This window comes from Artemia franciscana, chromosome 7 (genome assembly GCF_032884065.1).
Source record: "Artemia franciscana chromosome 7, ASM3288406v1, whole genome shotgun sequence".
Lineage (NCBI taxonomy): Eukaryota > Metazoa > Arthropoda > Branchiopoda > Anostraca > Artemiidae > Artemia > Artemia franciscana.
The window spans coordinates 33,964,017-34,036,105 of record NC_088869.1 but is presented as its reverse complement, the minus strand read 5'-3'; the positions used below and the strand labels follow the sequence as shown (position 1 = coordinate 34,036,105).

The 72,089-nt window shown below is 35.2% G+C and overlaps 4 protein-coding genes across 4 annotated transcripts in view; 3 read left to right on the top strand and 1 right to left on the bottom strand.

The window, feature by feature from the left end:
* Window positions 1-15,276, top strand: part of LOC136029672 (uncharacterized) — a 21,386-nt gene extending 6,110 nt beyond the window's left edge. The window contains exons 2-7 of the mRNA XM_065708176.1: window positions 268-332; window positions 1,435-1,576; window positions 3,583-3,704; window positions 5,612-5,710; window positions 11,666-11,872; window positions 15,120-15,276. Coding sequence (XP_065564248.1) covers window positions 268-332; window positions 1,435-1,576; window positions 3,583-3,704; window positions 5,612-5,710; window positions 11,666-11,872; window positions 15,120-15,233 — 749 coding nt within the window. The 3' untranslated portion in view covers window positions 15,234-15,276. The remainder of the gene's footprint in view (window positions 1-267; window positions 333-1,434; window positions 1,577-3,582; window positions 3,705-5,611; window positions 5,711-11,665; window positions 11,873-15,119) is intronic.
* Window positions 15,277-21,008: 5,732 nt separating this feature from the next.
* LOC136029193 (thiol S-methyltransferase TMT1A-like) lies at window positions 21,009-38,591 on the top strand. The gene is made up of 4 exons (XM_065707331.1): window positions 21,009-21,181; window positions 26,048-26,302; window positions 30,366-30,525; window positions 35,383-38,591. The coding sequence occupies exons 1-4, from the start codon at window positions 21,066-21,068 to the stop codon at window positions 35,629-35,631; spliced, it is 780 nt and encodes a 259-aa protein (XP_065563403.1). The 5' UTR covers window positions 21,009-21,065; the 3' UTR covers window positions 35,632-38,591.
* Window positions 38,592-41,454: 2,863 nt separating this feature from the next.
* LOC136029671 (uncharacterized) lies at window positions 41,455-41,883 on the top strand. The gene has a single exon (XM_065708175.1). The coding sequence runs from the start codon at window positions 41,455-41,457 to the stop codon at window positions 41,881-41,883; it is 429 nt and encodes a 142-aa protein (XP_065564247.1).
* Window positions 41,884-42,374: 491 nt separating this feature from the next.
* On the bottom strand, window positions 42,375-71,736 carry LOC136029192 (leucine-rich repeat-containing protein 58-like). Its single transcript, XM_065707330.1, has 6 exons — window positions 71,607-71,736; window positions 57,829-58,393; window positions 54,877-55,093; window positions 50,934-51,123; window positions 45,457-45,657; window positions 42,375-42,498 (listed from the first exon to the last, which is right to left on the bottom strand). Exons 2-5 carry the CDS (start codon window positions 58,368-58,370, stop codon window positions 45,476-45,478), a joined length of 1,131 nt encoding a protein of 376 aa, XP_065563402.1. The 5' UTR covers window positions 58,371-58,393; window positions 71,607-71,736; the 3' UTR covers window positions 42,375-42,498; window positions 45,457-45,475.
* Between the last annotated feature and the right edge of the window lie 353 nt (window positions 71,737-72,089).

Below are 72,089 nucleotides of genomic sequence, written 5' to 3'. Positions count from 1 at the left end.
CTCTCTCTCTCTCTCTCTCTCTCTCTCTCTCTCTCTCTCTCTCTCTCTCTCTCTCTCTCTCTCTTCTCTCCTCTCTCTCTCTCTCTCTCTCTCTCTCTCTCTCTCTCTCTCTCTCTCTCTCCCTCTCTCTCTTTCCCTTTTCTCTCAAGAAAATTTATTTGTACCTTTGCATTATTTGTTGGTTTATTTCTTTTGCAGACGAAAGTGAGGCTTTTAGTGGAACTATTAATGTTGAAGTGGAGCTCAAAGCATTGCCGCAGAACTAAGAAAAACGTCTACCATTGGATGCCACACTTTCCTCCGAAACCATTATATGTCCCTTGGTTGGTCCAGTAAGTTTTGTCATTAATTAATATAAAAGAAATACTACAGTTCACTGAAATTTCCTAGTACTTTTGACAATGTAATTCATTCAAATGCTTTGTTATCTCTAACAGCGTCAGGTGTTAACCTTCCTATTGTTTCCGTGCTTAAGTAATGGTACACTAATTCTTCAGTTAGGGTGAAGTGGGATGGTACTGTAGGGGAGTATATTCCTGTTAAAAAAGGCGTTAGGCAAGGTGCCGTGTTATCCCCGAGAATATTTAAGTGTGTTTTAGCTTCGTGTCTCCGACGTCTTCAACGTCATTTTTTTACAATGATAATTTAGGTATTAGTCACGTTGCTTATGCTAATGATGTTCTGCTTCTTAGCTGGATAAAACATAGTCTAATTACCAACTTTGACCGGCTTTCAGCCGCACTATCCACAGTAGGCCTTTCAGTCAATGCCTCCAAATGTGATTTTTTTTGTTTTGGGAGTCCTCCACCAGCATCACCTCTTTGCTTGGGTTCTTCAACTATACCATGCTCAGCAAGTATTAAATGGTTGGGTCTTTCTTTTTCCATGTCATTTCCGTCTACTTGCTCCGCTATTACGTCCAGTGTGCTGAAAAGTATGCGGGTTGGTTACGGAAAAATTCACCAAATCGTGGTCGGTATAACCGAAAAGGACTCTGCCGTCTTTATTCTAGTTTTTGTACCCCTGCTGTTTTTTATCTTTCTGGTTTTGCTTTCCTCCTTCGCAAGAAGGATACAAAGAAAATACGTTCAGGATATTTTAAGTATTGTAAGTATTTGCTGCGTCTGCCTCGGTGGTGTCAGAACCATACAGTCGTTTCTAAATTTGACATCATTGATGCGCCCTTGCGACTGAAACAATTATCTACAGATATATCTTTTAAAACTCAGCAAATGATTGGTGTTTTTGACCCTCTTTTGTCATTTTTTTGAATTGAGGTAATTTATTTTTGTTGTAGAATTGTATGTTTATGATTGTTTTTTCTTTTTCTTTTTTTTGTGTTTACTCCACAGTTTTATGTATTTTATGGGTTATAAATAAAATTAATTAATTTTTTTTCATTATTTACTTGTTGACTCACCATTCTAATTCTAGAATTCAGACTGCAATGCTACAAACACGATTCACGTTGATGCCTTCTTGTACGATGATGATTTACTTGATTCTTTAGTAGAAGACGGAAAACTCTCAAGGTCCTATTGTAAGGATTGTGGATCAAAGAACACATCACCCTTAAGTAAGGATTTTTAGTTGTAAATCATTGCCAAAGTTTTAATATTGCTGAAGATCTAAGAATACCCCAGACAGAGTATGATAGTAATTAGACTGGCTTTGTTATAAAAAAAAAGTATGGAGAGTGGCTCTGAATGGTGCTTATGTCTAGAACTTTTCTTGCTGTCTACCCTGTGTACGGAAACGTATGTTTCCTATGTACTTCTTTGCATGTCAGATAATTCAAACAGATGTGCTTTTTTTCCATATTACTCACTTTATTTAAGTATATTTCCTGTTAGGCACTTCTTGGCGTAGAGAGTGACATCTGGATCCTCTCTCTACTTTGATCCATGGCGGTCGGATGTCTTTTTCAAGTCTGATGTTTTCCATGGTGAGGAACTTAACCATCCTATCGGGCCATTTTTTGTCCGACTTCCGGGCGTTACCAGCTGGCTTTGATAAGTTGGAAGTTGTAGATGATCTCTGTGGGTTGGTGTGAATTATAAGCAGGTGCCCCAACTATAGAGCTCTTCTTGTTGTTGAAACGAAAACCGAGACTCCTTAGTGAGGTGGAGCAAGTTCTTGTTGTTGACGAAGTCAGGACTATCACCTACCCTCAACCCTCCTCGGGCTCTCTGATTTGAATACATCGGTGGTCTTGAGAGTCACGGCTGATGTTTGCCTTATCCCAGCTCCGTAAAGCATCAGAACCGTCATGGACATATTGATTCAGACCGTTAGACATAGGCTCATCTTTTTTCTCCAACCGGCTTGCAACTTACTTGGTATGAACACTGGGTAAAACAGACCTATAAGAATAAAGCTTTTTTGGAAAAAATTGGATTGTATTTATTCACGAGACCACATAATGGTGCAAAAATTGTTCTTCTTTGATCAAAGAATCTGGCTGTATTGATTCGTGTCGCCTGATTTTTTTTTTTTTTTTTTTTTATTATTTATTTATTTTTATATTCTCTTAAGATGGCGAGCATAACATTAAAATATTCAGAATATTCTTAAAAGAAAATGGATATTAAGATACGTGTATATTCCATGGCGTCCAGAGGATGGAGATTAGGATGGCTCTGGTCCCACTGAACACTATAATTTTTCAGTTTTTTCCTCCGTATGATTGCAAAACTCCACTATGATTTAATGCTGCATTTTCTTTCAAAATCCCTCTTCTTTTTGGGAGTTTTTTTCTCCTTTTTCGAAAGTTTGAGAAATTTTCTCAGGCGAATAACTTTCGATGGATACAATATTTTTTTTTCTGTTTTAGATTGTTGATAAGTATTAACACAATTCGTCATTTACTTAGAGCTTGTTTCCACGAACTCTTTCATAGGACAACAAATATGTACTTCAATGAATGTGTGCTTTACGTGATTTGCCATTACAAAAAAAGAACAAAATTTACTCAACATTTGTGGAATAAAAGAGGACATCCCAGTTCAAAGCAAATAAGTATAAATATGGAGCAAAACACCAATGAAGGCATATAATACAAATTAATGATACAATTAAATTTGCATTTGAGAAAATATTCCAAGTTGATATCATTTAAAATGCAGCCGTTACTCTTTACTATCTTCTGGAAAAATGCTGTTTCATTAGACGAGTTAATCCTCAATCATTAGTATGCCAATTCGGAGGTTATTTTGAAGTTTCATTGCTAAAATTGCAAGTAAATTTTTCTGTTCGTTTTCTATCGTAATTCAATTGTTCTGTTCGTTTTCTAAATTAATGCTTTCTGTATCGCTGCCTACATGGAAATTAATGTAGATAACTTGCTGATGATGAACACTGTATATGTGTTCGAAATATCCAGTTAAATAATTTTATATCTATTCACTGTCAATAAAAAGGTTTCATCCCTATTTTGAACTGTTTTACTTTGGAAATTATTGTACTAACAGAAACAAAATGGGAGAAAAATTTTTTAAAGTAAAGGTCACCGCCTACGAGTATTTCTTGAAGATAGCCTAGATGTAAGTATTTTGATTAATTATCAGCTGTAATCTTTTTCAGATTTTGTTTCACATTCCGCATCCATACCTCGCCTTAGAGTAATTTTCCAAGAGATTTTGCCAGACCTAACGGGAAAAGTAGTTTTGGATATTGGATCAAGACTCGGACCTGTTCTATACGGGGTATGTAAATAATTTCACTGTTCCCATGCGTTAGACGACAATGATATATCTGTCGATATTTAGTTGACTGACCTGGATCAAAGTCTATAATGTTACGAACAACAAAATATAAAACAATGAGAAATTATTCGAAGGCAGTGAAAAATTTCCTAAATTAATTGTTTTGGTTCTATATCTAAGAGCCCTCATTTATCGAATCACTGATAAATATTGAATAAATAGTTGTTGGTGTGGCGCGAAGCACCACACCAACAGCAGTTTAGATGACGCGTCATCTAACCTAACCTACCGTGTGAAGGTTAGGTTATACGTTTCCGAAACAAACTTCCAAAATACACTTGAAAACACCAACCACCAATCCAGCTAAACCACGAAAGAGCACAACTAAACATCATAAACCTTACGTTTCAAACGAAGAATTTCCAAAATACACTTGGAAGCACCAACAAAGTTAAAACTTCCAACAAAGCGAAGACCTCTAAAATACACTTGGAAACATCAGCAACGCTAACACAGAGATGATAAATCACAAAACAACATTACTAAACATTCACGTTCCAAACGAAAATCTCCCAAATACACTTTGAAACACAAAGAAGGCTAACAAAGATAAGCTAAACCACGAAACAACAGAACTAAACAACTTCTTTCAAAAATTCTTTAGAACACTAACAAAGCCAACAAAGACAAGCTTTACCTTGAAATAGCCAAACTAAACGTCCCAAATCATACGTTTCAGACGAACAACTTCTATAACTGATTTGCAACAAGCCAACGTAGACAAGAAAGATCAAAAACAGCCAAAGTGGATATCTAAGTCATATATTTCAAACAAAAATTTCCAAAATATACTTGGAAACATCGCCACAGCTGAAACAGACAAGCTAAGCCATGAAACAGAAGAACTAAACAATTTTCAAAATACTCTTTGAAACATCAACAGTGCTAACACTGACAAGCTAAACCACGAAAGAGCACAGCTAAGCAGCCTAAATTTTACATTTCAAACGAAAAACTTCCAAAATCCACTTTGATGCACCAACAAAGCTGACACAGACAAGCTAAACTTTGAAACAAGATAAGTAAACATCCTAAATAATATGTTTCAAGCGAAAACTTTCAAAATACACTTGGAAACGTCCACAACGCTAACATAGATAAACTAAACCACGAAACAACACAAAACAACCTAAATCTTACGTTTCAAACGAGAATTTTCAATTAAGGCTTGGAAACACTAGCAACGCTATCACAGACAAGCTAAACTACGAAATAGCAAAACAAAACAATCTCTTCCAAAATACTCTTGAAATACCAACAAGCTAACGCAGACAAGCTAAAGCTTTAAACAACACAACTAAACATCTTAAATCAACGTTTCAAGCGAAAACTTTCAAAATACACTTGGAAACATCAACAAAGCTAACACGAACAAGCTAAATCACGACACTGCACAACAAAACACCCTAATTCATTCATTACGAACGAAAAACATCCCCGATAAACTTGGAAACACCAACAAATCTAATAAAGACAAACTAAAGCACGAAAGAGGACGATTAACCATCTTAAATCATACTTTTCAGACGAACATTTTTCAAAATACCGCTTTACAAATAACGATTATTATCGATAGCTTTAATAGATACAACTTTAGTAGTACTCTTTCTTTTCACTTTCTCTTCTTTTGTTAAGATGCGATTAGAAGGCATTGTCGTTTACAGCATGAACCTTATTATTTAAGAAAAAACAAATTTAAAACCAAATTTGCGTGCAACATTCTTCTTTATGTTTGTACATGTGGATCAGGAGATTTAAATACAAGTTAAATGTCAGAAGACTATTTAATCCAAGAGTTCCTCTTTTTTCTTTCTTTTTTCTCATTTTAGCTAGATTATCTGTTCCAGGCTTACTATTACTCCAATGCAGCTAGGATTATCGGGATTGAGATCAATCAAGAATTTGTACAATTGCAAAGCCAAGTGGTGCAAGGCAAAGGGTTTACGGTAAGTTTCAATCGATTATGTAGTTAAGGAAAGAATTAACGTAGAATTTTAAGCTAAAAGTATTCATTCGTAAAAGTTTAAACTAATTATTATAATTCTATAAAAGAGGAGTTTATTTATTTTATTGACTCTCCCTTATTTTGTTGCGCATTAACTAACTAATAATTTTGCTAAGGCTTTCAAAACAGGGAACGTTCTTGTTAATGAATACTAAAACCAACATAGGAAATAGATGCAGCTTCAGACGAGAAATTGTTAATAGCTGCAATTTGGTGGTTAATAAGCTGCATGGTGCTGTACGGCTGAGCTTGAGTTGTTGTTTAAGCTTCCTATACACGAAGCTTTATTAAACGAGTTTTATTATGCTTATTCTAATGTAAATTTTTTTATCTCATCCTAGTCTAACCAGTGACCAAAAATATGTTAATTTTTTGCAATGTTTGCACAGCTCAACTAGTTGTTTTTTTGTTATTAAATAAAAAAACAAGTTGTTTTTAACTGAAAGTAAGGAGTGACATTAAAACTTAACGAACAGAAATTGCTCCGTCTATAAAAGGGGCTGTTCCCTCCTCAACCCCTCGCTCTTTACGCTAAAGTTTGACTCCTTCTCTCAAGTCTACTTTTTAAAACAGTAAAAAACTTTAGCGTAAAGAGTGGGGCGTTGAGGAGGGAACAGCCTCTTTCATATAGAGAGTAGTTTCTGTTCGTTTTAAGTTTTAATGTCGCTCCTTACTTTCAGTTAAAAAAACTTGTTTTTTTATTTAATTTCTGAACGTTTTTGAATGAATCTTTTTTTTTTATTTTGGCTCCCCGCACATGAATAATTAAAACGAGATTTGCATATTAATTTATTTTTTGGCTAAATGGCTTTCTCATAGTTTTGATCGGACGATTTTGAGAAAAAAAGGAGAAGGGGAGTAGGACTTCCACTTTTTTGTGTACTTAAAAAGGCAACTAGAACTTTTAATTTTTCTCGAACGTTTTAATTAGTAAAAATATACGTAACTTACGAATTAACTTACGTAACAAACTTCTATTTTCATATGTTTTTACTACGTATATAAGGGGGTTCTCCCCCTCATCAATACCTCGCTCTTTACACTAGAGCTGAAATTTTGTCCTAATTCCTTAGAAATAACCCCTGAATCACAAAGGCCGTAGAATAAATAGTTGAAATTAATAAAATTATTTTAGAGTAAAGAGGGAGGAATTAGGAGGAGTGAACCCCTCATATGTGCAATAATTTCTGTTCGTTTTAAGTTATATTGCTGCTCCCTACTTTCAGTTGAAAAAAACTTCTTCATATTTATTATTTCATTGTTTTTAAAAATTGCTAAAAAAAAAATCCTTCACCCCCTTCATGGAAGTTCTCTTCACCCATGACAATTCCTCCATGGAAAATTCCCCCCGAAGAACCACCTCCTCTCAACCCCCCCACCACCACCACCAAAAAATCCCTGAAAGCGTCTGCACACTTCCCAATATCCATTACTGTATGTAAATACTGGTCAAAGTTTGTAACTTGCAGCCCCTGAATGGCTATCTCAGAATTTTGATCCTGTGACTTTGGGAAAAAATTTAGCGTGGGAGGGGGCCTAGGTTCCCTCCAATTTTTTTGTCCCTTAAAAAGGGAACTAGAACTTTTCATTTTCATTAGAATGAGCCCTCTTGCGACATTCTAGGAAAAGTGGGTTGATACGATCACCCCAGGAAAAAAAACAAACATGCATCCGTGATCTGTCTTGTGGCAAAAAATACAAAAATTCCATATTTTTGTAGATACGAGCTTGAAACTTCTATAGTAGGGTTCTCTGATTCGCTGAATCTGATGGTGTTTCCGCTTATTTTCTAAAATAAGGCAAATTTTCTCAGACTCGCGAAATTCTAGGACCACTGGGTCGATACGATAACCCCTGGGGAAAAAACAACAAAAAAAATAAAACGCATCCATGATTTGTCTTCTGGCAAAAAAATGCGAAATTCCACATTTTTGTAGATAGGAGCTTGAAACTTCTACAGTCAGGTTCTCTGATACGCTGAATCTGATGGTGTGATTTTCATTAAGATTGTATGACTTTTAGGGGGTGTTGTCCCCTATTTTCTAAAATGAGGCAAATTTTCTCAGGCTCGTAACTTTTGATGGGTAAGACTAAACTTGATGAAATTTATATATTTAAAATCAGCGTTAAAATGCGATTCTTTTGATGTAACTATTGGTATCAAATCCTTTTTTTAGAGTTTCGTTTACTATTGAGCCGGATCCCTCCTTTCTACAGTTTGTTACCACGAACTGTTTAATACATTCTTATTTCGATCCGATTTCGCTTTAAAACAATAAATTTCGGGTTACTGTTGACCGAGATTCGTCCTTTACTAGATTGCAGTTTGTTGCAGTTTACAACGTCCTTTTTCTATCAATCAATCTCAAAAATTAACAAACTAAATTTATAATTTCAACCGATTGTTCTTCAGTTAATGCTCCTCCGAGTAATTCTTCACATAGTTTTATTCGATATTCTTTCATAAACCTTCTAATGTCTGTCCTGTAACATTCTGTGCGGACACAATGGATGATGAGGTGTGCTAAGGTCTCTATCTGACCACAATAGGTGCAATTCGGATCTTCTCCATAGAAACGAGAAAGATATGATCTTGTAGCTGCATGTTGTGACCTAAGTCGAAATGCAATTTTTCCTTCTTCTCTTGATAAACTTTCATATAACTTATTTTCAAATTTCCTTCTAGTCTTCTTTGTAATCAAAAGATTTCTAGAGAGATTTCTATTTTCTTCAAAGCTAAACTGTTTTATCTGCTGTATTATGTTTTCTATCTGGAATACTATTGTTGGTGTCGTTGTTTGCATTATTTGCATGTCTGCACTGGCGGCCATTTTAGCTGCTAAATCAGCTTGTTCATTACCCTCGATTTTCCTCTGACCACGTATCCAATGAAGCGATAGCTTTAATCCTTTAGAAAGCAGTTGTTGGATGGCTACAAAGCATGGAATCACTTCTCTTGATTGATTCGCTCCATCACTGAATTCTTTTAAACATGAAACAGCACTTTTAGAGTCTGTACGTATTCTAACTTGATCCCGCGTTGTAATTTTTTATATACTTATGATACTGCTTGTCGTATAGCAAACACTTCAGCGTCGAAAATTGACATTTTTACATGGAGACGGTAAAGTTCTTTGACATTCCACATTGGTATCCAAAACGTAGCTCCGACCTTGTCACTTTTTGAAGCATCAGTAAAGACGTCCATGGCTTCCGGGTAGGTCATTCTTTTCTCCATTGTGAATGATTGATTATAATCCAATCCATCCCAATTTTCAAAATCACAAAAGCATGAAACTTTTTGAATCGCCCATATTGGCGTGATATTTAGATTGGGTACTTCCAGTGCTAGGTTTAAATTTACCTGTAATCCTAAATTTTCTTCTAAATGCAAAGCTTTAATAATTCCATGCTGTTCCTTTGAGAAAATCCATAGTCTTTTTCTTTTAAGTATCGTAGATTTAAATGGGTGGTTGTGATCTGATGTCCAAAGCTTTTTCAAGTATTTCAATGAACGCACATTGCTTCTCACTTCCAAACTTTCCAATCATCTTTCTGATTCTAAGAATGGCATAGGTGTTATTTTACGTGCTCCAAATGAAACTCTTATGGCACTGTATTGTACTGTGTCCAATAGCCTCAATGCAGACGGGCTGGCAGCCTCATACACCAATGAAGCATACTCTAGTTTTGATCTTATGTATTTGATATAAAATTCCAAAAGAAAGTCTGGTTTGGGACCCCATCTTGTTGCTGATGTCATTCGCATAATATTGAGTCTCTTCAAGCATGAGATCTTGAGTTGCTGTATGTGTGGTCTGAATGATAGGTTCTTGTCGAATATGCAACCAAGCCATTTAAATTCACCCACAATTTTAAATAACTTATTATTAAGGTACAGTCTGGGCGATGTTGTATTTCTCTTCCTTGTAATCATTCATGATTTTAGATTTTTCAGGAGAAAATCGGACACAGTTTTCTTGGGACCACCTTTGGACTTGATCAAGGATTATTTGTAACTGTGTTGTTGCTTCATTCACATTATCTGCAATAACCCATATACCATTGTCATCTGCAAATATACCTGCTCCATTTTCTCCTTCATCTACAGGGAAATCATATTCACTTAGATTGTAGTAATCAGGTCCTAGCACTGAGCCTTGTGGCACTCCTCTTCTTCTTAATACTTTACTTTGGGAATAGCAACTTCCAACTTTGATTTTAACTTCTCTTCCTTCTAAAAAAGAGTCCGAAAATTCTAGGAGCTGACCTTTAACTTCAACAGCCATTATTGCTTCTAATATATGACGGTGGACCATACTTTCAAAAGCTGATACTACATCCAAAAATGCCATCAGTAAAACTTTTTTGTTTTCTAAAGCATAAATAAATAATGTTTTCTACAGCATCATTCATGAACATCAGCATCACATCCTCTGTATTTCTATTACGTCTAAATCCACACTGTATATTCTTGAGTCCTCTATTCAATTCAATCACTTGGTTCATTCTCTGTTTCACCAATCGTTCATAAAATTTTCCTAGCACAGGTAGTAAAGTTATTGTTCTATAATTCTCTAGTTTACTTTTATCTTTGCCCACTGTCGGTATCAAAACAACTACTCCATCCTTCCAGATTTTTGGAAACTGTCCTTCATTCCACAACTCATTTATGATATTTAATAAAGCAGCAACCCAGTTTTTTGGCAGGGCCTTCACAAATTGGGGGAAAATCATAAAATCATATCTTCTCCAGGAGCAGTGAGTGGTAGATGATTGATAACTTTCTCAATTTCTTGTGTAAGAAAAGGTTGATTATAAGCTATAGATCGATGACTTTTGGAAAATCTCTTAACTTTAGCTTTCACTTCTATTTCACAGTCACTTAATGGATCAGGTACTCCAATGATACTGTCAAGTAGGGATACAGCTGCTTCAGCTATTTCTTGATCGGTAACTAGGATGGAATTCTTGTATGTTATTGGAGGATTTGTTTGATCTTCACGACTTCCACTAATCAGACTCTTAACTGTTGAGTAGACTCTTGATTCAGGGACTCTAAAATCTAACTTATTGAGGAAATTAATCCAGCTTTCTCGTTTAGCAGCAATTACTGTTTTCTTAAATTCAGCAGCCTTCCGTTGGTACTCTACATATCCATGAAAGGCGTTCATAATTGGACTTCGCATCTTTGTGCGTATTAATTTTGGGAACAACTTTATCCACAACATCCATTTACACCGTTTGAAATATCTTAATCTTTTCTTCTGATGAAGACACCTCCTTTAACTGCTCCTCGATATGGACATTTTCTAATGCAGTTGAGAAAGTTTTCCAATCAGTCTTCTTCAATTTGAACTTGTGTGCTATGTTATTGGTGGCTTGTATATTATTACAACCATTTAACTCAATCATCACTGGAAGATGGTCACTATATAGTATTGTATTCTTTAAAGATGTCACCTTTGTAGTAGGAGCAATATGTGGGGATTATTTATTGGCAATAATGTCCATTCAGATAACTTTCAGAAGGTTGTAATTTGGTTCCTTATCTGGTTCAGAGACTAGTGAAAAATCATTCCTTAATATACTAATTCAAGGGAAAAGACAATTAAAAGGAAAATTCCAATTCTTCCAGTGGGAAGAATTGTAGCTCAGCCTTCTTTGAGATGATTCTAGCAGCTCTGTTAGGGGTAAGAGATAAAAAAACATATCTTTGTTTGAAATCTACAGAGCTTATTGAAATATTCCGCAATGAATTTTAGGCCGTATTTATTGCTATTAAGTTGGTTGATGTCATGGTCTACTAGTTTCATTTTAATATTAAAACTAAACAATCCGGTATGTGATTGTTAACGTTCTCTAGGCTATTTTTATATTAAATATGCTATTCTAGGATAGAATTGAAGTTATTCATGGAGATATATGCCAGCGAGCCGACATTTTAAAAGCAGCTAATGTGATTGTCCTCAATAACGTTTTTGAATTTTTTGTTTCGCCTGAGAACCATGTGAAAATATGGCAGTTCCTTAGGAGGGAGATAAATCCAGGGACCTTACTGGTTACTATACCGTCGCTTGAAGAGGAATTTGCTGCATTGAATGTAAGCTTTTTTTTCCTTTTCTACTAACTATGTAATTCTCTTGTGATTTTTCTTCCTTTTTTAATGTGTTCTTTTCAGCCGTAGGCTTCCATGGTCATATGCTTCCAAAAAAAGGTCAGTTAAACAAAATCCCTTCCTCTTAAAAATGTAATTATATAACACAGAAAGGCAACTGCAATTCTGAAGACGTCATTTTTTTATGTTAAAAACTTTACAAAAGTAAAAAAATAATTTTGAATGTTATTAATGACTAGTTGTTTACACTAGGAAGATTATTTGAGGATTCAAGATGAAGCGAAAAGATAGTTGATCCCAGAAGCTCAACAAAAAATACTTCTCATGTATTTTTTTTTTTTCAGAAAAGTTCTTAAAATAGGCGAACGAAACAAAATTCGGGAAAATAGATTATACTAGTGGATCGAAAGCGTTAAGTTTCAAGGTATGGACAATTAATGTCAGTTAGACGAAAATTGTCATACATCTTCTGTAATACCGCAGGCGAAACATGCAAGGGAAATTTTTTTATAGGATAGGCGCGTGTTGTACAGTTTAATTGGTTTCGCATTACCTTGAGCTCGTCGCTAACTGTCACCTGTTATTTTATTGTTAGCTTGGCACTAATTGAATTTTTTAACGGAAAATATACTTCATTTGTATTGAAGTAAAATGAGATATATCGTTATTCTAATTCTCATAGCTCATTTACCTAAACTAGTTATACTTTAAATACTATCAGAACCTTTTTTGTCGTGCCGTAATTTCTACTTCAAGGCCATGCTATTTTGAAACATTTCTATTAATATGTTAGGCGTTACATCCTACGGTTGCTAAATACATGTATTTCTTTTAATTATTTTATGTGTATTTTGTTGGCTTTTATTAATTGTTCAACTGTATCATTCATCAATTCTTTGCTTTTTGAAAAAACTATAATAGCTAGATTTTTTTTCTGTACCTTATTTCTGCCGTTATATACTGCGATTCCTATTATCATTTGAAATGGTAAAAATTTCGAAATTCAGAGTGCAATTGATTAAAGATAATTCAGAACAAAGAATTGTGTAGCTCTGAGACAACTAAATTGCCAGCTAAATTGCGAATATACCATAAAAAGGGCAGAAAAGAATAAGTTAATGCATTCTACAAAAAAAATTTATCAAGGTGCAAGCCTGGTCGTAATTAGTACAATAATTACTTATAATAATAGTACATTATTATAATAGTACAATAAGTCTATGATCTTGGCAAAGTTACAATTATTGGTTTAAAAAGCAAATGAAAAATATTAAAAAATGGAAAAAAAATGAAGTGAAATATGTTCAAATGAGTCCGTTGGAATCCAATGCCGACGACCTAGCGCACATGGGGTATAACATTCTTGTATTAACCGAGAAATTACGGCTGTTACTACAATGCCCTAAAAATATCGTATTTCCATACAGAGAAGCAATAAAAGATATACCTGTGTTGCTTCGATTAATAGTTATCGGTTTTACCAGAAAGTAATTACAACTCTCGTAGAAAAAGTGGTTTCACAGTCAGAGTCGTTACTAGCCAAAGTATTCGGGGGGAGGGGGAGAAAGAGATTTTATCGACTGAGTGGTCATTTTTTCCGACTGCTTTTTCCAACATTAACATAACGTATGTGTATGTATCGGATTAACGACGCTTCTTGACTACTAAGGTCCCTGCGTCGGCCCTGCAGTGCATTCCTGCAGCATGGTTCGATCTCTGGGTCCCGTATTACCAAGCTAAGGTCAAACTCACTGCGCCATCACAGGACACATTAACATAATATCTGTTTCGAATACAATATTTAAAATCACTGCGCGAGTCGGTAAAACTGCTGCATTTACCAACCGAGATCCAGTTTTTGATACATGTCATATCACTATTTTAATGCTATTTATTTAACCAAATGGAAAATTGTAGCACCATCTGTCAAATCACGACAGGAGTCGATAAAACTTCTGCGTTTACCGACCAAGTTCAAAATTTCTGTAGATGGCATGTTAGTATTTTCATGGTCTTTATTGAACCGAACTAAGAATTTTACCGACTTCTTTTTTACCGAGTAACCGTAAACATTTGGAGGGGCGTCATCCCATTCTCTCATACGTTACGGCCCTGCTCACGGTTGATTACTGGTTTTACAAGACTTACTGAAAATGAGCCTAATTGTTAAGATTGTTTAGGAACTAAAACACTGTCAAGGAAAATGAAATAATGTATACTTTCAGATTTTAAGATTTTTTTTCAAGTTAGTCCAGTTGTTAGTTGTTGTTTTTTGTTTGTTTTTTTATTCTTTTCCTAGTCAAGTAGGGAATGTTTTCTGTAAACAAAAAAAGTTAGCCGTAGTTTAACAAGCGCAGTCTAACTCTTGTAACAACCATTTTCAAATAGTTCATCATGTCCTAAATCAGTGATTGCTACTAACCTTTTTCCCAATATGAGCTATCTGCTACCAATAGTCTGTTTGTGGGTGTCATTCTTGTGTATACTCAATACATTTTTTTTTTTTTTTTTTTTTTTTTTTTTTTTTTTTTTTTTTTTTTTTTTTAAGGATGTCTGTTAGTGAATTTGTGTGTAGGGTTTCATAAAGGTTGATTTTTACCCATACAATCTTATAAAGTTCGGGTTTATTCTTAATGTGTTTTTTTTCTTTTAATAAAACTCTTTTATTTCTTACTTATCTAGCGAAAGCGTATTTACTCCATAAAGGTTGACTGGTTGTTACCCTGACAAATTGTTTCATTATCTCTAGCACAAAAACTACCAAACACAATTTTATGGACTTCAAATCAACGTAAAACTGTTATTCAGCTGCTCATTATACTTATTCCCTTTTTTTCTTTTACCTAAGTTCTGAAAAAGCTATGATCACAAATAGGTTCTGAGCCCTTCTTTCTACTCTCCTGAAAATTTACTCTGATGATAGGTAACCTCATTGTTTTTTTGTATGTTATTTTACGATTCCCGAGGGGCGTTAATTTACTGAAATGTATTGTTGGGAAGGATGTATTTTTTAAGTCTCGGGGGGCAAGTTTGTTGTTTTATGTTTTTTTTTTTTTTCAATGAAAATACCAAAAACTACCTTTAGTGAAAATCCCAGAAAAGGTATTTTTCAAAATCCAGGGGATGTGGGATAAAAAAGGAGCCTATTACCCCTCCCGCATTGACGTTCTTTTGACGTTGTACGACATTTAACATTTACTATGCTACGGCAAAATAATTATCATATTTGCAGACAGGAATCGTTCTTGGTAGTTGGGTAAAGCCCCTGCCCCCATGCAACCCAGGCATGATCGATGATTACGAAGAATTGGAAGTATCTGAAGTGAAACTCTATCAAGTTTTATAGTCAAGAGCTTAATGCAATTCAATTAAATACCATTTGAAAGTTCTTTAAGAGAATCAAAGAAACAAGGAGTACGCAATAAATACATAGCTTGCAATTAAAAATGGCCAGATAGACGTTGTAATTGGCAATGGCAGAACGACCGCATTTTACCAATGCTGGGTTATTTTACTCTATCTTTCAATCAAGCAGTTTTTCTAAGTTAAAGCGTATTTCTTTTGTCTCTGGCTAACCATTGTTCTTTTTACCGTATCTCGAAAAAATCATTGTCTTGTTATAGGTATCCGAAATTCAATCCATTTCTTTGTTTCAGTTAGAAAGATTATATATTGCAATATTAAACTAACAGGTAAAAGAAAAGAATAAACATAAATTAAAATAGCATAGCTATTTTCGAAGGGCTCATGCGGCCTGATCAAATAGTTCGTGGTAACAAACTTTAAGTAAGCAGCGACACTAAAAACAAATTTTGATATTAATAGATATACCAAAAGATTTGGCTTATTATGATGATTAAATAAAAAAATGACAAGTTTTTTCAACTGAAAGTAAGGAGCGACATTACAAATTAATACAAACAGAAATTATTCCGTATATGAAAGGGGTTGTCCCCTCCTCAACGCCGCGCTCTTTACGCTAAAGTTTGACTTTTTCTCGCAACTACTTTTTAAAACAATAAAAAAAACTTTAGCGTAAAGAGTGGCGCGTTGAGGAGGGGACAACTCCTTTCATATACGGAATAATTTCTGTCCGTTTTCAGTTTTATTGTCCCTCCTTACTTTCAGTTGAAAAAACTTGTAATTTTTTTTTATTTAATTTCTGAACGTTTTTGAATTAATGCGTGTTTTGAATTGGGTTCACAGCACATGAATAATTAAAACGAAATTTGCATATTAATTTTTTTGGCTAAATGGCTTTCTAGAAGTTTTGAACGGACGATTTAGATAAAAAAAGGGGTGGGGGAGGAGGCATATTTGCCCTCCAATTTTTGGTTACTTAAAAAGGCAACTAGAACTTTTTATTTTTTACGATCGGTTTTATTAGTAATAAATACACGTAACTTACGAATTAAATTACGTAACGAACTTCCATATTTTTATATTTTTATTACGTATATGAGGGGGTTTCCCCCCTCGTCAATACCTCGCTCTTTACACTGAAGCTTCAATTTTGTCCCAATTCTTTAAGAATGACCCCTGAATCACAAAGGCCGTAGAATAAATAGCTAAAATTACTAAAAATACTTTAGCGTAAAGAGAGAGGTATTGAGGAGGAGACGAACCCCCTTATTGCACGTAATAATTTCTGTTTGCTTTAGGTTTTAATGCTGCTCCTTACTTCCAGTTGAAAAAACCTTTTTTTTTATTTATTTTCTCATTGTTTTTTTTTAAATAATGCTAAAACATCCTGCGCCCCCTTCATGAACATTCTCTTCCCTCATGATAAATTCCTCCATGGAAAAATCCTCCCACGTAGCCACCTCCCCCGAACCCCATCCCCCCCAATGCGAAAAAGTCCCCCTAAAAACGTGTGTGTACTTCCCAATAACCATTATTATATGTAAACAATGGTCAAAGTTTGTATCTTATAGCCCCTTCCCCGGGGACTGTGGGGGATTAAGTCGTCCCCAAAAACAGAGTTATTAGTATTTTTCGACTATGCTGAATACAATGGCTATCTCGAAATTTTGATTCGGTGACTTTGGCGAAAAAATTAGCGTGGGAGGGAACCTAGGTGCCCTCCAATTATTTGGTCACTTATAAAGGACACCAGAACTTTTAATTTCCGTTAGAATGAGTCCTCTCGTGACATTTTAGGACCTCTGGGTCGATATGATCACTCCTAAAAAAAACACGCATCCGTAATCTATCTTCATGCAAAAAAATACAAAAATTCCACATTTTTGTAGATAGGAGCTTGAAACTTCTACCGTAGGGCTCTCTGATCCGCTGAATCTGGTGGTGTGAGTTTTTGTTAAGTTTCGTTAAGATTTCTTTCTCATTTATTGGGTGTTTCCCCCTATTTTCTAAAATAAGGCAAATTTTCGAAGGCTATTAACTTTTGATGGGTAAAACCAAACTTGATGAAGCTTATATATTTAAAATTAGCATAAAAATACAATTCTTTTGATGTAACTACTGGTATCAAAATTCCGTTTTTAGAGTTTGTTACTATTGAGCCGGGTCACTCCTTACTGCAGTTCGACAACAATTTGGTTGATTCCAAATATATAAGATTCATTAAGTTTAGTGTAACCCATCAAAAGCTAAGAGCATAAGAAAATTCACCTGATTTTCTAGAAAAGGGAGAACCTAGAAAAGGTTCTTGAGGGTGCAACCCCTTTAGTACTTGCAGTACCTGCAAGGAGTTGATGAAATATATACATATATATATATATATATATATATATATATATATATATATATATATATATATATATATATATATATATATATATATATATATATATATATATAGAAAAGACGGGATAATTGAACTTGTTATTGGGCGTCAAGAATCCTTTGTGATTTAGTCTGGGGTGAGTGAATATCGTTGATTATGTAGCCGAAAAACTCGGTTAAGCTGTGTTCACAAATTTTCTCATTATCTTCTCCCATTTTTTATGACAGAAAGGCAGGGTGGTCTTCGTCGTTATTTCAATGCCCATTCTGCCGTAGTATCCAAAGGAATCGTCAGAACCAGTCGTTGCTGCAGATCACACTATTTCAAGCGAAGGCAGAATCTGAAACTTCTCAGATGGTATGGATAGACGAATTTTGAAATACACGACAAGGTTTGGAGATTTATGAAATGAAATCTACACAACTTTATGAAAGCTTGAAACTTTCTGGTAATGTTGAGGGGGTTGTTATACTGAATGAAAAGACATGACATGTGCTATATCTCAGGGATGGCTAATGGTTTTAAGTGGAAAGTTAGCCAAAATTTTCATTTTTAAGCTAAAAAAAACAGACATAAATTTACAAATATTAACCTAGGAGGCAAACAAAATCTATTAAAACGAACAAAAGCAATTGTTTCTATATATTAATTCATATATTAATTCAAGCTTATAACAAACAGCAATGACCTACAATTCCTGATTGTTTTTCAAACGATACAAAAATACATATAAGTATTCGATGAACTGTTTTTATAACTATTTGATAAAATTTTTACTTACTTTATGTTAACATTCAATGTCATAGTCATAGCTCTTTACTTCATCTTGGACTGATGCCAGGGGACAACCACGTTTGAACCGGTGATCTTTCGATCTGCAGTACATTTCAATAACAAATATTTTATGTTAACAATACAGGCAAATTTTAAAACGTACAGCCTTTTCCGGTATATGAAGGGGGTTGCCCTTTTTTCAACACCTCACTCTTCACACTAAAGTTGTTTAGCACTTTAAAAAGATATTCCTATTTTTCTGATTAAACGAATCTTGTGTTTCACGGAGTCGTTATGAAAGAATCGGGATACAATTCAGACATTAGCGTAAAGAGCGAGCGAGGTGTTGAGGAGGGGATAAGCCCCTTTATATACGAAATAATTTTTGTCCGTTCAAAGGTTTAATGTTTCTCCTTACTTTCAGTTGAAAAAGCTTTTTTTTAATTTAATTTTGATTTTTTTAAATAATACCGAGAAATTCCCCCACGGAAAAATACCGCCAAAACAGAAAGATCCTCTAGACAATCCAATCCCGGTGAAATTTATATCCCGGACAATTATCCTAAACATCTTCACGCGTAAAATTGAGTGGGCAAAGAGAACGTAAAGCAAATAAAAATAATTTCGCATAGGAATTTTGGCATATTCCCAGAAGTGTAAAATTTTCCCTGAAAAGTTCAGCCCCTTAAAACTTTGTTCCCCATAGAGAATCCTCCCCAGCAGATATTTGACATCGCCTCTCTCACTCAAAAACTGTGCCCAAACTTCCCAATAACAAATAGTATCTATAAACATTGGGAAAACTTTGTAACTTAAGAAAATTCTCCCTGGGGCTCTGGGGGTCATGTTATTTCAAAAAGCATAGTTTTTGGATCTTTCAACTATGCTGAACAAAATGGCTATCTCAAAATTTTGAGTGGACGATTTTGGGGGGAAATGGGGCACGGGAGGGGGCTTAGCTGTCCTCCAATCTTTCGCTCACTTGCAAAGGGCACTAGAACCTTTAAATTACGTGCAAATGAATCCTTCCCCGTCGTTATCGGGCCATTGGTTTAATAGAATTACTAGTAGAAAAAAAAACAAATAAACACGGATGTGTGATGTTTCTTCTATCAAAAATTACTAAATTCCACGTTTTTGGAGATAGGAGCTTAAAACCTCTACAGTAGGGTTCTTTGATAGGCTGAATCTGGTTGTGTGATTTTTATTAAGGTTCTTGGAATTTTAGGGGTTACTTCCCTTCATTTTCGAAAATCAGACAAATTTCCACAGGCTCTAGTATTTGATGGGTAACACTAAGCTTAATGAATCTTGTTTATTTGGAATCAACATAATAAAGCGATTCTCTTAATATTGATATCAAACTGCCGAAATTTATATTTTGGCTGGTAGTGAGCTGCATCGCTCCTTACTTAGAGTTCGTTGCTACGAACTGTTTCATAAAAAAGGTATCAAGTGATGTTTTCATCTTTGTCCTTGCTAAATTATCTTGGAAAATGCAAATTTACCGAAATGGCCGTTTTTGTCGAAATGGCCTCGAAAATTTTTTCAGACACATGTTTATGGACTTTTGGCTACCATGTGCTATCTTGAACCCTCTTAGTCGCTTTAAGGGTTCAAACTGTAATTTCCTCTAAAAACGATTATTGAAGAAAAAATTTAAATATATGATTATTCTGGCATATTAAAGTCAATTCTCTAATCGACAAAGAAACAGTTGCACTTTCTTTTTTGTGCGACACTTTCCGGCTTTTATGGAATCGTACATACTGCAGTTCGACAATGGCCAAAAAAGTGCGACACCGCACAAAAGTGCGACAGTTGGTAACCCTGGTCAGGTGGTTCCAGCAACCATAACTGACGAAATATAAAACAAATGAAAATTGAGTTTAGCAAGCTTATACGTCACAAAGCTTCAACGGCTGCGTTTAAATAATTCTACAGTGATGTTCAAAATCGCATCTGTTATTTTGAACTCAAAGCTTTACAGAATCATAAATTGCAAGTAAATGAAAAACTAACATGTTTATTATAAGTTTTCCATTAATATTTGACAAATAACATGAGGGTTGTGTCTTTTAATACACGATTTTAATACGCAAGGCCTGGTAGGGTATTTCCAAGGAAATGAGGACAGAAGATAAGACTTATATTTTTCATTATAAAACATAAAAATCGCGAAGAAAGGAAGAAAACGAGGATAAGATAAAGCCTGTGCAAAGTTTACACACACACACACACACACACACATATATATATATATATATATATATATATATACAAAAGTCGTGGCAGAAATTTTATTGTCCTCGTTTTTTTTCATTTTTTTGTGGTTTTATGCTTTATCATAATTAGCCAGTGCGGTCTCAGAAATTATGTATAGAACTTGATTTAACCTTTTCCTTTGCAAATGCTTTTTAAATATTTGCGCTTCAATGGCTGCAGTGAACCGTTTCTACGCGACAATTTTTCGACTCTGGCATCTGCTATCCTTGAGCCGTTTTGCGTTAAAAAATCCCATCAATAGGGTATAGCCTTTGGTATCTATTCATTAAACTGTAGCTATGGTGACGGCCCAGCGTCAATGGATTATTATACTATGGTTTTCTTCATAAATCTAGTATATTTCTTAAATTTTGATAAACATCTTGAAGCAAGATGGGTGAAGCTGACGTTACTATTCAGTCACTTCTAGGAGGATATTTTGTACCAATCCTTGTTTTCATTTTAATAGTATTTCTATGGAGAAAGTATTCAAAGAGTTTCCGTGACTGGTGAGCGAACACTAATCCCTAGAACAGTGCCATATTATCTATGTTTTATGTTGCTAAAAAAGAAAGTTACTAGTTTAGGTTAATAAAAACAAAAAATCTGATCAGAACTGGTCCATGATAATAAATCTGTTCTATATGTTTTTTTTTTTTTCCAATGGATACATAATATATTCAGAATAAGATCAACAAAAGAAGGTATATTTTTTGTTGTTAGCCCTTTTTTTAATCCAAAATTACAAGCCCAGTAACCTGGGCTTGTATTGCCACTCCAAAAAAAGAAATTAATTTAAATCAGTGCATTCGGACAAAAAGTCAAACTATAGAGTAAAGAGCGAGGTATTGAGGAGGTCATATAGGGAATAAGTTCTGCTAGGTTTAAGTTTTGATGTTGCTCCTTTATAAATTATTGTTTTTTATTTAATTTTTGATTATTTTGTACCAATCTTTGTTTTCCTTTTAATAGTATTTCTATGGAGAAAATATTCAAAAAGTCTCCGTGACTGGTGAGTGAACATCAATTCCTAGAACAGTGCCATATTATCTATATTTCATGTTGCAAAAAAAATATAAAAAGTTACTAGTTTAAGCTAATTGAACAAAAAAATCTAGTCAGAACTTGTCCATGATAATAAATCCGTTCTATATGTTTTCTTTTTTTCATTAGAGACATAATTTATTCACAAAAAAATCAACAAAAGAAGGTAAATTTTTCGTTGTTCATATTATTGACTTTCGAATCAAGTAAACATACCACTCGATTCCATTTTTAAAGCTCTTTATGAATACAATAATCGCTTCTACTGCAAATTGGGTTTGTTTTAAAGAGTAGTTTAGATTAGGTTAGATTAAGTTGTTTGTTTTAATTTTGAAACCAATGTTCTAAGCCTTTTTATACCCAAAAACTAGAAATATTTTGGTCATTTTCAAGAACTCAAAAAGGGCTTAAATTTTTAATTTGCGAAAGAAGCGATTATTATATTTGTAGAGAGCTTAAGAAAAAGGCATCGAGTGCTATGTTCACTTTATTCTTAAGTCAATAATATGAACAATAAAAATTTACCACCCGGGCTTGTATTAAAAATCCAAAAAAAAAGAAATTCATTTACATCAGTGCATTTGGACAAAAAATCAAACTAAAGAGTAAAGAGCAAGTTATGGAGGAGGAGACAACCTTTTTCATATAGGGAATAAGTTATGTTTGGTTTAAGTTCTAATGTTGCTCCTTTATAACTCGTTGGTTTTTATTTAATTTTTGATGGTTTTTCAAGTAATACCGGGTAATTCGGCTCCCCTCCATGAAAAATTCGTTCTCTTCACAGAATATTCATCCAAACAAAGTTCCTACCCAGTAAAATACCCCCTACCCTGAAAACTCCCCTTGAACAATTCAATCCTCGCTGAAAATCACCCCCGAAAATTTCTTGTGGACGATTCCGCTTAAAAAATACCCTTAGCATACTTTTATTTGAAAAAGACTTCAATGTCTGATCGTTTTTAAAGTCATGCTGAAAATCCCCCTCTATGGAAAAAGTTTCCCTGAAATCCCCACACTCCCAGTGGAAAATACCGTTGCTCCCGCGGTAAATTCCGCCAAGGAGAATTTCTCCCACGGAATCCCTCCATTGAGAATTTCTCCAGTAGAAAATTCCCCCCTCCGGAAAAATACTTCAGAAAATTCCAGACCCGCTGAAAATTTCCCACGAATATTTCCTCATGTAGCACTGAGTCAACAAAGACAAATTAAGAAAATATAAAAGAATTTCGTAAATGAATTCTGGCAAATTTCAGCAGTATCAAATTTGTAAGTATACCCCTGGAAACTTCTCTCCCCATGGAAAACTCTCACCATGGAAAATCTCCCAAGCACAAAATTCCCCCTCCTCCGAAACGTCTATAGGCTATACTTCCCAATAACAAATAGTACACGTGAACAATGGACAAATTTTCTAACTTACAGCCATTTCCCCAGGGGCTGTGGGGGTCATTTTATCTCTGCAGTTATAGTTATTGGACCTTCCAACTATGTTGAGCCAAATAGCTACTTCAAAATTTTGTCGGAAGACCATGGAGAATAAAGGGTGTGGAATGGGGGCTAGTTGCCCTCTAATCTTTTTGGTCATTAAAAAAGCTGACTAGAACTTTTGATTTCTGATCAAGTGAGTCCTCTCCCGATCTTCTATGATCACTAATTCAATATGTTCACCACTGAAAAAAAATATATACATGCATCCGTGATCTTACTTTTGGCCAAAAATAGAAAATACCACATCATGGTTGCTGCGGTACCTTAAACCTAGTAAAGAGCAAACCATAGCCCCTCATACCAAAAGTTGAAAAACATATTTTGAAAAAAAACTGCTTAGTGAAAAAAATTGTCGTCTGACACGGATTCAGGAATGGTAGCTATTATTTCGGTTGTCTTAAAAATAAAAGTTTATTGCGGAAAGAAATATATGGTGATTTCGAAACAAAGCCGAAAACCCCTCGAAAATGGCGTCACATCAAAATGAAAAGTGTACCATTGGAATAAGCCTGGTCGAAAACCTTGTACACGGAAATTACAGTCGCCCATCTTGAACAACAAGAAAAATCACTTTTTTGTGTGGGTAGCATTGATCTGTCTCACATTTTTTCTTTTTCTTTTTTTTTTTTTACCAGGGCTAGTGGGTTACCACAGCACCCTAGAAAGATGTTTAACAGCTCATTCAAAAGCTATTTCTCATATCTACGTGCTTTTTACAAATTCCAACATCTGCAAGTGCCATATGCTACTAAAAATGGCACTTTTTGTCCTATTTCTCAAGGGATGGGTGCCATAACATTGTAGAAAGATGTTGAATAGCTCATATAAAATCTATTGCTCATATCTACTTTCTTCCTATACATTCTACAACATGCAAGTGCCAAATGGCTCTAAAACAGCACTTTTGGTACCATGTCTCAAGTAGAAAAGCTGGGGCCAGTGGGCTACAAGAACTTTTTAGAGTGATGTTTAATGGCTCATTTGAAAGCTATTGCTCATATCTACGTGCTTTTTATCATCTGTAACTGGGATATAGCACTAACAACAGCACTTTTGGTGCCATTCTTAAGTGGAAAAGCTTGGAAGAAGTTAATTCTTAGTGTGCAGTTCATATTTAATCAAACAGTTCGTGGTAACGAACTGTAGTAAGAAGTGACCCGGCTCAATAGTAACCAAAACTCTAAAAAACTAAATTTTGATACCGATTGTTACATCAAAGAATCGTGTTAAATTGCTGATTTTAAATATATAAGTTTCATCAAGCTTAATCTTACCCATCAGAAGTTACGAGCCTGAGAAAATTTGCCTTATTTTAGAAAATAGGGGGAAACACCCCCTAAAAGTCATAGAATCTAAATGAAAATCACACTCAGATTCAGCGTAGGAGAGAACCCTACCGTAGAAGTTTCAAGCTCCTATCTACAGAAATGTAGAATTTAGTATTTTTTGCCAGAAGACAGATCACGGGTGCGTGTTTTTTTTTTCTTCTTCGTCTTCTTCTTCTTCTTTCCCCAGGGGTGGTCCTATCGACTTTTCTTTTAAATCAATCTATTGATTCTTAAAATTTTCTAGAGCTCATTTCATATGAGCTCTTGGCTCTTCCGACCTCTTCACAAGTGCCATATAAGGTCTTAGCTCTTGTTTTAATTGTATACTGGAAGTTACTGATATCACAGCTCGTGTAAGACTATGGAAAGCGTTATTGGTTAGTTTGTTGCTGTGAGGCTACAAACTCACTTTTGACTGCTAAAGCAATATTCTTGTTTTTTATACTTGGCTTCTGTGTTTTCAAAAGCGCTAGTTTTCGATAATCCTGAAAACATAGAGAAATATCACCAGCTGGTTATTTGCACTAATTTCATCGATATATGCTAAATAGCCCGTGAAGTAATAATTTTTGTTCGTTCTTACTCTCGACTTCGCTCTTTACTTCCCTCAAAATTTTTTTTGCAAATATGATAAAAAGGATCAAATATGCCTTCCTTCTTTTTCCACTGCAAAACCTGTTTGTGAACGATTGATAGTTTAAATAATTCGGGGTTCTTGCCCCAAGGGGTGGGGGGGGGCTATAACAGCCTGGGAAAAATATTTATTGACCTATTAATAATTCGAAAAAAAAACAACTGCTTCAAAATTTGATCCTATATCAGGGGTGGTTACGTCTGCAGGTAGCAAGGACAAAAGCATCGGCAGGGGAGTGGTTGCTGCCAATGACTTTTGACCCTTAAAAAAGGGACTAGAACTGCCAACTTCCTTTCATGTGAACCCTCTTTGAAATTTCTACAACCACACCTTTCTTACCAAGTGGTCAGGGAAAAATAGTACATGGGAGGCACATGACACTTTACTATAGACAACGCTCCGTGTTGCCTCGGATATGTCTCCTTAATTGATTAGAACAAAGACTAGTATTCCAAAAAACTGGCTGCTCATGGGTTTATTAACCAATAAAATGTTCTGTAAATCCTACGGCATGGCCGCCACTCTATTAAAGTGTATCTATGCCACTTTAAGCTCTTACATTTGAGATTGCACACCCCGCCCCATATCGATCCTGGAAGCCCACTTTTTTTTTACCTTTCACCCGATCTGATTGAAGCGGCTTTCGTCAAATTATGATATGATACCCACTGAAGCTGTGCGGGTATCCAAGGGAACTTGTAGCGCTGAAGGTGTGACAGGTTTTTCCTTATTCAGTTTGGGTCCTTAAAAAGTGTGCTAGAACTTAAAATTTTCGATCGAATGAGCGCCTTCTTAACTTTCTACGGATAACCATTGTAATTGAGGATCCCTGAGGGGTATTAATAAAGTGTAAACTTAAGGTTTCGATTTTCGTATTTTAGGGTGTTTGCGAAGTTTACTATTGTAATGCTGAAGAAGTACCATATAAATCACGAGTCACAAAAAAAACTCCATTTTCAACCTCTCCATGACCAGGACTCTTGCGATCCAGAGTACAAAAATAAGGGGATACTTCGTGTTTTAGAAATTGGTGCCGGTGGTGGAGCCAATTTTCAGTTTTTCCCCAACAATTGTGAGCTAACAGTAGTTGAGCCAAATGAATTTTTCAAGCCTGCCTTTTTCGAGTCTCAGTCCAAGTAAGTAATTGTTATCTCATTTCGATATTCTTTTTTTTCATTCTGCTCTTAAACTAGTTATACTTCCCTCTAAAAACTTCTCTTTTTAAATTGTTTTGTAAAAAAAATTCATTTTAATATAATAATGTATAGGACAGTAAACCCAGAAAAAAAATTCCATTGATCTCTACTTTGTTTTAATATATTGATCAATTTTATTTAACTCTATCTTCTTAGACGATGAAACATCAAACCGTAAGAAAAACCAAAACTCTTTTCCAGGTATTGCTTACTTTACCTTTGACGCGTACTAGACGCTGTTCCGCCTCACCCAGTATCCGTAATTTCACCAGCAGAAGTCTTCCATGAGGTTTGGTCATATGGAACGACTTCGACATGGTTGAGCATATCTCTGTCCCATACTACTAACAATTCACTGCAGCACTAAGGTGCCTGAGGCCAACACAGCTGCGCACGCTCCTCCTCTATTACAATCTATTCAAAGCTTCCTTCTTTACACCCTCCCAAAAAGTTTTAATTACCATTTACTCATTATTTACAACGTCGTCCCACCCCATTCGGGGATGACCGGCTCTTCGTTTGGCCCTAAATTGATGACTATCTTCCGAAGAGTCCACGTTTCAGGACCATACTTGACCACTGTCATTTTTGTATCTTCCGATATTCTAATCTTGGTTCGCAGACTTATCATCCTATTCTTCCAAACGTTTTTATGTACTTTTCGGTTATCCGAAATACGCCCAAGAAGTGAAGTTAGGTCAATCCTAATGAAATATAACAAAACATGATAATACAGTATTACATTACAAACAAATTATGGGAACTTAGCCCAACAAAACCTAACCCAACATCCACCCACCCCACTAAAATGCAAATATATGGCCCACCCAAATTATACAAGTCCAATGCATTGTATCATCCGCCATTTGTATCTGTAGCTATGAAACCTGTTTTCTGAGATGCAACCTAACCATTATTCTTGAATGGGTTTCCAGTAACTGACAAGTACGCTTTTTTCAACTGTGAAAAACACCCTGGGCCTTGGCTATTCTACTTTAAAGACCTTTAATGCGTTCACCATTTTTACTAATAACCCAGGAAGGTGAAACTATCCATATTCAATCTTCTCATTACCCAACATTAGGGGCGTCGTTTAGGGGGGGGGGGCTCTCCAATAATGTGGAGAGAGAAAAATTATTATATATCCCATGCCCCTTGACTGTCCGGATACAGACCCCTTTTGCCCCTCCCCAATAAAAATGCTGGAGATTGGCCCCTGCCCAACATCATCTCTTTACCTTGATTTATTCCTAATCTAAGCGACTTAGTCTTCTTCGTATTGATTTTCAGACATATTCTTGCACCCTGAGCTCTCAGAACCTCCAAGAACACTTGAATATATTAGGTGAAAAAAAAATTTACTAAGATATTCAAATCATCTGCATCATCTATGTGTAAGAGAGTTTTGCCTTCCAATTTGATTCCATGCTTTCCCATAACGTTTGCCGAGTTCCTTATGACCAAGTAAATCAACATGTTTCACATAAATTAGGAAAAGAACACGACCCTGATTGACTCCTGATTCAATACGAAACCAGCTACTAGCCCCATTTCCTACCTTTTCTGAAGCAAGATTGTTCTCGTACATCGCACTAATTACTTCAGTGTATGTATCTGGTACACAGGGATGGAGATGGCGGGGGGCAAGGTAGCAGCCTATCTCAAGTGCTGGTTCGCATGGGGTGCTAGATTGTAAGGCGCTCTTTGATCCAGTCAAACAAAATTTTAAGCGTATTTTCAAGCTCTGGAATGTGCCAACGTTTCGGAGCGGACAGTAGGCGTGGCTTTGTTTGGAGAGTGACAGGGATAGAAGAGGAGATGAGTGGGATGACAGAAGGATGGTCCCCTCTTTTAGGAACGTCCAGAGGTAACTTTACTCGTAGGAAACAATTTTGTGCATTCATTTTTGACTCTTCCAATGCGTTCAGACAGTGGAACCTTCAAAGGGTCTGAGAACCTTCAAAGCGTTTTACAATTTCATGAAAAGACCAGTAGAAAGCGCTGTTCTGAGTAATACGTTCTAAAGTAATACGTGTGTGTGGTTTTGTAAAGTATTTGCATTTGGGAACTTTCATATTCAGTACAGCACATCTCTTATACATTGTTCAATTATCAACTTCAATATTAATATAATGATTCTAATATCGACGCAACTATATTGTTAAGTTCTGAATTAAATATATCTGTGGATTGTGTCCAGCGTTTATATATATATATATATATATATATATATATATATATATATATATATATATATATATATATATATATATATATATATATATATATATATATATATATATATATCAATAGAAAAGGGTTTACTTTTTTTCTTTTCGTTTATTTCCTAAAAGACCCCATATTGAATTAAGTATGTTCTATTATGGGTAGAAGGAAATACCTGTGGAGCTCTTAAAAAATGTTAATGTTTTTAGGCTACGAACTCGTCTTTATTGTACTTTCTCTTTGTTACAGTGCATTCCAAGTTGCATTTTTTTTTTTTTTTTGCATTTACTTATTTCCGGCAATAGGTTTATATTCAGGATTATATCTATGTGCTTGTTGAAGGAGTGAAAAACGATTCAAATTTTACAGTTCAAGCACTATTCAGGAAGATGGAAAAAACTATTATTGTTTATGTCTACCACAGGAATTATGTTCAATATAATTATTTTAAGAGCATCATGAAAATGATTTACTGGCTAAATCGTTTTTGCACAGACTAAGGAGAGGATTTTTTTTTTTTTTTTTTTTTTTTTTTTTTGGTTGAGGTTGAAAATGAAAAAGTTGAACTTACTCCCATAAATTGAATAACACATATCATTCGGTTGAAATTGTTGTTAACCGTTTGACTTATATTTTTATTAGGAATATCTATGAACTGAGCTTTACTGTATGGGTCAACCTAAGCAATCACTTGTTTTCAATGTCATCTATATTTATGTAGAAAAGGTTGTCCATCCCTCATGAACTATAACCTGGCCTAGAAAACCAAAAATGGAATATCATTTATGAGGTATATACAGGGTTTATCTATGATTTTACTCCTACGATCCCGAAGAAACAGGATTAAAGACGGAGAATTTCTACTTCTAACCTACGAGTCCGAACATGCGACATAAAAACCACTGACCAAAGACCTTCCATATAGTCATAGGTCATAAGTAGTTTAATAGTCTAGGTTCAAACTTGAAAAAAACTGAGGCTGATGTGAGTTGGAGGGGGCATGGGCCAAACGGCCTCTCTTTATGGTGTTCAAAGTGATTAGAAAGCCTTTCATCACTTCTATTTCCTTAAGGTAAAAATGTCCGTATATCTAATAAAAAGTATCCATAAACACTCTATCTTATGAGCTATGTGCATAATGTGGTATTCCTTTCCCTTGAGCAGCCCTTATTATCTCGCCGTATAATTTGGGTGGCTTTGGATGACATATTGCTAAAGATTGTCCTTTTCGGCCAACCGTCTAGGGCTAAACGGAAAACAGGTCGTCCTCCTCTGGGGTGGGAGGATGTCATAAAGAAAGATTTGAAGGCAATGGGGACTTCTTAAGAGGGAGTAAAGAGGGAGGCTTTGAATAGATTGGCATAGAGGAGGGGCGTGCGTGGCTGTGTTGGCCTCAGGCGATTCGGTGCTGCGGTAAGTTGTTAGTAGTTAGTTGTAGTAGTCTTTTTAGCACTTGGGCACCGAAGGGGAGGGAGGTTGCACTCTAATCGGGTTCACTCCCGCAAAACAGCGCTGTAGCTTGAAATTTACTATCAGATAAACCCTTCGTCGATTTCCTACGACCATTGGTTCTATGTGATCATTCCTTTAGAAATATTAAAAAAATAATATAAGGCACATTCCTCTTTACTAAGTCAACTCTATTGCATTAACTAACATCAAAGAAGATATGTATCTCCGCGGCAGAGCGTTATTAGATATAAGAAACTGTATTTCTAAAGAGCTTATTATTGAAAACAGATTTTTATGATAAGTACTTATATACGTTTTTTTTCAGACACCCGGACATAAAACTTCATCGGTTCGTTGTTGGATGCGCTGAAGATATGAAGGACGTTGAAAGTGAAAGTATTGACGCTGTTGTATCGACTTTGGTCCTTTGCTCTGTCGCTGATGTGATGCAAGTACTCAAAGAAGTCAAAAGGATCCTTGCAGTGGTAAGATCAATATTGCTCCATGCTTAATGCTGGCCTATATTACGTCCTATCTCTATTGACATTGTAAAAAGTCTGTAGTTTAATAAAGAAAGGGTTACCAAACCTGCAATTATGTATATGTGTTTCTGTTAAAGTGGCAAAATGAACAAACAATTTAATGCTATATTAAGAGGGAACCCTCCCCTCCGAGCTAAGCTGGTTCCGCGGGGTCCGTGGGGGAATCCAGACATACAAAATCTACGTTTGGGAAGTCAGCTAAAGCTGAAAAGTTTACTGTTACCCTCTCCAGGGACCTCTTTGTAACTAGGCACAGGTCTGGGGGTGTCAGCACTCGCGAGCTGGCTTTAGTAAAGTTCGATTCAATCTCGTACTCAGGGAACAGAAAAATTGTTCACATGATTTTTAAATTTATTGAAGAATTAATAGGTAGAGTAGAGACTAGAGATATAATCGTCTTATCTGCTGTGCTTGTCAATTGACTAGCCCTTATCTTAGAGCGCCACTTATATTCTAACGCTTTTTTTCTTTAAAGAACTCTAACTCTCTCCAAAGTCTAAAAAAAGGGTCTGATTAGGAGCCATATTGCAAGAACTGCGCACAACTTACTACTTGCTCAACAGATATGGTCAATGCTACAGCTATCCCCAAATTTTCAGGAAAATCTCCGAAAAAAGTTTCTTCTTGCGAGTACCAATGAAACTGTTCGTGAATTTCTACACTCGCACGCGCAAATAACTTCATTCAACACGATAAAGAAAACAAATGAAACAACCTTTACACATTTCGTAAACCGAATCACTTCCATCTTCCGAAATTAAGGTCAGAAACAAGATTGGAGATAATAATGCTGAAAATTTTTTGATAAAACTAAAATAAAAACCCTACCAAAGTGGAAGACAGAAGATGAAGAGTTTGGTGAATATTGTCAACGTCAATGGAGACAAGGTCCTTTTAAGAGTAATACAAATTATTATCTATTACTGAAAGACGAAAAAAGCTAAGCGGGGCAACTTTTCGCAGAGCAGCAGTTAAAAAACAGGAGAAACAGATTATTCTATGCTCACCAAGGAAAATAGTTGACAGTTCCATTATACAAAAAAGAAGTGGTATAAAATGGTATCAGATAATCAGAGGAAAAGTTTTCAGCCAGTGAAAAGACAAAGCAGATGCTTGGAAAAGTAAGTATCCCCCCCCCCCGAAAATATTAGTACAACTCTTAAAAAAGAAGCAAAACTACATTAAAACAAGTCTTTGATGCTACAAAATTGGGAAAACTGTCAAAAGAGCTAGTTTTCGCCCATGGGAAAGGCTATATTCAGGTATCAATGACGCAGATGACGTGACAAATCCTTTTTGTACATTCAGTGAAAAAATTAGAACGGTAAATTTGTCCCCCCCCCCCTATAACTTGAAAGGTAGCGCATATAGTAGCATAGTAGAATATGAAACCTGCATAAAGATTATAACAATCTGCGACAATGCGTCAGTATATTACCAAGGAAGCGACGACAGCTGTACTGTCATTATTAAGCACAGTCAAAAGATACATGAGTTAAATGATTCAAATAGAAAAGGAATTTTTGGGGGGAGTGTGTCAGTGATCATTCCAGAGAATAGATTGTTACTGTGTTCTATTACAAAGAGGAACCAAGCAAAATAAAGACACTGACAAGCAAAAAATAGCAGTAGTGTTGTAAAATTACCGTAAAATAAAAACTCGGTAATTAAATTTCGCAAAATAAGGTAAAATTGATAAAATATGGTAAAAAACTCTAGGAAATATAGGGTAAAATTGGTGTTTTACAGTTGCCTTGTAGGTACAAGAGCAGTTAAGCATTACTTTTTAAGCATCACTTTCAGATTTTAATGAAATACTTTGATGATTCTGATTTTCCTGGGCTTAAAAAAGGTAATGTTCCTTCATCTAGAGCTGTAAAAACTGCAAGCCCTCGTAAAATATGTCAGTAAAATATGTAAGATACCGGCGAAATACCGGTAAAATAGGTAAAATGTGTAAGTTACATAAAATAGACCAATTACGTAAAATAGTTAAAATACCAATTTTACGGGTGTTCGCAGAATTATGGTAAAATCCCCAATTTCATCCATACCATTTTACCAGTTACAACACTACTTAGTAGCAATCCCTATATATTACGAACCTCATGTTGAAATAAAAAATAATCACTGGAGAAATAATTTGGCTAAAAAAGGAAACCGTGGAGGTCTGCGACCACCACGAGAAATTAAGTAAAAAGGCTGTGATCCTTAAACACATTTTGTGGGACACCGAACACTCCATGCACCATTCAAAATCATCGCTTATTACCACTCGGCTGCACCACCAACTGAATATACAATCCTTTAATTAGAAAAGATAAAAGGCCAATGTGATGAGGTTTTCTCGGGGCTCTGTCCTTATTTCTGATACTACGAATAGATTTCAGCGATATATAGAATTAATTGATTTTACGCACATTTGTTAATGGCTAAAAATCTTTTGGTGAATGAAAATCCGAAAGTCCACCAATGAGAAAAAACAAGTGTTGGTTGTTCTGTATAAAATTAGTATCTCTAATTCTGTGATACGAGGGAAATTTTAGTTTGTGTTGAAAAGCATGATAATAAAAATATTTAAGTGGCCCTACGCTAGGTTACTACTCCTTGCGGAATAGTCCCCTCTCCTACTTCTTCACTATCATCAGCGATTGCATAATCCTTCAAAATGAATTCTACACTTCATAGAAATAAAGAGAGGAAAGAAAATTTATCCTTAAAGAGCACTGGACTTTACTTCTATGATTTGTGTCCTGTTACATAAATTAATAATAAGAACCATATGCCCGATTATTATGTTGATGAAAGGGAGCTCTAATTTGAATTAATTTCTATGCTGACACAGGACTTGAATATCACTGAACGCTATTGTTAAAATAATATCAAATGATCATTATAGCGACGAAGACCACACTGCCTTTCCACAACAAAGAAACACAGAGTAGAAACAAAAGGGAAACTCTTTTCTAGACAGTGGAATCAGTTCAGTGGATATTTCGGCCCTATGTCCAAGGGTCTTCAGCACAATACGAGAAAGAAAAAAAATATATATATATATATATATATATATATATATATATATATATATATATATATATATATATATATATATATATATATATAAACTTACATTAAAATGTGAGAATTAAAACTAACAATTATTAGTTAATAAAAACTAATAATAATTATTAGTTTTAATTATCACATTTTAATGCTGTAACTATGCTGTAAAATATAATTTTACTATACTTACTATACTTTTACTATACTTACAAATGATATAAAATCAAATCACAGAAAAGGCATGTTGAGGTCGGTACGGTTCTTTTGTGCCCATCTTATACGTTTTAAAGTGCCTATTATCAAGATTACGGTTCCTCGAAATGCAGATTTTTGGCAAAGGACGCTTAATCGTACTTTTTCTTAATGGAAAATCCATACCTAACTTAGAAGTAGTCTAAAATGATTAGCGAAACATGGCGCGCCTTAAGTAGACACTTAAGTAGAGGGAATCGTTAAAATACTCATAGCTTGTAGTTTACTTAGTGAGATACGTTTCTTATGCTTGAATTCATATTCAGTATATTTGTTTTCGTTGGTGGGTCAGCGGTTTTAAAAGCGAAAGCCCTTATATGAAATTTATGGATTGTTTAGCACGTTAGATAAAGATAATTTTTATTCAAGACAAATATGAGATTCGCCGCTAACACTAGCCCTAGAAAACTTGAATTATTAAATTATAGCTTAAAGCACCAAAGACAGTAAAAGTGAAATCTGATTCTTTAAATTGGTTAAGTGAAAACTTACGCAATCATATATGTCCTAAGAAATCAGGAAAACCTGGGAACTCAATTTTTAATGAAAGAGACCTCCATTTACAGCTATGAAGCTTTAGCACTTAGAGAGCGCTAAGTTTGAAAATGAGGAATGCGAGTGAAAAATCAGCAGAGAATGAGCGAAAAAAAATATGTTATCAGGGATCTCTAGAAATTGTAACTTTCCTGATCGGTGTAGCAAAAGAAAAATACTGCAATACTGAATACTGAAAAATACAAAAGCAAAAGAAAAATTTTCAGTAAACTGGGTTAAAAAATTTTTACTTGAACGCTTAACGTTATGTAAGAATATAACCCTAACATCTTGTTGTAAAAAAAAAGAAATTGAAAAGAAATGTATATGTCATTGAATAGCTAAAAACCAAAGCTTTGCATTAATATGTTCATTATCAAAATTATTCAAGGTTGACCACTTACATGTGGGTAAGTCAAATTATTAATTGACTTGCCTGTAGGCATCAATATTTTTAAAAGATGAATCATCCATTGATTTCGAAAATATTATAGCACAAATATAAGAGTCGGGGCGTTAGACTAGCCTATTTTGTACAACAAGAAAAGCATTGTCAAATTAACGAATTAGCACGCTTGTTTTTTTCACGGTTGAATGTAGCACCATGGTGAAGCTGCAATCGAAAAAAAATCTTCATAATTTTCTAACAGCCTTAAGAGAAATCTAAAAAATCCTGGTTTTTAAGTAAAAGTAGACCTAACACGGAACCAAGGGGCAACAAATTCTTTCATTTTAATGTCCTTCGTGTTCTATGATTTGTACAAGACAAAATTATTTGTTTCTATTAATTACATACATCCATGCACTTTGTTCTTTCATTTTAAATGCTTCATTTTACCTTTCTTGGCTCTTTTTCATGGAGTTGGTAGGCTTAGCGGAGCAACTTCGCCCATTCCTATTCTTGTGAATTGTTTTAGCATCAGAAATTACAATAATCTATTTTCTTTTCAGGGTGGCAAATTTTATTTTTGGGAACACGTCCATGAGCGTCCAGGAAGCTATCTACACACTATCCAGAATTTGATGTCAATGTTTATCTGGCCACTCCTGTTCGACAACTGCCAGCTAAATCGTAATATAGATGACATGATTGCCAAAAGTGGTTTTAGTTCATTGACACAAAACCGATTTTATGCCACCGGTACGACAGGGCTGTTCCAGCTAATCAAACCTCATGCAAGGGGAATTGCGACAAAATAGTACATTAGTGATGGGTCATTTTAAAATGTTGTTTTTGCACTCTATGTCAAATCTCAGAGGGAATGGTCTTCCAATGTTAAATTTTATGAATAATTACTTTAAACAGAAACACCTAAAAGTCTCTCGGTTTAGGTGCATTAGAATTTTTTTTTTCTTGCAGTAATAGAAGTGGGCTATAATGATTGTGTAATTTTGCGATTGGATAGACATAAAATTTAACTTGTTTCATGACATAGTCGAGCCTAAAACAAAAGGAGTTTTTCCCAGTATGTAGAAAGTGGCAGCAGGGGTTTTAATACCTTCTCAAAAATATTTTTCACTTCCAAGATAAAAAAGTAAACACAACATATAGTTTAATAATAGTGTGTAATATGAAGTAAATGTACCTCTGCCAATGCGAAGAGTAAATATAAACCTATTATAAAAATCTTTTTCATTTTCTCCCTTATTTGGAAAAAAAGCAAAAAAGAACTTCTGATATAACCCTGTTCGCTTTGGGTAAAACAGTACTGTACCAAGACCGAAAATTTCTAATTTTGAAACTATTCAACCTAATTCAGTAAGACCATTGTCTTCCAATCACCTTTGAGGTTTGACTGTTAGTGCAAAAATTTAAGAAACTTTTTTACAGGGTTTTTCTATGCTTCTAGTAATGGTACTATATGCTTTTAAACTAATCCTTTCCTTTTTGTTGCAAATGAATAGGTAATGAAAAATAAAAGAGATGACGCAAAAAATGTTAATTTGACTATGTCCATCTTTTGCCATAATCGTCGCCTATTGTTACACCATCGGAGTTTTATGGGTACGTCTGTGTAGTGGAAAAGAGAAGGGCTAAGAAGACCCAGAAACAAGACTAACTAAGAAATAAAGAACAAGAACACTCATGATTTTGATGACTGCTAGCAATCCTACGCGTTCCTTTCTCTTTCCAATTTTCTGTTTTCAGATAAATTTTTATATGAAGCCTGTAACTAATTCGTATAAACAAGCGTAATCCGGGCTAACGCTAAGAAATTGATCGAACAGAAGCAATTTAAAAATTTTGTGTGCTACTAATACAACTAGTACATCCTATTCAGCACATCAGAGCTTTATTTAGTCAAGTCCATGTTTATTCTTGTATACCAATCTTGAACTTCAGGATTGTTTAAATATGTTCAAACTGTTTAATTATTGTATGAATGTATTGTGGTTTTAATAATTATTAAGTAACAGAAGTTGTATTTTTTACTATCAATATAGGAACAAAACCGATTTTGACTAGGCACCTTAAATTAAGAGATCTTATGTCTGGTGACAGCCAATTAAAATTTTCTTCTTCTTCTTAAAAATAGCACCTGGAATCCTAAACGGGCTCCTTTCGTCTTCCAACTGTACCTTTTCACAAAAATAATGCATCCAAAAAAATACATAATACAACATTCACATACAATTCATTGCAAAATATAGAATTTGATGGACTTGTAGAAAGTGCATGTACTCGAGCTGCCTGCTCGGCCGGCTGGTATCGATTGTGCCATTCTACTTTATATCATTCTAAAATCGAAAAACATTCCCGGCAAAAAAATGGTATTGAATTTACACACAATAAACCCTTATAGGTCCTTCGAAAATGATTACTTACGTCCAGAAAATCGCAAATTTTTCTGTGCAAAACAACACTTAATTTCAGGACCACTTTTGCTTTCTATGCTTTCAATTTTCCTATGCAAAACAACCACTTAATTGTAGGATCACTTTAGTAAATGTGTTCCTCGGTTTCTGCAAAATATATAAGTAATTACATGCTCCCATACAGTTAATAAATCATTTAATAACTTTTCCTAATATTTACTTGCAGACAAGAAATGAACAACAATTTTAAAAACTGAAATGTTTAAAGTCCTATATAATAGCGTTCCTGGGTTGGGCCCGATTGCCAGTTAGTCGCTAGGATGAAAATGAACACGACACCATCTTGCGGTAATTTCCGGGTCAAAGTTTGGCTTCATTCTTCAATTTAGTTTGGTTCGTTTTAGATCTTTTATCCTTTAATCCTTTCCCTTGAAAATTAATTACTAATTGTGAAATGAGTCATTATTCTGCCTTGATTTTGGAAGTCTAAATCGTATTAACAAGCTCAGGTTTGTATTCAACACAGTCTCAAACATCCTTGAAAACTAACTCGAATCATAGAGGCTGGAACCTAAAAAAAAAGTAAGTGCTAACTGCAATCCACGAAGAGGAATTTCTAATTTTTACAAGCTGAAAACAAAATATCAGAGGGCCGACTCTCCGTTGAAGTGAATGCACTCCATTGAACTATATGGTACAAGGTTTGAAATAAAAAAAATTAAGCATATAGCAAAGTGGGTTTCAACTCTCATTGAAATATTGAAAATTTCGGTCATGATGTGTCAACTTAAGCTGCTCTAATGTAAGACTCTCCTAAATTTCATCAGGGATTTTGTCAGGTCCTGCATTAAGAACTCATAATGAGGATCGTCTATGGATGCAACTGTGAAAAAAAAGCCTAAACATTACATTAATGCATCGCTGAATCATTTCATGGCCCAAAAGTTGGGTGACAGTACATTTCCTCATTTCTAAAACCAAATGTATATATGACAACTTTTCGAAGTCTCACAAGACAGAGTCTAAATAAGGTGCGCTAGAACTGCATCTTCTAGAGTTATATTCAAACAAGAAAAACTTGTAAAAATTAAAATTAATAGCTGAATAACTAGCATAATACATCTAGAATATACAGAGTAGTATTGAAGCTAGAGGAACTCTTAAGCACAATAGCTTACTTTTTGAAAGTTTCAGGAACGCCCTACGGTTTTAGACAGAATTATTTCTGGTCAAAGAGTAATACATTCTAAGTAATCCATATGCTACTTTATTCAATGTGTTACTTCAACATGTGTTTTAAATGTTTATATTGTTGCTTGTCAATAAAAGAATTTCTAACACAACTTTGTTTTCATTTTAATCTGGAGCTACAAATACACACATGATGTTCCCGACCTTTCTGCCCGATCCACACTAAACATTGGCACTGTTTCTGTTTTTGTCTAACCTGTTTGTTTAAAAATACAGAAAGGAACGGAAAACAGAAATAGGTCATCTGTTTTTGTCAGACCTTTTTCTGTTCTGTTTTTTAACCTGTTTCTTCCGTCTCTGTATTTTACCTGTTTTTTTTTTTTTTTTTACCGAGCGCTTGCGCTTGAAATTAAAGGCAACTGTTCAAAAACCCCACATAACCGGTTAAGAAATCCATCCATTTTTAATGCACATGAGTTAGCTAATGCTCAAGCGAAATTTTCAGGGCAATCCAGGTCTATCACCCCACTTCTCCCCAAACCCAACCATGGACTTGGACCCTTCCTATAATCAATACTAATTTCTTATACTGGACCAAAGAAGTTACCCCAGTCTACTGCAGAAAAAAATTGCTGAACCCAATAAAATTACATACAGTGACCATTTCCTCATTTTTGTTAATGGGTCTAAAATAAATGAAAAGGTTTTGAGTGGAGCTTATCTACCATCCCTCAATACAGCAGTTAATCAGAGACTGTCCGATAATGTTTCTATTATGTCAGCGGAGTCAAATGTCATAATTATGGCATTACAGTATGTTAAGAATAATTTCTCATAGAGCCGTAATATGCAAAATATTATAGTATATCCTGAATTGATGTCACGCCTAGAGCTCCTATATATGGCATCCCAATATAAGATGGATATAAATTCATTCCATTGTCCAACTCTCACAAATGCCCTTGCTTCACGAGGCATAATGACGTATTTCCAATATGTTCCATACCACTCAGGCATTATCAGGTATTCATCATGTTGATGAAACTGCAAAAAAAGTTCCTAAATAGTGACCAGCCAAGTGTGAGACCAATCCCCCTTAAAGATATTTATCGATGGAGATTATCAGAGGCCCACCCGATTAATATAATCTAAATTTATCTCCTTTCCCCAATAAGCATCAATCTAAGATCTACCATAGAATCTGTTCAGGCTCAAATGGGCTAAACCTTCAGGCTTTTTTATCAGTTCTCAAGTTCTACTGGTTTAACCCTCTCCACCCCAATTTGCCGACATTGCAAAACATAAAAATGAAAAAAAGTGACCAATGCCTATTTAAATGTAATATGCTGACGTTGGCACAACTTGTCCTTCAAAGTAAATTGTTGAAGTGATTTTTGGCAGTTTCTTTACGCTAACTTGAGAATCGCAGCGTATAATCTCTATCAACATTTTGACTGGTGAATTCAGACGCTTTGAAACGGAGTTGTTGAAAGTTTTAGAAATTCATATCCCAGGGGTAGGAAAAATGACATCAGGTGATATAGAACTTATTTACTCAGACAGGAAAGATGGGGTACATAGACAGGGAGTAGGACTCATGATGAATAAGGAAGCTACTAGGTCTTGTTTGAGTTGGGGGGGGGGTACTAACAATAGAATGCTAGTCGCTCATTTTATGACTAAAAAGTGAAGGTATAATTCATAATAGTAAATGCCCCTGTAGAATCGACTGACATAGATGGTAGTGACTCAGATGAATATTACTTACAGGTAAAGAAAAAACAGGAAGGAAGGACAGAAACAGAATAATTTTCGGAAAATAATTTGTGAAGCAGCTAATGGTGTCTTGTGGAAGAAAGTTAGAAAAGCAGCTAGGAATATTAGTGAAAAAGCGGTATGTTTAATAGAGAGGAGAAGGGGCTTGAACAAGACTTATCTGAGTGAGATATGAAAACAAAAGGAATAGAAAGAAAGTGGAGAAAGCATTAAAATATGAACTAAGGAGGTGTGAAGAGAGAATAAAATTGCCGAGGATCTAGAAGATACAACTAGACGGTGTAATAGTAAAAAAATTGTACTGACATGCTAATAAATTGAGAGGGAGTAGTCAATCCGGACTTGTCCCAGTTAAAGATAGGAACGGGGCCACAATTAGTGGTAAGGAAAGAGTTAAAGAGAAATGGGCATAACATATTGACAGAATATGCTAAACCAGGATAGAAATTCATAGAAAAGATATAGAGGAGAATGAAAAACTTTACGACACCTTGGCTGTGAGGAAAGATTTATTTTGTGAGGAAGAATCAGTGACAGTACTAAAACGATTTAAAAATAAGGCCTAGGTGCTGATAGTGTGGTAAATTAGTTTCTTAAATATGGTGGTTATTAGGTTAGAAACAAGATACTGACGATTACGAATATGATTTTCAAAAGGGGAAGTACCTAACGATCTTAGGAAACCCTAATTAAAACCTTATATAGGAAAGGTGATAAGAGTGAGTTTGGTAATTATAGAGGAATTAGCCTGGTTTCTGTAGGTAGCAATTTACTTAGTATGATGTTACTTCTTAGACTATATAGTGCTATGCACGAGAATAACACTGTTGCGGTTAAGGTAGGAAATGAGGTTAGTAGTTGATTTCGTAGTAAATCAGGAGATGAGCAGGGTTGTGTTCTATCCTCACTTAGATCATGCTGATGATTTAAGCATCCTAGATGCCCGGTAATACGAGCTAGACTCTCAGCCGGGCATACAAATGCTTTTGTTGTATTTAGTTTGTAAATAAAAAGAACCTGAACCTAGATGAAAGTGTGAGCAAAATGAATGAACTTTTAGAAGTTCTGTGAGTTCTGTGTGCTAGAATTGGTTTAAAAATTAATGTTAAGAAGACTAAGTCGCCAAGACTAGGACTAAGTGATGATGAATAGGTGATGCTGGGCAACGAAAAGATCGATTAAGCGGACAGCTTCACTTACCTAGGTTGTATTATTAGTTAAGACGGTGGGTGAGTGAAGATGTTAAAAGTAGAAAAGCCAAGGCCCGGAGTGTTTTCACAGTTGAAAAAAGTTGGGAAGAATAGGAAAATAAGTCTGCGAACCAAGAATAGAATATTGGAAGCTACAGTGATGACGGTGGTCAAGTGTGGTTCTGAAGCATGTGCGTTCCGAAAAACGGATAAAGATTTGCTAGATGTTTTCTATACAAATTGCCTACGGATTGTTCTGGGTAACCGACTGACTGACCGTATTTCAAACAGTAGGCTATACGAAAAGTGTGGTTCAATCCTGCTTTCTAGGGATATAGTGAGAGAAAAATTGAAATGGCTAGATTATGTTCTGCGGATGAAGGGTGACAGATTGTCCTTCTCAGCCAACCGCCTAGGGCTAAACGGAAAGCAGGTCGTCCTCAGTTGGTGTGGGAAGATGTCGCAAGGAAAGATTTAAGGGAAATAGTAATTCCCTGGAAGAGTATAAAGAGCGAGGCTTTGAATAGATTGGTAGGTAGGAGGAGAGTGCGCATCTGTGTTCGCCTCAGGCGGCTTGGTGCTGCGGTGAGTTGTTAGTAGTAGTAGTAGTATAGATGATAGGGTACGACATCCTAAAAGAGAAGAAAATAAGCCAAATGAAAATTGTTAAGACAGCTGTTTTTCCAAAAACAGAAAGCAGAAACAAGTAACCTGTTACTGACGGGCCTGGTTCTGTTCTTTTTTTTCTCTTTCATCTGTTTTCTGAAAAAGAGAAGCAGTGCCGATACTTAGTCCACGCCCCTTTAAATATAACAAGAGAATCTTGCACCTCCTTTAGAAAAGTTGCAATATAACTTGACATAAATACCCTCTGTGTAATTGTATAGATGCATTTCTCTAAGATCACCTTAAAAATTCTTTTTTTTTTCGCATCCCCGGTTGGGAACACCAGATGTTAATATATGAAAATTCGGAGTCAAGTCTTTTATTCCAAAAAATGACTTAACAAAATAGAAAAGGAGACAATTTTGGCCGTAATTCCGAAAGACATCCAAGGAAGAGAAGAATAACATCCAAACGACAAAAAAAAACACTGAAAAAGAAACAAAAATATAGACAGGCACAAAATGCAAGGGAAAAGACTAAATGAACGGTATACATCGAAATTGCTCAGCGGTACTATGACTACAGTTTTTAGTTAAAATAAATAAAATAAGTTTGAATAAGATTTAGACTGAGAATTATAAACTAGAAAACTTAACATTAATAACATTAATGTTAAATGTTAACGACGTAGGCAATAATGCTCCTAAACCAAAAAAAAATGAATTTAACATTTATTTAATGTCACCTTTAACATTGATTTAATGTCAGCGAGATTAAATAGTTAATCGAATCGGTTAACTAATTAAAAGATTAAAATCCAAAGAAAGAATACCAATTCTTAAATCCTATATACCTTCTTACCTTTTAAACCAAAATTATTAATATACTAGAGTATCAAAAGTAGTAGCTACAAAGTAAAACCAAAGATCAGTGTGAGCTAGGTTGACCCCGGAATATTTTACAAAGAAAAGGCGATACGTTTGCCCAAATAGAGAGGGTAAGATCGTTTAAACGAGAAATTTCACGTCAATGTAATCAACCTTCGGGAAGCTTCCAGTCTCCATTGACTACGTATCCTGCCTAGTTTTAGTAACTTTTTTTAATAATATCGTGGTCGCTATTCAAAAAGAAGAAATCATTTTTGGTATCGCCTTTCATCGCAGTTAGCACAGCTAAAATCTGCACCTCAAAATAGGTTTTCAAAGCATTATCAGTCAGACGTATAGAGCCAAAATGTCTTAACCCACAGATTCCCAAACTTTTTTTTTCTCATAGACTATTTTCAAAATTTTGATGGTGCTGGTGTACCCCGTGCAGCTAAGTTTCTACCATATTTCCAGTACTCAAAAAGATTGGAAAGATTAGATCTAATTATGGAGATTCCTGCTGCGGCTTAGTTTCAACCACGAAGTGACAATTTTAAAAAAGGAAAGTAATAATTGATGGTTAATTAATTAATTGGTTGTGCTATGAGTGCAAGAGAAAAACTGGCCAGTCAAAAAGAGATTTAATCCAAATTTACTTTTTTGGCATATACAGTCAAGAAAAAAAATTCTTACTTATCTTATTTAGAAAGCCCCTTTCGGAGTAGTAAGAATAAGAAGAGCAATTGTGTGTTTTCTTGGCTCATATTTATTCAAATACTCAATTATTACCCTAATAATTTAATTATTACCCTATTAATTAAACATCAACGTCGTCACGTAATTTCTAAAATGACAATCATAAAATAGTCAAATTTTAATGGGAGGGATGTACTTGATGGATTGACAGCAAATTATCAATATTGGGCTTTAGTTTTGTTAAGAATTACCAAGAAGCTTCCCGTTCTGTGATATTTCATATGCTTCTTTTTTATGAAAAGGTAGGTAACGAAAACGAAAAAATTGCGACATCATATGACGAGGGAAACGCTATCAAAAGTTATATCACAATTCCCTGAAGTCCAGGATAATTTTTTGGGGTATTTCTCTCTGCAGCCAAAACGTTTCATACCCCTTTTTTAATTTCACGTTCTTTTCTTCTGTGTCATCAAATAGATTTATGATGCATAGTGGTATTTCTATCGTCACAATGTCGTCAAATCAGATTTTGAAGCCGTCACGCAGTGCAATTTGAAAACCTGGACATTTGAAACTGGATAAGTTTGAAAACCGGGGATATTCGCACTGACGAATATTTTGTTACCTAAATTACAATTTTTAAAGCTAAAATTACACCCTGTATTTTTTTTATTGAGGGGGTCCCCCTTGTAACTGTCAGTTAATACTGTTAATTTTTTGAACAAATCGATCAAATACGCCATGTCCACTTTTAAATTGATCAAATTTTCTTTTAAATCTGAATATTTAATTTCCAGAAACACTAAAACTAATGCAAAATTGAGTCAAATGTTTTTAAACGTGTACTTTTCGACAACCAGCCTACTTCGTTATGCAAGGGGGATCGTTGGAAGTCTTCATCATTTTTATCACACAATTGCATAAATAAACACAGTGAGTTTTTATTACCGTTTTCACGCGTAACAGTCACTGTTCTTAAAATATTATCTGCCTGATAGTCAAGCCAACATTTTATTTCTTCACTAACGAAAACAGATTAATTTTCACGGACCCCCGTTTACTAATTGTGAATCCCAGTTTTTTCTTTATCCCGCCAACGTAGATCCTTCTCGAGTCCCCCGTCAACACCTTGGGGTCCACCCGGAGCCCTTTGGGAATCACCGTCTTAACCATCACCGGTGAATGTTCGACTTTCCTTTTTCTCTGCTTGGATTCAATTAGCTTTACGAGTCAGCCTTTTCAGTCTGATGCAAGCTATGTGGGTAAAAGTTAAAGTTAGGTTAGGTAAGATTTTGTTAGTTTAGGTTAGGTCAGGTTAAGTTAAATATGGTTCTAAATGTCAGAAATGGATTAAAAACCTAAGCTAACCTCATCTAGCCAAACCAATCTATTCTAAACTAACCTGTCATCATCAAACATTGCATTAAATTAAAGAAGTTGACTGGCAACGCTGACTAAATCCAAGAAAAAAAAGGGTATTTCGGACATTCACCGGTGAATGTCGACGTTCACCGGTGAATGTCGACGTTCACCAATTTGCGGACATTTAAGGTAACATATATATAATTATATAACAGAAAAAGGGGAAAAGGAAAATACACACTCAGGATATCATATTCTGCCAATGGCATTTGCATGTGCTGATGCAAGAAGACCGACAAATGTTCTTTCTAATGGATTTCTCCTTTCAATAATTATGAAAATAAAACATCATCACTAATGCATGTTCCCCGTGTTCAATATTGACAAATTTATCACCTAGAAATTGTTTGGTTTATATTTAGGACTCATGCAACTGCAATTAGTAAAAATCCTAAAGTGCAGGATATGCTCTTACACTACACAACTTAGCTCTTCCCCAAAATCACAATAATAAAGCTTACCAAGCCCAAAATATATAGACTATCCAAGCAACACTCTCTTTAACCTTTGGGACTCGGAATCAGAATCAGATGAATCATTATTGTAAGCTGGTCGAGCAGTTGTACATTTACGCGAACACAGATAGTGCATTAAAGGTATACGATACTTCCCGCAAAAGTCTACAAACTTCACATGCTCCACTCTTGTGTCAAAAAATACACCTGAAAAATAATCAAGTTTATTAAGACGATAAAAAAACTAGACCGTCTGTGCCAAGGCCCCATGGAATTTTTGATACAAGGGTCACAATTGGTGATCAGCACAAGCAGCTACGTCTCCTAATTTTGACCTTTCCATCCTGGTGCTGAGGTTAAATCTGGGTAGACAACAAAAATACACAACTAAAAACCTAGCTCTTACTTCACACAAAGTATGGTTGCAATGTAACTCCTTCTGTTCAAGAGCTAGGGATCCCTCTTCTACTCTCCCGCACAGACCCAATTGAAACTAGACTATGAAAGGCCATAACTAGAACAACCACTGCTACCTCCCATTAAACTATCAGGCAGTTAGATATAAGAAAATATTTCTGCGCAAATAGGACAGTAGTTGTTTCCTCAAACCACAAATGGCTGAGATTTACAATCTCTTTTTGTAGATGTCTTGAGGAGAAGAATATAGGAGCTTTCTCCTCCGTTGAAATATGATTGCACTTAATTACCACAAAGCACAACTACGACACTAAAGCTTACTTCTCATTAAGATCGGACGGAACTTATCGTCCACTTCTAGTAGAAGCGCTGATAACAACAATTTAGGGAGCAGCCCTGGAGTTCCAACAGACACAATTGGGACACTAGCCCATTGAGATTCATTGGGATGTGGCGAGTCGTTCTGAAAGATGTCTTCACGACAAGGAAGTAGGGTTACCCTTCATCGTCCACAGAGAAGATGGTCCTAGACTTAAAAAAAAAGAAATGACATATCAAATGCTGTTACTGACTAAGTTTGGTTAAGATTTGACACAGAGGTCAGACCGGGGCTACCTAATGATTAATTCTTTAAACCAACTAGTGTTCAACTGTAAAATTATAATTTCAAATGCAAGCAAAACAAGCTGGAGGAGACCTAAAAGACTTTCGGAAAGGTCCCCTTATGCAGTTCTTTTTTTTTGCAGTAGTAAAAATTCGATAAGCAGCTCTCTGTGCTCGAAGAAATTGACCAGTAAATCGAGTGTCTATACGAGGTGTAATAAATGGTTCCACTTTACCTTTGGACATCTAAGATACTCATTAGGATTAACAAAATCATATATCAGTCGGATCTGTTGACTTTATCGGTGACTTTGCCCAGAGCTGAATCAATAACGAAAGCAGTAGCAAGTCCAATAAGTGTCTGTGCATTACTCAATCCTATGCTTTTGGTAAGTAATTCTTCAAATTTTTCTGACATTAATAACCTAATTATGCTAAGCTCTGTTCCTGACATTGAACCAGGGACAATAGCGAATTGAATTACCAGACACTCGACGAACTGTGTTGCCGCGTGTCAATCCTGCCAGTCTTGCAATGTTTGTCAACATGTCGCTTGCACCACAAGCTGGCTTGCACGCAAAAGCCCTCCAACCATGCTTTTCTATTTGCGTGCAATAACTACAGAATTAAGGTGATACCTGAGATTAATCTTATGAGGCAAAACAGCAAGACTAACAGCGGTACGGCCAATGTCGCGGTCCAAACGCGACTGGAATTTCAGAGGCTTTCCCCTCCCATTAGCATAGCTACCTCAGCTCCATCGAAACGACCCTTGTTACCTCAGCCTCACATAGGTTGGAGCAGAAGCTCTGTTCGCGACCAGAAACGGCTTGCAGCAATCCAACTATCACCGTACGCAGCGAGCCAAAACCCATTACCTCCCAAACACAGCAAACCAACACCTGATTCCGATCACGAACAGGCTCCTACCCTGTGATATTACAGACATTCAATACAGGCAACTACTAAACATTGATGCAGAGAAATGCGTTCATAAAACTCGTTTCCTGAAGTTCTCTCAAATGTGAGATCTCTCACAAATAAACTGGAAGAACTTAGTGAGTCTCAAGTTGAAATTTCGGGTTGTGATGTGTACATGCTACCAGCATTTGACAAAAATGGAAAACCTGTGAGTCCTGGAGGTAGGGTCGATCTCCTCTGTCATTCATCATTCCTGAACTGCCAACTTAACACTAAAATTCCTCGGGATCCTGATTTTGAAATTCTGCGAGTACGGACTAGACCACAGTACCCACCAAAGGACGTATCGCCCGCGGTCTTTGGTTTGCTTTACTACGGCAGGGATCTATTCCGGAGCGACCAAGTGCCTTTTTTGTAGCTATGTGTCAAATTGATATGTTCTCAGTATCCTTACGTTCCAGCAAGAATTCTTGGTGATTTTAGCCATCTTAGACTGTCATGGCTAGCGGATCCACTATCGCTCAATTAAGTCTTGAAAGTGAATACATGCGACAACTGAATGTTAGACCTGATATATACAAACACCTTTTATTTCTGTGATTCTCCATTCATTGTCCTCCCAATCTATAGCACTGATCGTTTAACCACCATTTGTGAAGCAAGTGAAAAAGCACCAGTTAGAGAGAAAAAGGTAGTCTAAGGGCCCGTTAGAGAGAAAAAAGTTCTTTACTTCCAATTGGGTAAATGTGTATAAAGATTGGTTGAATAATAAAAAATGGCGTCACTTCCTTTACCCTACTCCACGGCCTTATTTATAACCGAAGAGTTCTATCGTAAGTACGAAAAGTTTTTTTTTTTTTTTTTTTCTTTTTTTTTTAGGAAAGTGATGAAGCCCCAAAACCCGCCAGGGGTAAAAAAAAGGAGACTGAACGACTCGTGGTAGAACTCGTTATTTTTATTCTTTGGGTAAGCTTAATGAAGCAAAATGGTTTCGGAACAGAATAGTGATCAAGACTCGTAAAGCATGGAAACATTATGGTAGTTTTACTGCCATCAGACTTGCTATCTCCAGCCCTCACACGTTCCATAAATAAGTGCAAGAAATAATTGGTCGACATAAAAAAAACCTGTGGCTATAAATGATCAATCTAGGGAGCCTGTATGTGCTGACCTTATTAATGAACACTTTGCTGCCATTTGTAGTCTGTCATTCCCTATACATTATGCCCGGTCTCCCTCCAGTATCTGAAATGCCTCCTTTCGAGATCCGTATTGTTGAAAAGAAACTAAAAAACCTTGATCCTCGGAAGTGTTTTACCCGAGGAAGATTGCTACTAAGATGTAGGAGTAAGGCTAGTCCAGTTTCAGCTGCTTGTTTCAATCAGTGTCTTGTTGATAAGGTTTTCCCAGAATGCATTAAGAGCACCTATATCAAGTCTATACATAAAGAAAAGAAACTTCAATCTGTAAATGACCTTGGACGATTTCAAAATCACTGTATGGTTTAAGATTTTAAAAAGTCTTATTTTCCAGTTTCCGTAGGACGATATTGAGCCTAATATTGATCCTTGTCAATTCAATTTCCTTCCAGATCATAGTGCTACATATTATCCGATCCGATTACTTGATGAAATGCTTAAGCATCTAGAAATCAATGAAGTTTACGCCGAAACACTACCAAGTGACATAGTCAAGGCTTTTGACAGTTTTGACCATGAAATCACTTTACAAGAAGCTAGAATTATGGACGCTCGATGGTTCTTAATCAGAATGACAGCTAGCTTCTTAACAGGTCGGTAACGGTGATCTATTTTGCATAATGGTCTGATTTCGTATTTTTTCAAAATCATTGTATATTTGATCTCATTATTTCATTTAGTATATTACTTTTCGTAATAGTGTCTAATTTTCCAAAATTGGAAACGCTTTCTAAAATTATACTGAACACTTTGCCTATATTCCTCCATATACCCTCTTAGCCCTGTTTCAACGCCTCCTATACATGTACCTCCTCTGTAAATAATCTAAGAATACTTTCTCGATACTATCGACTCGACCCCGGGGAAGCAAAACAAACATACATGCGTGACCATTGTTACCTGGAAAAATAAGAAACTTAACATTTTTTATATTGGCTTTATGAATTTAATTCATGTTGGGTTTCATTGTGGAATTTTCATCAATATCGCACTTTTTTAGGGGGGGGGCTATCCCCTTCTGCTAAAATTATACAAATTTTTATTAGCTAAAAGCTTTTGATGAACGACTATGAAATTAATAAGCTTTTTAGAGTTTTGGTTTCTATTAACACAATGACGTGAATTTAGGGGGGGGGGGTCGCATATCCCCTTTTTTGTGGATAATAATATGAATGTAATATTTTATGTTACACATATAAATATTTCTACAATTACAGGGGAGCAATTAACCCTGCATTTTCCCATATTACAGGCTTAACATAAAAATTCCTGTGAATAAAAGGATATTACTATAATCATAAGGGAGTAGATACCAATTTCGCATTTTTGATGCGTTTTTTTAAAGTTTCTTTTGTAGCCCCTTAACGAAAATCCTAGTTACGGCCCTGGGGATCATACAAAATTTCTACCTCCACCCTCCCCTCGTTTCTCCCTTAGAACTAATTCTGTATTTATTTGATGACTCAATGAGAGCTGGAATGTTTTGGCGTTAAAATGCACCCTTTGAGGTATCTCCCTATATATATATATATATATATATATATATATATATATATATATATATATATATATATATATATATATATATATATATATATATATATATATATATATATATATATATATATATATATATATATATATATATATATATATATATATATATATATGTACAGGGCAAAATAAAGGGATAATCTTTCAGATATCGTTTCAGGTTTTGGAGTAAGTTTTCAGCTCTTCGCCGAAAAAGGCAAGCTGATAGTTGAGCCAAACACATTTTCAGGCCTACCTTCTTGGAGTCTCAGTACTAGAAAATTACCTTTTATCACAATTTTTTCATTTTTTTTAATTAATTAAAGAAATTGACAGAACTTTATACCTCTGCTTTAGGGAACCCCGTGTGTTCCCTGCTTTATATTTCATTGGCTTCATCAAAGCTTGTGAAAACTCATTAAAATTCAGAGGAAAGTTGTGATTTTTTTATGCAAGGGCAATGACAATTCCCATTTTCTAGAGTATTGTTTCAACAAAAACTTGCCAATTTTTCAGACCATGCACAAGGTACAATTTTCCCACTAATTTCCGTATTACACCTATTTTTGGTCCTTAGATTGTTCCAAAACGCTTCACAATTCCACAATATCTGATTTGCAGGATCCTTTTCCTCCTATTAAATTGGAAAAGTAAACAGAAGAGGATTAATACACAAAAGTACAGACTCAACAGAGAATAAGTCATGGCACACCCTTAAACGGATTTCCACAGTAAATCATCGATAACTTTTACTTTGGAAGGTCTGTAACACAATTCAAAGCGTGAGAATAAATAAAAAAGGAAACTTGCCTTTACACTTAGGGTTCACACAATGGTGTGCACTTTGCAAATATTCTTTCAGATGTGAGGGAATATCGTCCATATTAAAAGGAATATTCTTTACTTTGACAATTCTAGCTGCTATCTCCATGAGCGACGGAGGGCTGTAGACCATTTCACGAACAAATCTGACAACTAAGGGATTATCTCGAAGACTAAGCTAAAAATAAAATAACTAGAATTGTTTAGAAGTCTGATAGACACATGAGAAGAGATGTTAAAGACTAGGTTCTTTCATGATATTATGTATAGATCTGAGAGTCTAAAATGATACTTTTTATGATGACTATCACTATAACTAATAGTACTTCCTAACAGTACTTCCTAATAGTACTTCCTACAGAATCTTAGGAATAGTACTTCCTATAGAATCTTCAATATTTAGAAACTACATGGGAAAAATTTGGTTTGAAATTTTCCATAAAAATATCTTTTAAGCTTTATCTCTATTAAAACATCTTAAACCTTAGGAATCTCCTGTGATACGACTTTAAAAACCTAGTAAACACCCTTAAATTATTCTTATTCTAGTGGGTTTCGGCTGTCCAATGATTCAATCCAATACTTCCAGTGCACATACATGCATAAATATGTAATACATAGTAGACCACACAAAAGTACATGTTAATGAACTGATAGTGACTCCACTGAACAATGCGGACACTTCCAGATAGCTTTTTTAAACAAAAGCTGCTTCTTTTAAAATATCACCACTAGCGTCAATTCATGAAAACCTAGGACAGGGGAGGGGGGACAATTTACTTTTCAATATCTAGCAGCGTGGCTATATTTTACGTTTTTTCAATTTTTCAATGAAAACAAATAATGTGCATTTTTTTTAAATCAAGGGGAGGGGAGCATGGCACCCCCTTCCCGACTGAAACCATTACATATCACCGGTTTCTCAAACTAAAATTATTACTTGATTTTACAAGTAAATTAAAGAGAGGGAATTATTCCTTGTTAATTTATTCTGTAGTTCTAGCAAAGCATTCCATTCATAGACTCAGTTTCGTAAAATTGACTTCTATCTCTGTCTTTACCTTTAATTTATGTTAAAAAACTGATTTTAACGTCAAAGAAAAGAGCAGCGTTAAAACTTGAAACGGACAAAAATTACTCAAATATGAGAGAAGAGAAGGGCGCTGCTAATCTCATCCAATGCTTTTTATGCTCAAATTTAACTCGCACTTTTGTGCAAATATCTGCTCTTTATCATAGTATTACGAGAACGAAGATATTCGTTTGACTGTTTAACTTGCTATAAGAATAGGGTTTTCCGAAGATTTGAAACGGGAGAATTCTTAGTCTGAATTTTTGGTAGACCATAGATAAATAAAACATTATCAATTTTCAACAGGCTCTATTTTTTAAATCATATTAAGTTTTCAGTAAAGCGCAAATGAAACTTAGCGAAAGCATTAAGGGTTACCAGGGTATGGTAACCACGCTCTTATTATGGTTATACCTGTTTACTTCAAGTTCTAACGACACTCTTCATTTCATGCAAAAAACTTGTTTTTTCATTGCATCTCTGTCTGTTTTTAATTTGTTAATAATTCTGGAGGAGAGATATTTTTGCATGAAATATCAAAACTAATTTCCAGGCCTTGATTTTTTTCAATTCTTCAGTGGATTGTGGGTTCTTTTGACAAAGCTTGCTCATGAGGGGAGGGGGTCCCTCTCTCTTGGGTGTCCTACAAATGCAGTTTTCCAGTTGACACTTAGAATCATTCCACAACGAAAAAGGAAACTCTCGCCTCGTCGGCAACCATATTGAACGCTTAGCCCAAACATATCCCATCAAAAGAAGAGAATTTATAGAATAAATTACCCCCTCCATGTATATCTGAAGAACCTTTCACCGAGAATTGGAGAGTTCGAACACTTAAGTGCACTTTTTGAGGCTTCGGCACTCTCTTCACACAAAAAAACTCACTGACCTCTTTAATAGCTAGTGACCATTCCATACCTTAAATAATAATAACAAATTTAAAAAATAAAAAATGAATCAACTTAGGTAAATGAACCTTACAAATAATTGCCCAAACAAACCGGTTATTTGAAATGGACTGCACACATTAGCCATCTCATTGCATGTCCCATGCCCTGCATATTTACGTTTTTGGGTTAGACTTCCCTACAATCTATGGTTATTTTCTCTCAATGAATCGGTTGAAAAAGCCACCGAAGTAATTAGATCCCCCTATGTAATTTATCCTATCCGGAAAACGATCATGTATAGGCTGTTTTCCCTCTAATACAAAGACCCTGTAAAAACTATGAAATAATAATCTGAAGTAATCATATTTACGTCTTCACCGTTTAGTTTTGGGTCCCTCGTACACATTTCATATCTGAAAAGGCCTGAACAAAAGCTTTATAGATGAAAAACTTTGAAAGTCGTTAACCACGAAGCTAATATTTTGCAGGGAACGTGCTATCAAATAAAAGAAGGGCGACTGATATATTTACAGACCAATTTATCACCCTACTGAAGTCCACCAACCAGAGGTTTTATACAACGCTTTTTGATAGTGTTGCTTTCGATAGTAACTGGGGATCAATAGCATATTAGCCCTATTCAGGCTAAAATTTATGTTTTGTGGCGCAGCAGGACAAAATCGAATCGAGAGTTCGTTACGGCGGGATATAGTCTGTTAATTTAAAAAAAGGCAGGGGCTTCCGATTTTCGTTGAAAAAAAAAACAAGTTACGATATCCTCCGAAGAAAACGGAAAACAGAAATTCACATTGTTTTTTTTTATATTGAAAAAGAATTTTACAAAAAAAAATTAACAACAAACCCGAAGTTCAAAAGCTTGTGTGGGTAAACATCCCCCTTTATAAAACCCTACTTACTCACTCACTACCAGCCGTACTTACTTTCTCCTTCCCCCACCAAAATATCCAACACATTATAAATATTCACGACTGAAATAGATGAGGAAGACACATAACCATTCATCTAATGTAAAAAACCTCCACGTCCCCTCATAGAAAAATGTGATCGTATTATTAAGAAATAAAAATTGTACTTTCATAGATAATAAGGCTGAGGGCTGAGATTTTGAAATTAATATTATAATTTACAACATCAAGATAGCACTTCTTTTTGGGTATTTTTCCTCCTTTTTCTAAAAGTATGCAAATTTTTACATGCTAATCAAGTTTGAAAGCTGACTTTAAGCTTTGTATATTTTATATATTCGGAATCAGTACAAAAAGTAGCTTTCTTTAATATATTTTTCCTTTTCAAGTTGCTGTTTTTTACAATTGTGATTACTATTGACAATGGGTACCCTTGTAATTACCATTCCTTAATAGAAATAGTTTGATAATTGATATGATTTTGCCAATGAATCTTTCAACGAGCAAATATATTTCGTCCCTACACAGACCCACTCAAAATACATTAGTATAAAGTGCAGAATTAGTGTACCCACAAAAAAGAAAGGCAATACATCGGATTCTGAAATCCTTCGCCCCCCCTCCCAAACACACAGAAGACTCCCAAAGTGCAAAAAAATCTTAATACAGCAAAAAATCGGAATTTACTAATATGAAAAGTCTATTTTGCTTTTTGACAATTAAATTCTGAAATAAACAAATTTAATATTTCAAATTGTGTACTTGTGCCATTATTGTGATTTTTACAAATTTTTTTTATTCTCTTTAAGCATTAAATTCATGGAAACTTAAAAAGACAAAAAGGTAAGCGACCCCCCACCCTTCCACCAAAGTCCTATTTTAGGATGGTTCCATGTTTTAAGCAAGTGCAAATACCTTGTTTTAAAGATCTAACACGTCTATAATCATTTTTATTATACTTACGACCAACTTGGATGAATCCAATTGCTGTACACTAAAAAATGAATGCTAAAAGAAAAAAAAGAAAAAAGAAGAAACTATACCTCCATCAGACCACCAAGCTTGGCAATTTCTTGAGGTAATGTTGTCAACCTGTTTTTGTGTAAGAGTAAAGATTTTAGTTGTTTCAATGCTGCAATGGATGTTGGTAGACTTTCTAGATGATTTTCACTGAGGTTGAGTACCTGTAGGTGAGACAAAAGACCTACTTGAGCTGGTATTTCTTGGAGTTGATTACCACCCAGGTAAAGAATCTGAAGTCTGTGGAAAGACTAAACATTAAACTGGGGAAGTAAATGGACTATTTTCAATAGCTACAAGCTTATGAATAAAAATATATAATTAGCCTTCAAATTATTAGCAACCCTTTTAACTATGGTCATTTTGGCATACCTATGTAAATTTACATCATAATAATTAAACCTACATAAATTATTTAATAATTGAGCATGTTTATGGATTTTGTTTCCCGCTTACCTTTTTCTTTTCTTATAAACATCAGAAGCTATTATTTATTGTTATTATCTATTTTCATTAGCCTTGTTTACTATAATTAAGCAACTGAATTAAGCCCTTGCTCAGATCTGAAAATCTTCTCATAATGTAACAAAGACTAGCACTTACTTATCAGTAAAACTAGAAGCTTTAGGAATTTAGCCCCAAGGATAAGGGTCATCTTTCAATCATTTCGTTTTTAGAATCTACTTAGCTGAATTAATCAAAACGCTTCAAGTTACGCCTTCAATTTTATAGAAGATCAGGAGGATAAAAACAGGGAGGAGATTCCTCCCTGCTTGCTGGGAGAAGATTACAAAAAATAGACAAGGTGGTTAAAGTACAAGCCCTGAATAGGATGGTGATGACAAAGTGTTCGCCAGTGTGTTGACCTTAGGTACCGGAACTCTACATTTTTTTTTAAGGGTATAATAGGCTATCAGTCAATAATCCATTGTTTCCATAAACAAGTTTTTATTTGTTTCTAAGGCAAAGCAGACACAGTAAGGTAGCAAAAGCTAAAATTTTTTGAGAGCTAAATATCTTGATGGCTAAATTGGTTATTATGAAATATGTTGACCAATTGATCAAGCAAGCTCAACCAAAAGGAATGGGCTATGAATCTCAGTTTCACAGAAAAATAATAACAACAAATTAATAAAAATAAGGAAAGTCATTTGAATTACGGTAGCCACCACAAGAAGTTTTAATTGCGAGTGTTTTATTTTTGCTTTGTTTTTTTTTAGACTTTTAAATATAAGTTTAGGTCTATAGGATCAGTTGGTCAATTCTATCTTCCAGGTGTCCAAGCTGTCAAAAAATAGACTTATCTTGAACAAGAGCATTGACAGCCATTTAGGCGTTAACAGAGAGGGAGGCCAAAATATAACCTTAGTCACATACATTGACCGTGATCCCCAATGAGCGTATTCGTCACTCAAATCGCAGTGGGAAGATGTCCCTGCCACAGCTGTATTGCTAGTTGTCTAAAAGTTTTTTTGCTTTTTTTTTAAGAACTAAGTAAGCATGTCATGCCCTTTTCCTTGCTTACAGAATTACTGCAACTACTACTAACAACTCACTGCAGCACTAAGCCGCCCGAGGCCAAAATAGCTGCGTACGCTCCTTCTCCATCCTTATCTGTCCAAGGCTACCCTCTTCCCCCATTCCAATGTCTTTTATATCTTTCCTTACGACATCTTCCTATGCAATTTAGGAAGATCTGCTTTTCGCTTGGCTCTAGATGGATGGCCAAAAAGGACGATCTTTGACAATCTCTCATCCTTCATCTACAAAATATGTCCTAGCAATGTCAAACTTTCTCTCATTATAGCCCTAGAAAGTGGGATGGAAAGAAAGATCATACAGAATAGTATTTGAAATATAGTTAGTCAGAAGGACTCCCAAAACTACCCATAGAAAATCCCCCTGGAAAACCTTTAACAATCCTCCTCTGTCCTTCGAAGCACCCACCTATCACAGCTATAGTTGACCAATGTCACCGCTGTAGCTTCTAATATTCTAATCTTGGTTCATACAAATTCCTTCCTATTCTTCCAAACTTTCTTAATTGTGAAAAAAACACCCCCCGCCTTGGCTTTTTTACTTTTAACATCTTTACTGTATCCACCATCTTCACTAATGATGCTACCCAGGTAAGTGAAGCTATCATATTAATCGACTGGTTGGAGAATAAAACTTTCGATACCAAAATCATTGTTATTATATCCCGAAAGCTTAAAAAGAAATTTTATTTTAAAGGCCATTATTATCAAACAAACAACCAAACTTTTCAGTTTTTTTCCTGTAAATTTGTACTTTGCAACTTAGATTGACAGTATATGGATTAAAAAGCCTGGGCTATTACAACCCAAGGTAATGTACCTGTTACTTGTGGGCTACCAGCTGAAGCAATACCTATCTTGTTTGCGTTTTTTTTAATCATTGGTTGCCTACACATAACCGTCAATTTTCCTTTTTTTTTTGAGCTTTTAGTGTTTGCCTGTCTACCAAAAATATCTACTTTAGGACATATGAAAATAGGATGGCATTTTTTCCTTTTTTTGTAGAAATCTTAATTCTTTAAGTTTTCAATGAGTACATTTTATAATAGTATTCTGTTTTTGAATATCAATAGACTGTAAGTCAAACTTTCTATTTAACATTAAAACAATGTTTTTCGTTGCCAGGAACTAGTACATACAGTATGCAATGCTAAAAATGAAACTAGGCTACTTCAACCTTGACTAAATTCTGGTAGTTGTCAGTAATAAATTTAAGTGGAGCTTAATTTAATTTAAATATCTGGGACACAAATTGTCCAAAGATGAAGGGTAAATGATTTTTTACTGACTAGTGAGCATGACAAATCAACTGTATTATGCAATGTATTCTAATGAAAGTCTTTCTTCTTTTCTCATATTGGCTAAGGTACATAATTTCTTTTTGTAGATTCTATTGCTGAAAAATATACTAGTTATAAATAAATAATATATAAAAACCTTTGTAGTTTTGCAATTCTTCCAGAAAATCCAGTTATACTGCCTCCTCCAATATACAAATACTTCAAAGTAGTCATATCATAGACTTGCTCTGGAAATCTGGTGAAATGATTTCCGCTCAAGTTGAGTTCTCTGAGCCTAAGCCGACCAAAGTTTTTTGGTAGACCATTCTCATCCAAACAATTATTCTTGATTATCAAAGAGGTAAGATGCTTCAACTCGATGATCACATCCGGTAAGAAAGTTAAGCTATTGGAGCTTAGATCAAGAAGTCTCAAATTATGGAAGTACAAGACTTCCACTGGCATTGTAACTAAATCATTGTGGAGCAGTAAGATTGTTTCATATAATCCTGTTTTCTCTGATACTTGCTGAGTTTGACATTCAGATGACTCCGTAGATTCATTAGGAACTAAGGCTATTTGCTCCATTGTTCTCCCCATAGCAAGGTTATCTAGTCGAAGATATGACAAATCAAGACTACGGTTTGGTGTCTTTGGTTCCTGAGTATCACTACTGTCAGATGAATATATAGAAGCCATCAGAATGGGAATAGCTGACTTTCCTGCAAAGATAAAATAAAAGTAAGCCAAACTATGAACTTCATAGCTGCAAAATAATGGTGGTATAACAAAATATGCACTATTTTTCCCTTTTCTCCCGTAAAGGTTTGGTGGAGAAAGAGGTAGATTAACGAACGTTTTCAGGCACACAAATACTATAAAACTGGATTCTATTAAACAGCCTATCAAAAATGACGTCAGAGAAATATACAGGATGCACCATTCAAAATGGATAAGCCATAACACAGCAATAGAATATTCTCGAAAACGCCATTTTCACCCTTACCCATGGCATTACACACTGGCTCGACACAAAAGAGGAAAAAAACATGAAGGACAAAAACCGATAACATAAATCTTCAGTCAGTAAAAAATTAGAGACCAAAAAGGCAGTTATGTAGGCAAAAACCACTAACAAGCCTTCCTCTTTACTAAAGAATGCAAAAAGACATTATATAATAACCAGTATTTTTCAAATGTAAGTAGAGAGCGACAATAAAACTTAAAAGAGACAGTATATGTAGTTTTTCTTGGAACGACTCCAGAGTTTCTTTAGAAAATTGACATCCTGGAATTTTTCTGCCTAAAAAAAGATCTATATAGGTCACGAGTTCGAGAAAATTCGTTAAGAGCCTCGGCATTTTACTAAAATAGGTGAAAAAACTGCAGAGTCCGCTGCCTCATCAAGATCAAGTAGTCAAAATAAAAATGATTTTAGAAAATTTCTTCCGCTATCACATGATAAGTCAATATTTTAACACCAGTTTCTGAACAAGAATTAAAGAATGTAGTTACTCTTTTGAAAAATGGTCATTCTGAGGGTATTGATGGATCATCGACATTTTTGTTAAAAGAAACATTCCCCCAAATCTCACGCATTTTATGTCATATAATAAACCTGGCATTTAAAAACGGGACGTTTCCTTCGTCATTAAAAGATTCAAGAATATTGGCTCTTTACAAAGAAGGGGAGAAAACAAATTCGTCAAATTATCGGCCAATATCGCTCCTGTCGGCTTTTCTAAAATAATTGAACGTTGTCTGTATAATAGAATAGTGCGATTTTTAGATCATTTTGAAATGATAAATCAGCTACAGTTGGGATTTCGGAAATGTCAATCTACCGATGATGCGGTCCTATTACTAACACAATATGTCCATGATATTCTTGACCGTGAGAAATTCCAGCTTCCATTTTTATTGACATTAAAAAAGCCTTTGATTCAATATCTCATAATATTTTAATGCATTACTTGGATCATTACAGTATAAGAGACCAGCAAAATCCCTAATAGCATCTTATATTAAGGACCGTTCTCAGTATGTTGATGGAGGTGATGTTTCATCTGAAATGACTCGTCAATCTAATACCGCTGGTCTCCCGCAAGGGTCAACACTTGGTCCCCTACTTTTCTTAATTTATGTAAACGACCTGAATAATTCAATGAGAATATTTGGTTTAAATGTGTAATTTGTGGGTGACACTGCGTGTAATGTCGCAGGGAAAGATATGAGCTGTTTGAAACTTGCATTTGAAGAAGTTTTCAACCATCTTCTATTGTGGCTTGAGTCAAATTACCTAGCTCTTAACGCTAATTAAAAAATTCGTGGTTTTTTCATGATGTAACGCTGCAGTTCCTGAGCTTCAACTAATTGAATCAAGTGATTTTATAATAAAGATTTCACGGGCAGCAACTATGCGATACATCGGAGTCTTCCTTGACTCCAATCTATCATGAAGCCTCATATATCTAATCTACGGATGAAATTGGGAAGAAATATAGAGATAATGCGAAGATTCAGGTCATCCCTTCCCTTTGAAGCAATGAGATCACTTTATTATGCACTTATTCATTCTCATTCAATGTTTTCATCACTTGAATACCTTAACACAGTTAGTTCTCATGTTGCGCCACTTCAGAGACAACAAAACAAAGCTTTGCGAGTCCTTAAGAGTTACTTGCTTTCCCTTAAATTGTATCCAGCGAAGTTGTCAACAGATTCTCTATATTGCTTTCTTAATATCCTTTCTTTAAGTGACTTCCTTTTTTGTGACTGTTGAGTCTATCCTCTTCAAACCGAAGTCTGATCGTGGTTTGCTTCCCTCATTTTTTCGTTCCTCGAACCTTTTCCCATTTATAAGAATTGAGCATGGACATCTAACTATAAATTTAATAAATTGTATCAGCCAAGAATAATAAATGGAATATTGAAATTTTCGCTTTGGAACTCGGTAACCAAATATTGGAATATTTATACGTCTAAATTGGATAGTTCAAAATCCATTCAAACAACCAACCAAAAACTTAGATTTATGTTGATATATTGAATTTTGTTTGTGATATCTGAATTGTCGTTGGTTAGTGCGGATCGCCTTTGGGATGTTAAGTTTGTTCCCATTTTATCTGGTTTTTGATGATACTGGACCTGGGCATTCTCCAGGGTTCTTGGTATCTTTTATTTATTATTATTATTTTTTTTATTTATTTCGCTGGATGTGTAAACGGGTGGTGTAGTTGACCGGGTAATGACAGGAGAATATGTTTGATTACACTTGTACGATTACCATGTAATGAAGTATGGATGTTGTATTTATTTAAAGAAGTTTTTTTCCATCCCATGCATTACAATTTTGCCTTCTCAGCCAGGCTCTGGACCTTTTGTTATTTATTTTGTTATTAAAAAAAACCCTGAACCCAATTTTGGAAACAAAAACCCATGAGTGGCGTCATGTTTATGAGCACATTTCAAGAGCATATACACATCATATTTGCCTCAGTAGTGGCTATATCTATTTAGTGTCTATGATCCAAGCAAAAATACATAAGGAATACAATCAAGTATAAAATTCAAAGTGTAATAAGTTGTTTTTTTTTCAAAAGGTGTTCAGCAGTTTCATAACACCTAGAGGACAAAAGAATGACAAAGAAATATATGGTTAGATTGCTTGAGACAACGACAATTACGAGTTAAAATTAAAAGTGAAGAACAAAGAAACAACCAGTTAGAAGAAATATGCAGTAAAGTGACAGCGAGAATCAAAAGTGAGAACCATAACTTGTCAACAATATTTTGAAAATTGGTATCCTGGGATTTTTTGGCCTGCAAAAAGGATCTACATCGAATAGATTAAAAATGGAAGTGAAGAACAAAGAAATATGCGGCTAAAAGATATGCCACAACGAGAACAAAGAAATATGTGGTTACAAGCGGCAACAAGACCACATTCAACATTATACAACTAGCTTTCAATGAAACACATCACTTAAGCACTTGTTTGGAGAAAATTGGCCAGCCTTTGAATAAGTTTAAACCAGTGCTGAATAAAAGTTGATTAGAGCACTAATTAGATTAGACATTTGGCGGTAGACTTGTCAGAATTCTGATTAATTTGCCAGCTGATAGATAGATATACCATTCAATCTACAATCCAGTGCCTTTTCCAAACATAAAAGTTACTACCACAAATTTGTGTTCCCAATCCCATAATGGTTGGATAAACCCTAGGCTATGAAGAAAGTGTTACTTTTTTTGCATTATTTAGCATTATAGAACAACTGTTGATGAGAAATATGTATTGAAAATGATAAAAACCAACAATAACAGCAAAGTTTTGCATATAGTCGATAATGTACAAATAGCCCTTTATATATAGACCTTACCTTACCTTAGTTCCTCCAGGGTCAGGTGTGGCGCATAGGGCGTCTACAAAGCCTCGCCAGACGTCTTGGAGCAGAGCTGCAGCAGTGACGTCCTCAAATTGCGGTCGGAGTGACAGCTCTGCTGTCCTCAGGTCTTGGTTGTACTGTCATCTCAAGGTATGTTTTGGTCAAGTTGTTCTACGCCTCCTCTCATGCGGTTCTTGAAAGTCGGTCCTCAGGCATTTGAAGGACATGACCAAGGTAGGTCCTTCTCCTTCACTTTGGGAGATTGGTAATAAGAGGCCAACCAGTTCATTGACAAACTTCTATATTCGTGACTTTCTCCTGCCACAGTATGTTCAGGAGTCTTCTAAGTCACATATTCTCAAACGCTTGGACATGCTTCTCTAACTGTATATTTAGTTTCCAGCAATTGTTACCATAAAGGAGACTGGACATCACATTGCTGGTTAGAAGATGTAGCTTTAAGTGTTGAGAGCATTTACTAGTATGCCAAATTGGTTTCAGTTTGGTGAGAGCTGAAGTTGCCTGTCCTATTCTCCTTTTTATTTTTTTTGTGCTTCCACCACCATGTTCAATCCAACTTCCAAGATACTTGAATTCCTGGACTGGTTGAATATCATTATCCCTGCATCTCAGTTTCAGCAGAGAGTCAGATATGGCCATACTCTTAGACTTGTTTAACACCAGACATTATCCTGAAGAACCACATCTCTCCGTTTTTGGTTGGAACACAGCATTTGCTATGTTCATAGAGGGTATTATCATTTTAGCTAGTTTTTAAGATACTCCATAATACTTTAAGATCTTCCATAAAACATATTGGTCAATAGAGTCAAACGCTTTTAAAAATCAATGAACAGTAGGTAGAGCTTGGTGTTCCATTCTCTAGGCTCCTCTGCCATTAATCTAAGGATGGAAATTAGATTGGAGCAGGATCAACCAGGCCAGAATCCATGCTGCTCTTCTTTGGGATGCAAGTCAAGGGCTGCTCTCAGGTGATGCAGTATGACTGTGGCTAATAGTTTACTAGCATCAATATTATATTGATACCTCTCCAATTGTCACATATTAGGGCATCTCCCTTCTTGAAGAGTCTTACTATAATTCCTCTTGTCCAATTGACTGGGATCTTCTTGCCATTTCAGACACTCACTAGAAGGGCAGTCCATACAGTAATACAGAATCGAAGGGATACCTTTAGCATTTCTGCTTTGATTCCATTGACTCCTGGTGCATGCCCGTTTTTCAGCTTTTTCCTAGCTATTCTTACTTCTTTGGTACTGGGAGGATCAGCACTTATGTCAATTTGTAAAAACGGTGTGTCAGGTACTATTTCTCAGTTGTCATTAGAAGGGTGAGCTAATCTCTGACCCCAAGAAAGTTGATAAATGATGGGCCTTATTAGGGACAAGTAGTTTGTTTTCTTGCCAATTATCTCATTTGACAAATGATATACCATATATCATTCAAGTCCCCTTTTTGGCAGCTTCTTCAGCACATGCTGCTTTCTCCTTAATCATTTTTTTTCTGTCACTTCTCTTGACAGCTTTATCTTTCTCATTATAGCAGAGCTGTAAGCATTCTTTTTTATCAGGGCTTGATGATCTAAGGATAGCTGTTTTAGTATCATTTTGTTTCCTTATGTATTCTCAGGTGTTATCAGACATTCACTCTTCTTTCGTTCTTTTCTTGAGTCTGATGGTTGTATTGGCCACATCATGGTATGTTTTCTTGATTGAGGCCCCAATACATTCCAGATCTGTGACATTATCATGTAGGTTTAAGGCTTCAAATCTGTTTTGCAGGAATATGCAGAAACTTCTTTGTGTAACCTGATCCTTCAACTTGTTTGGAAACTTTCTTGGCGCTCTGTTTCTGAGCTTTAAGCTTAATTTGGATTTCAGCTACCACAAGAATGTGATCTGAATTCATGTGCACTCCTGGAAAGCCATGTACATTAAGCAGGCTGCTTCTCCAATGTTTTGATATCAGGAAGTGCTCTATTTGATTTCTTGTTGGACCATCTGGGGACATCCATGTGTATTTATGAATTGTCTTGTGCTTCAACAAAGTCTCACCTATTACTAAATCATTACTCACTGCATAATCCACAAGAAGTACACCATTACCATTCATTTCTCCTATGCTGTGACAGCCTAGCACTTGTGCACAGTAACGGTGACCTGCACCAACTTTGACATTTAGATCATCAACAACACACATTATATTGCAGCTGGGAACATCCTTAGTAACTCCCTGCAGCATGTTGTAGAAAGTGTCCTTTTCGTCATCATCAGCTTCATTTGTTAGTGCATAACATGTGTTATAGTCAATTTTGTGTGGTTGGAGACAAAGCAAACTGTCATTAAGTGTTCATTGACTGGGTTACAGCTCGCCAATGCATCGTGTGCACTTGGTGACATCATAACTCCCACACAAGCCCAGTGCATTAAGGAGTCTCCACTATATGCTATAGTGTATCCATCACCAAACTTCTCTAAACTACTTCCAGTCCACCTTATTTCACTGAGAATCACTATATCCATCACATACTGTTTTGTCTCTTCAATAACTTGTTCTATTTTCAAATCTGGATCATGGTTCTAACATTCCAAAAACCCATCTTCATTGTTTCTTTTACAGTTAAAAATCAAGTCTGGGGGCAAGCAGGGGTTGTCATCTGAAAGGAGGATGTATCTGAGGCAGTTGTAAATGCTTCAATTGCAAGGCTCCCCCCCCCCCAAGGATTTCCTCTCAAGGTCCTGGGTGTGGGTTACAAGCCCACAGCCATAACCTCCTTACCTTATCCAAGCTTGGGACTGGCTACTCTGCACACCAAAGTATAAACAATAGGTCAACCCCCCCCCCCAAGGATTTCCTCTCAAGGTCCTGGGTGTGGGTTACAAGCCCACAGCCATAACCTCCTTACCTTATCCGAGCTTGGGACTGGCTACTCTGCACACCAAAGTATACACAATAGGTCAACTTTCTTATAGATTTGAATGGGGGTTATGTATCAGGAAGAGCTAAATTGAGTTAGAGGGGATGATCTCCAGGAATTGAGTTTAATGGTAGTGAGATACATGGGAGTTGAGTTTAATGAAGGTTCAGATGTATAAGGTTAATTTCAAAGCTTTGAGTTGAATGGGGTTGGGGTACATGTGAGCTGAGTTGAATGGGTATGAATTGTAAGGGGTTGAGCTGAATGAATTTGACTTGAATGGAGGCTCAGTTACAGGGGGTTTAGATTAATAAGGCCTGAGTTGCAAGAGAACCACTTCATCAAGCCTTAATGATTCTTCTGCAATTTTCTAGTCGTTTAATGGAAAGACAAATGGATGAAAGACTAACCATTAAATGACCAAAAACTGACTGAGTCCAGTGAATGTTTCAAATTGTTAAAAAGTAAACCAAAAAAAATCTAATGTTTTTAAAATTATGGTAAAGATGAAACACATTCTATTTTTGACATTAGTGTGCTGTGTAACTCATGTAAGGTTCCTTACTTAAGTTGTAATTTTTATATTGGGAGAGCCTACCAAGAACTTGGAAAGGGCTCCATGAAAACAAATCATCAATCAAAAATTGCTGAAGCTACAAAACAAAAATCACAATACTGATTCTGCATTATCCCTCCAAGCTCTAAATAGTCCTATTAATAGGATGGACTAAGTTTCCATAGATTATCTAGATAATTTGAGTACCCTAGATAAAAAATTTATATTAATTAATTAATATATATTATTAATTATGTGTACATATATATATATATATATATATATATATATATATATATATATATATATATATATATATATATATATATATATATATATGTATATATATATATATATATATATATATATCTATATATCTATCTATATATATAAAAATAAGTTGTCTGTCTGTCTGTCTGTGGATCAGGTGACGTCATGTTTCTGTGTCGGCTGACGTCATGTTTTCGACTGACGAAATTACGAAATTACATTGGGACACAAATGACGACCAGGACACCGGCACATAGGGAATATAAATGACGACCAGGACACTCAAAGAGAAAGCGACCGGGACACAAGGAATGTTCAATTAGCAATCACCATCAACAAAACACCGTCAACAAACCATCACAAATGACGACCGGGACACAGGGAGTATAAATGACGACCAGGACATAAGTAAAAAAAAACTAAAAAAAAAGGTAAAAACTACAAAAAAACTAAAAAGAAAAAAAACAAACTAAAAACTAATAAAAAAACTAAAAAAGCTAAAAAACTAAAAAAACTAAAAAATAAAAAAAACTAAAAACAGGAAACAAAAAGAAAAATAAAGGAGAAAAACAAAACTAAAAAAATAAAAATAAAAAAAAAATAAAAAGAAAAAAGAAAAAAAAACTAAAAAAACTAAAAAATGTAAAAACCAAAAAAAAACTAAAAAGAAAAGAAGGGGAAAAATACAAAAATTTATTTCATCATTTACCATTTCAAAAACGAATGTATATACAGACTGGGACACCGGAATACAAATGACGACCGGGACACAGGGAATATAAATGACGACCGGGACACAGGGACACAACTACAACGGGGACGCCGGGGGGCACAGGGGGATATATAAATGAAGATGGGGACACAGAGAATGTTCGATTAGCAATCACCATCAACAAAGCTCAAGGGCAATCATTAGAATCATGAGGTATAACTAAAAAAAACTAAAAAAAAGGCAGAAAACTAAAACCTAAAAAAAAGACCAATTCAAAAACGAATGTATATACAGACTGGGACACTGGGACACGAATGACGACCGGGACGCCGGGACACAAGGAATATCAATGACGCCCGTGACCCTCAAAGAGAATTCACAGACTGGGACACCGGGACATAAATGACCACCGGAACACATGGAATATAAATGACGACCGGGACACCGGGGGGCACACAGGGATATATAAATGACGACGGCGACACAGGGAATCGTCGATTAGCAATCACCATCAACAAAGCTCAAGGGCAATCATTAGAATCATGAGGTATAGATCTGAATATGGATTGTTTTCCCATGGACCATTATATGTTGCATGTTCAAGAGTTGGTAAACCTGACAATCTATTTATATGCACAGACAATGGGACAGCAAAGAATGTTGTATATTCGCAAGTTTTACATAGTTAAAAACATATATATATATATATATATATATATATATATATATATATATATATATATATATATATATATATATATATATATATATATATATATATCTATATTCATAGGTGGGACATAGGGACACAACTACAATGGCGCGTAACTAATATGGCGCGTAACGACTTACGCGCGCGGGGGGGCTTGGGGGGCGCGAAGCGCCCCCACCAACTAGGTGTTGGGGTGGCGCGAAGCGCCATAAGTTGTCTGTCTGTCTGTCTGTGGATCAGGTGACATCATGTTTCTGTGTCGGCTGACGTCATGTTTTCGACTGACGAAATTACGAAATTACATTGGGACACAAATGACGACCAGGACACCGGCACATAGGGAATATAAATGACGACCAGGACACTCAAAGAGAAAGCGACCGGGACACAAGGAATGTTCAATTAGCAATCACCATCAACAAAACACCGTCAACAAACCATCACAAATGACGACCGGGACACAGGGAGTATAAATGACGACCAGGACATAAGTAAAAAAAAACTAGAAAAAAGGTAAAAACTACAAAAAAACTAAAAAGAAAAAAACAAACTAAAAACTAATAAAAAAACTAAAAAAGCTAAAAAACTAAAAAAACTAAAAAATAAAAAAAAACTAAAAAAAGGAAACAAAAAGAAAAATAAAGGAGAAAAACAAAACTAAAAAAATAAAAATAAAAAAAAACTAAAAAGAAAAAAGAAAAAAAAACTAAAAAAACTAAAAAATGTAAAAACCAAAAAAAAACTAAAAAGAAAAAAAGGGGAAAAATACAAAAATTTATTTCATCATTTACCATTTCAAAAACGAATGTATATACAGACTGGGACACCGGAATACAAATGACGACCGGGACACAGGGAATATAAATGACGACCGGGACACAGGGACACAACTACAACGGGGACGCCGGGGGGCACAGGGGGATATATAAATGACGATGGGGACACAGAGAATGTTCGATTAGCAATCACCATCAACAAAGCTCAAGGGCAATCATTAGAATCATGAGGTATAACTAAAAAAAACTAAAAAAAAAGGCAGAAAACTAAAACCTAAAAAAAAGACCAATTCAAAAACGAATGTATATACAGACTGGGACACTGGGACACGAATGACGACCGGGACACCGGGACACAAGGAATATCAATGACGCCCGGGACCCTCAAAGAGAATTCACAGACTGGGACACCAGGACATAAATGACCACCGGAACACATGGAATATAAATGACGACCGGGACACCGGGGGGCACACAGGGATATATAAATGACGACGGCGACACAGGGAATCGTCGATTAGCAATCACCATCAACAAAGCTCAAGGGCAATCATTAGAATCATGAGGTATAGATCTGAATATGGATTGTTTTCCCATGGACCATTATATGTTGCATGTTCAAGAGTCGGTAAACCTGACAATCTATTTATATGCACAGACAATGGGACAGCAAAGAATGTTGTATATTCGCAAGTTTTACATAGTTAAAAACATATATATATATATATATATATATATATATATATATATATATATATATATATATATATATCTATATTCACAGGTGGGACATAGGGACACAACTACAATGGCGCGTAACGACTTACGCGCGCGGGGGGGCTTGGGGGGCGCGAAGCGCCTCCACCAACTAGGTGTTGGGGTGGCACGAAGCGCCACCCCAACAGCTTATATATATATATATATATATATATATATATATATATATATATATATATATATATATATATATATATATATATATATATATATATATATATATATATATATATATATATATATATATATATATATATATATATATATATATATATATATATATATATATATATATATTGATTAATTAATTAAAAACATTAATGTTAAGATGACTAAGCTGCTTGAACTAAAAATAAATGAAGGCAAAGAGGTGATATTGGGTAACAAGATTATTGAACAAGAAGATAGCTTCATATAGCTGGGTAGTATTATTGGTAAAAAAATGGTAGATGCAGTGAAGATATCCCAGATGGTTTTTTGCAGTTTCTATGAATAGTTCTTCTTCTATGAATAGTTTTAAGTACTTGTTGTCAAACAACAAGACCTGTGAAAAATGTGGTATTATCCCAATTCCTAGGACAATAATTAAAGAAAGGTTAAGATGGCTGCAATATGTTTTATAGATGAAGGATGAGAAATTGACAAATACTCATCCTTTGGCCATTTATCTGGGTCCAAAGAAAAAGTAGGTTTTTCTCAAATGGTGTGAGTAGCAGTAGTTTCAGGGATAGAATGGAACTTTAAAAAAAATACATCCCCAAGGGCCTGGTCTAGAGACACAGAGGAAACTCTTATGAGCCATAATTATGACAATTTCCGTAATACTCTCTACTTATGACACTAAAATATTATGCAAAATTCCTTAAATTCTAAAAATTTATAAAATAGATGAATGAAATTAGAGAAATGTAGCACACTGGCTGAGCATAGGCCATGAATAGAATTCCTGCTCAATCTAATACTTGAAGGTGTAGGCTATTTTCTGTTCTTCTTTGCATTTAGATTTTTTTTTTTCTTGAGGATTCTGGCAAATCCTTACTGTTGGGTATCCATCTGTATACAGATAGGCAGAATGAGGGATGGGGAACTAATACCCAATTTATTTACTTGCATCTCTTCAATTATACAGATTAAAATTCCTTAATAGACCTTGAACACAACAAGGTGTAGAACAACTCTCTCCCCTTCAGAAAATCTGTGGACAATCAGGTGTTGACTGATATTATGAGAGTGATTGGCAGGGTTAGAGAAGGTTTAACATGACAACCTTTATGCTAAAATTTATCTATACATCAACTCTTTTAATTTGGTACCCTGATATTACTCTCCTAGACTGTTACCAAGGGCTCAAAATGTAATTTTCAACAGTAGTAACTAGTAGGGTATATTTGGGAAGAGCATAAAAATACAGTAAATTACAGTTGGCCAGCTCTTCAGAAGGAAACATTCTAATAAAATAAAAGTAGTACAATTAGATTCCTTTTTTTACAATTATTCAAAATATGGTTGATTTTTTGGCAATCTAAAATGTGGAGATTAATGGAAACAAACATAAAAATATAATCAATAAAAAGTGCTGCATAATATAAGAGTTTCAACAAATACTGTTTTTTTTATATATCCTAGGTCTATGTCTGGTACCTTTGTAGGGGGGAGGGAGATATATTGGCATGAATTTGACCACAAAATTGGGAAAAGGAATAAAATAAGGAACCCAACAGTAATAGTATTATTTTGTTAGCATATTCCCATCAAAAGAGCTGCCAAACTGCAATTTTATCACAGGTGTATCTTGTTATGTGTTCACTATTTAGGTAGTAAAGTCTAGGGCTATACCCAGCCTTATTGGGAGGGGGAGACTGTAAATAAATGATAATTATATTTAGGAAGAGCATCAAAAGGAGAATCCATTAATAAGTCTGGTAAAATTCTAGTTTAGTAGCTTCTTGCTATCTGGGAAAGGAGTTAGGTTAGGAAAATGCAACTTTTGGATAGCCTATGGGTCTTCAGGCTAAAGTATATCCTGGGAAGTATTTTAAAGTACCCACCTCTACTCCTTCTCCCTCTAGAGGGCCCTGAAATTCACCTACTTGACAGGTCTATACCTATTGAAATTTTGACTAAACTACATTTTACCTTAATTTTCAGTTCTAGTTGCCTTTTCTCTGCCTTTAGATCTGAAAATGCAATTCCTGTTATTTGAGTAAAATTCTGAGCCATATCAATGTTTTTTTTTTTTCAAAATTTAGGAAATGTATTTGCATATCTTTAAAACCTTATAAATTGGGATTGAACAAAGTTGTGAAGCTGAAAACAATTTTTTATTACTTCATTCAAGCAGAAGATCTATTTTGCAAGGTTTCACTTTTATAACACAAATATTTTTAAAGTTCATCAAAGGTCAGGACCCTCTAGAGGGAGAGGGAGTGGAGGTAGGTGGGCTACTTCAAAATACCTTCCTGTGACATACTTTAGCCTGTAGACCCATCCCTGAAAGTTTCATTTTCCTAACCTAACCCCTTTCCAAGACAGCAAGAAGTCACTAAACTAGAATTTTACCATAAGTCTTCTAGCTTACTTGTTTTGTCATCTAGGCTTGTCTGATTTCTGCCCCATAATATACCTTAAAGAAAACTTAATTTATCAAGTTCAGCAGTTTTCTCAGTCAACAAAAGGCTGATAAACTGCTGCATTATCAGTTAGCCTACCAAAAACTTTCATCAGTATGAACTTATTTCCTGTTTCCCATCTCCCACTACACACCATATCAAATTACTTTTCAGCAAAAAGTCCAAAAACCAAGCACCTTTAAAGACTGCTTTCGTTAATTGGTCGCGTTTTGACACTGATGCCCTTGCGACCCCTAAAATTGATTATTTAACAAAAAGACTTTCAATGAGATACACATTTTGAATATTTTGCCGTTTAAAGCTGAGAAGATAGCGACTGGAAAACGAAACTTTTTAAAAACTGCCCGCGCTTACATTATTAGAATCAATTTGTATGAATAAGCCACGGTTAATAATTAAGTCACGAATTAGCAAGGTTTTCTAAAATACCATACATTTCTTAAATTCATTAACTGTAAAATTGAGAAAAAAGTAAAAACTAGCGTAATATTTTGTATTTAGTGCTGAAAACCACTAGCCAAAAACACTTCCCACTGTCAGATTTGCTTCTCCAGTCCACCTAATTCTCGTCTCTTCGCTAATTTTGGCAGCTTTCAGCTAGCCAATAATAATAAAAATACAAGGTAAAGCTAGGCTTCTTTTGAGCTCTAGTTTATGAA

Excerpts from the sequence above, each read along its gene's own strand:
- LOC136029193 (XM_065707331.1), top strand. The coding sequence starts at position 21,066 with ATGGGTGAAGCTGACGTTACTATTCAGTCACTTCTAGGAGGATATTTT. Across the intron at positions 26,303-30,365 it reads TTTTTCGAGTCTCAGTCCAA|ACACCCGGACATAAAACTTC; the intron begins GTAAGTAATTGT and ends GTTTTTTTTCAG. Across the intron at positions 30,526-35,382 it reads TCAAAAGGATCCTTGCAGTG|GGTGGCAAATTTTATTTTTG; the intron begins GTAAGATCAATA and ends TTTTCTTTTCAG.
- LOC136029671 (XM_065708175.1), top strand. The coding sequence starts at position 41,455 with ATGTTAAAAGTAGAAAAGCCAAGGCCCGGAGTGTTTTCACAGTTGAAA.
- LOC136029192 (XM_065707330.1), bottom strand. The coding sequence starts at position 58,370 with ATGGCTTCTATATATTCATCTGACAGTAGTGATACTCAGGAACCAAAG. Across the intron at positions 51,124-54,876 it reads AGCTTGGTGGTCTGATGGAG|CTTAGTCTTCGAGATAATCC; the intron begins GTATAGTTTCTT and ends TTTTATTTTTAG. Across the intron at positions 45,658-50,933 it reads TGTGAACCCTAAGTGTAAAG|GTGTATTTTTTGACACAAGA; the intron begins GCAAGTTTCCTT and ends ATTATTTTTCAG.